At 35.5% G+C, this 72089-nt stretch overlaps 1 protein-coding gene and 2 pseudogenes across 3 annotated transcripts in view; 2 read left to right on the top strand and 1 right to left on the bottom strand.

Annotated features, from left to right (window-relative positions):
• The window catches only part of Magi3 (membrane associated guanylate kinase, WW and PDZ domain containing 3), a 101210-nt gene extending 97160 nt beyond the window's left edge, over positions 1 to 4050 (bottom strand). For all 3 annotated transcript variants that reach the window (XM_010631266.2, XM_010631267.2, XM_010631268.2), the window contains exons 1-2: positions 3936 to 4050; positions 3581 to 3646 (exon numbers count right to left, since the gene is read on the bottom strand). In XM_010631266.2, the coding sequence (XP_010629568.1) occupies positions 3581 to 3646; positions 3936 to 4032 (163 nt within the window). In that variant the 5' untranslated portion in view covers positions 4033 to 4050. The remainder of the gene's footprint in view (positions 1 to 3580; positions 3647 to 3935) is intronic.
• Positions 4051 to 36958: 32908 nt separating this feature from the next.
• Positions 36959 to 37250, top strand: LOC104867037 (annotated as a pseudogene).
• Positions 37251 to 48271: 11021 nt separating this feature from the next.
• Positions 48272 to 57257, top strand: LOC104867038 (annotated as a pseudogene).
• Positions 57258 to 72089: the final 14832 nt, after the last annotated feature.

Genomic DNA, 72089 nt, shown 5'->3' with positions numbered 1-72089 from the left:
TCAGAAATACCATGGCAGAAGGGTGTGATAAAGGAAAGGTGCTCATTTCACACCAGCCAGGAAGCAGAGTGAGAGCAAGAGCTGAGATGAAGGTCAGAGGACAGGATGCATGTCCTAGTGACCCATTCCTCCACCTATGCCCCACCTCCTAATACACTGTTCTACCTATGAACTCCTCAATGGCTCAGCACCCTCACCAACTAACCACCTTGCCAGGCATCTCTTACTCCAATCAAGTCAAGATTAACCATTACATCTGAAACACAAGTCATGCTCACAAGGCTGTTCTAGATACTCAGTGTCTAAACATTTCATAATAAAATCTATAGCCCAGAAGTTATTAAAAATATGTCATGCATCATTATACCTAAATGTTTGTCTGCTACCTGAAGGCCAAAGCCTGGTTTGTTTCTACTGATTTAGTCCTACTATCTAGCACAAAGAGTGAGTGAATCAGCTTAATTTTCTATTTCCAATTGTTCATTTGAGCCTTTTCATCCTTGAATACATAAAATTTAAGAAGTCAGTAAACATTTAACTGGTAAAGCAGATACAGCTTTCATAGTTTATATACAACTATGTCTTAAACAACAAAAGTGAGTGGCCAGGGATTTAGTTCAGTGGCACTGTGCATGTCTGGCAAGCTCAAGGTCCCGAGTTCAATTCCCAGTACCAGGGTAAAAAAAAAAAAGGAATCTGATTTTGACTTTCAAAGTGCTACAATAAATTCTAAGATGTTATACATCTTAAAAGTACTTTTATAGTTTATATGCCAATGCCTCAAACTCTGTCCATTATTAACATTCTAAAATGTATTCACAAAATGATATCTGGTCTGAAATATAAAATAAGGATAAGTTAACCACTCAAAACTATTGTCTTCTGGCTCCACCTGGGATAGGTAACAATTCTATAGCCAGAGAAAAAGTCAACATGAGAACAGGAAAAAGAATGCTGATGACTAGGACCGTTATTTTAGAATTATTATTACTATTGTTGTATACTTATGCTGTGTGTTTTAAGTCACTCCTCGTGACAACCTCATAACATGAGGCAGGTGTTATCCTAATTTTATAGATAAGAAGCTTAAGAATATCGAGGTTAAACATCCTGGCCAAGGTTACACTGCTAATACGGGACAGATATGGCATGTGAACCCGTCAGTCTGATTTCAGAATCTGCACTATAAATGGTGTAAGCACTGTGCTAGAATGTCTTTCTCTAGGTAAAGGTATATGTGTGTGTCTTTTGAGGAGTTGCTCCCTATGCATAAGGTAGAGCATAAAGTAGAGCTTACTCTTTTATGAGAGCCTGCTTTTTGGTGAAACAGTTACATAGTAGCAGACACTTGAGAGTAAAACAGTGAGCATAAACCTAAACAGAACTAAACACTCAGAAGGCCTGACAAGGTGGGACCATCTGTAACCCTATTTGGGAGGCCGAGGCAGAGGCATCACAAGTTCAAGGCTAGCCTGGGCAACTCAGCAAGATCCTGTTTCAAAATAAAAAATGAGGAGAACGGGGGATGTAGCTCAGTGGCAGACTGCCGCTGGGTTTGATCCCCAACCCCCGCCCACCGCCACATTCTCAAAGGGAAGATGAATACTGATTAGGAAATTTCAAACAGAGATATAAAAGAAAAAGAAGAAGAACCCTGTTGAAATCTATAATCTTGATCCTAAGTTTGAAGCTGCAACTGAAAAGAGAAATAGGCACTAGATAAACATAACAGGGGTAGGGAAACCGTGGTAGAGGGAGTAAGAAATACTCAGGTACTTATTTGAGGTGAGAAAGAAACCGAGGTGGGGCAAGGAACTGAAAAATATCCAGTAGAGCTGGCTCTTACAAAATGGTAAGAGTTCATACAGGCTGAAACAAAGAGTTCCAGGGATCAGCATTGAGTAGAACCTTGTAACAATAAAGTAATTCAAAAAGAATATCAAGGAGCTCGGTCTAATAGCAAAGCCCTTCATAATTGCTTAAGCTAACAACTATGGAGCTTTCCAGCTTTCTCTCTACATTTATGTTCAAATGCCATTCATGATTTTTATTCTATATTCTATCTATAAAAGAGTATATCTAAGCTTCTATCTTTAGAAGGTCTATATCTACACAACCTAAGTATGTCATTCTCATTACAGGCAAGCAAGAACTTAATGAATTTTAAAACAATGTAAATAATTACATTATATCCCAAATGAGAAAAGCATTAAATACTCTGGAATCTCTTGAGCCCTTTCAGTTTTAAAATTAGTTTTCATTACTCTCTCAACTTCAGTCTGAAGAAACACATGGAGCAGCCAGGCAACGCTGCCATCTTCTGCATTATACTGCAGCCACTGTTCACCAGCCAGACGTCTCCTGTGGACAGGAGCCACGTTCTTTGCCTCTGTCACTATGGCACCAGAGCGTGTAAAGTAGGAGCATCCGCTCTCCGCGGGCTCCTGGAAGCAGCCATCAGAGAAATGTGCTGGTTAGATTTCATGTGTGGCCCTTCCCGCACATCGATCAATCTTAAGGTCAAGTCTACTTCTGCACACACTGGACACACCCCAAAAAGATTTTCCCCCCTTCTTTCTTTCATCTTCTACCTGTTTCCCTATCTACTTTGTTTATAATTCTTTAATGCACATACAATCAGAAGAACTGGGAGCATTGCTGGAGAAAGAACTTTTTGGTTTAATTAGTCTACATATCTGAAAAAAAAAAAAAAAAAACCTGAACTGTACCATACTGAAAATAGCCATTCTTAAAAGCTCAGGGCCAGGGATTTATTTAGCTCAGTGGTTCTGGCGCCTGTTTTGCAACCACCACCCCCCTAAAGCCTATTACTGTGTATAATTCCATATTAACGCAGCACTGAAATTTCTTAATTTTCTGAAATCACGTGTAGAGGACCCCGGGTCCCCAGCTCCACACTGGGGCACCACCTGTAGCCAGCTCACCTGGTTTGCCTGGTTCTAGGGCCCAGAGCCACTACTTTGTTCCTCCCTGACCCAGGGTTGAAACAAGGATGAATAATAAAGAGATGAGAGGCAGCTCCACATTCAGGCAGGGGGCTCAGTTCCTAGTTGGCAGAGGAGTTCAGAGCCTTCAAGGCGCCTCACTTTTATTGACCCAAACATGGGCACGAGCAATCAAGGTAACACAGGATTCATCTGATTTCCAGTACACTCTCTGGTAAACAACTTAACCTCAGCTGTCTTAAATTTTCCCTAATATGCAATCATCCTTAAGTGCAGCCTTTCTCCTTTGTGCTCACAGAGGAGGCCAATTAGGCCTTCATTCTCCTCTGGTCCTCAACAATTATGTATAAACAAATCCCATCATTATGCTACATTTTTATGGTCTTTATTTGCTTAAATAAAGCAAGTATTTCTGTATATGATATACTTACAAATAATAATAAACATTCAGACAAGTGGCCAGGACGAAATGTATAGGACAGAGTTGGTGCCCTAGAGGAAAACGCTGTTGCATCTATGCACAGGTATTCTCATTTTGGAGGCAATTACACCAGGCCTATAGCACCCCACCCTTCTGTACCCTCCACACCAACTGCTTCATTTCTTCAACATACCTATGTTAAACAGCAGCCACTTTTTCTTGTAACGGAAACTCAACTGATAAACTATAGAACTAGAATCTACATTTAAAAATAAGATGAAAATCATGTTAGGTAAGGCACAGCAAAATAATACAAATTTTCTTTTAAAAGTCATATTTTAGGAAAATTAAAGTACAATGAAAACTTCCTGGCAGAACAGAGAGGAAAGAAGGAGTAAATTATTAAAACTGGCTCCTTTTCTAAACTTTTTGCTGGGAATATGTAGATTTAGTTTGTTTGTTTTTTAAACTATTATTTTAAAAGTGCTACCCTGAGGCTATTTACAATTTTTTCTTTGTGACACCCACTTCAGAAATCATTAGCACACCTGTTATAATGGCAGAGAAGCAATGCCTGGGTGGCATACCAATAACTGAATCATAGTAATAACGCTTCATCCTCTTGACAGGAAGGTACAAAGCCATCTATTGTGCCCTGTCATTTTCCTTGAAAACAGAATAAATGGATTCAGCAGTCTTTGCAAATCAAAGTTACATTCTTTGACAAAATGTCTAAGACTTAAACTGGAAGATCTCTTATCAATATTTCACTACAACAGCCGACATTTCACTACAACAGCTGATAAAGAGACAGCTGAAAGGAAATACAGATATATGTGATTACCACGCTTACCCAGAAAAGGTGGAGATGACCACTGAGATGACCATTATGGAAATCATTCTGCATTTTAAGTGGATTCATTATGTAAACAATCTCAAGCTCTGAGTTCAGAGAGCAGGCTAATTAACCACTATTACAGGAATAATTTAATGATCTCTTTCCCTCTGGTAGTTCTTTTTTTTTAATAGACATTTACAGTAATCCTTAGAAATTTTCTAAGGTAGATAGTTGAGACCTAAAAATTATATTTTACATCCAAAGTAATTTGATTCCAGGGAGAATCAACACTTATTCACCAAACAAAATAATTTAAGTATTTCCATTTCTAATCTGCTTGATCAACACATATAAAAGGAATTTTTGTATGCTTACAAAATACGGTTATGTAAAATATCAGTTAAAGAACCAGAGGAGAGTCTTTTTTTTTTTTTGTACCGGGAATTGAACTCCAGACCTCGAGCTTGCAAGACAGGCGCTGTGCCAGTGAACTAAATCCCTGACCCCAGGAGAGTCTTTTAGGTAAGACGACCATATAAGTCAGTTTAAAAAAAGCTCTCTCTCCATTACAGAATAAAATGAGAAAGAACTAATGAAAAGAGAGAAAGAGAGAGAGAGAGAGAGAGAGAGAAGAAGGGAGGGAGGTAGTTAGGTAACCTCTGACGATACTCTGCCCAAGTATCAGTTCCGAAAAATACAAGCGATAACAGGCAATTAAGCCCAGCACAATTTTCAGGCTCTGGGTGCAAAAAATTTTGGAAGGCCACACTGACGCCCCCAATTTATTGCATGAGTTCTGAGAGGGCAGAACAAGACTGAAGGAGGAACTCATTGAAGAATTTTCTTCTGTCCAAGGTTCTTAACTGGGAAGGATGAAGTTAGCAGGCAATGTTACTTGAAAGCTGCAGATCAGAGTAATTGAGAGTAGAATGGTGAATGTTGCTCTACAAATTAAAAGGTATATAACCTGCGCCTGGGTGACCATTAATTGATCATTAGCTCACCCTAAAGCAAAGAGAGAACCAAATGAAACTACTACCTTCATTTCCCAAACTTTTTACAGGCAGGAGCTGGAGACAGGGAAAGAAAGCACCCTGTACATAGCTACTCTGGCTTCCAGGTTCCTCCCTAGGTTTTACCTCTTCAGACATCTGAATAAACAGAGGCTCTATGTAATCTACAGCAGGCTGGAGGGCCCACATGCTAATGATAAGAGCCACATGGAAGCACAATACACTGGGAAGGTAGTCAAGAAATAACACTCATAGGCTTTAAGCAAACAAAAGATTAGACTGGCATATTAAAAATGTAACTGTGGCGAACACACAGAGGGGCCAAGGATAGGTATGGGGTACACAGTCAAAACTGAGGGCCTCTGTCCAGAGGACAGATGATTTAGGTTCTCAATGGTAGTAGAGAAGGAAAATATGAGAGAATGAGATTTAACACCCAAAACTATTCTGAGAAGAGAAAGCCATCTTATATTTGAAACTTAGAAATTATCAGAGAATGATCCATGAATTATTTTATTTTGAAAAAAGCTCACACTACTATGCAGAACAGACACATTAGCCAATAATTGTTTCAAGAGGTAATCTGATACCACTGGTAAGAGAATGAGAAAGAAAGGGGTGGGGTGGAGCAGCAGTAGCAGCAAAACAAAAAGGTGTAGTAATTATTCCTTGTTGTATTGCTTCACCATGGCTTGTATTAGGTATCACTGCCCAGCAATCTTTCAATGATCTCTTGAAAAAGGTGATTCAGCGGCCCGGGGATTTAGCTTAGTGGTTCCTCTGCCTGCCTTGCAAGCACAAGGTGCTGAGTTTGATGCCCAGTACCAAAAATAATTTTTTTAAAAAAGACGATTCAGTACATGCTTAGGTTATGGAATCATGAATACACCCAGAAAGGTTGGGGTAAACAATTCTGCAAAGACTCAAATTCACATATTTCACGTGAACTGGAAGGGAGGTGGAGAGGATCTGGAAAAGTATGTCATTCGAGTATTGACAAAATACCAAAAAAATAAAGAACTGAAATTTTTCATGAAACAGTAAACAAAGTAGTATTTCTAAATTATTTTAAGTATATATATAAAATTAAATTAGGAATCAGAAGTAGAAATCTGATTATATCCTTAAAAATTTAGATTCATACTTTCTAATCAAAAAGACATTTTCCAAAAACATGTCTTAGAAATTCTGATATAGCTTAAGAACAGAAAAGATCTGAAGTTAGAGCTGTGAACTGGGAGTCTTTAGCTCACAGACAGTAAATGACAAAAACTAAATGGGGCAAAAAGTATTTTCATGCACTGCAGATGGGGTATAAGTTAGTACAACTTTCTGACAGGCATCTTGGCCACATCGACATCCATAACACACACCGGCATGCCCTCTGGAAAAAAGCTGTACAGAGGTAATATTCACACAAATGTAAACATATATGTTGAATGTTTACCACAGCATTATTTATATGAAAATTAAACATCCAAACACAGGTAATGATGATTAACGACAAAAAATGAGACACTTCACATCTTTGATTATTGATACACAATGGTATCTAAACACCCTGGTAAGCCAAAAAAACACTTCAGGACAGCAATTGTGCACGATGCCATTTATGAAACTGGTACTCACATTTCTTATGTATGTATGCAAAAATATATTCTAATGTGCTTATTTCTGAGAGGTAAGACACCGGAGAACTTTTACTCATTTTCAATACTGAGGTTTAAAAACAAAACACATCATTTTATAGAAATTAATAAAGCCCCCCTTTTTCTTAAATGTTTAAGAATTAGAACACAAAATAATCTTGGAGGTAAGCTATTAAAACAGGGGAGGACTCCTGTACTCACTGTGGCTGAGTATAGCTGGCTTTCAAATTTTAGCCCAGCATACTGGTAAAGCTGGACACAATTTCAGGCTTCAGGCTAAACAAACTAGGCTACAGAAGCCAGTCCTGCTTGACCGAGGCCTGCAATCTGACTACTGAACAGTGAGGGGACCTTTCACAGGTCACTTTCAGAAATGGTTCCCGAACCCAGACTGAGGGGTCAAATACACTATAGAGTAATTTAGGGTAAGTTACTGTAAGACCACATCTTAAGACTCAGTAAATTATGTACAAGAAAACAAACAAGAGAAAAATAACAGCTTGACTGTAATAAAAACACATCCCATAAAGAGGAAAACAAGGAAGACCATGTGACAAAAGTTAACCTCTCCTTAAATAAAACATGAGGGTAATAAAATGCCAAGCACTTGTGCTGGGTACTGGGGACATAAAAATACCTGCCCTTTGTGTCATAGTACCTGCCCAGGTTTATACAGTATCAGAGAAACATATAAATGAATAACTACGACACCCAGTTAAGAAGTTATGTTACAAGGTTCATAGGTGTATGTACCCAAGAGAATATTGTGTCTGGTGGGTGTGGCCAGATAACAGGCTGAAGTATGGGTGAGGAGGACGGGACACAGTCACTGTGGGCCTTCTGGATCAACAGCTTGATGAGAACAGTGACAGGGCATTAAAACCAGACGGGATAAATTTAGTTGTGCCCAATGAATGCAGGTGGTAGAAGCAGTACACGAAGAATCAGCTTAGCAGAAAACTGGATTGGTGAAGTTGGAAGCAGATTCAAGAACCACTAAACATAAATTAAGCAAGATCTGAAGTGAATGAATGCTCACAGACTTGCAGACAAAGTGCTGTGATTCAAACTTTGAATTACAGGGATTTCTGGGAAAAAAAAAGAATGAAACAATAAGCAAGGAATACAGTGCAAAGAAATCTGAAAAATCAAAAAAAGACTGGAAGTTGAAAGGTTCCCCAGTCTCAAGAAAGAGAAAACCAATTGCATTATAAATTCTCCAGTTTTTACTTTTGTTTTTCTTTAAATAAGGGTCTGAAAGCTTCCCAAAGGAAGGTATTATTTAGACAAAGTCAAGAAAGATTAAGGTGACAGACAACTCCATGGTGAAAGACACATATGATTTCTGTACTCAATTTGCTTGGTAACAAAAAGTTGTAGAATTGTGATGTAGTGATGACTGTGAATGAATGAATGAATGAATGAATTTCATCCTTTTCTTCAGAGAACAATGAAAGGAATAATCCAGAGCTCTCTGGTTGAAGTCAAAAGAATATCTTGTAATTCTCACTGCTGTAGATAGGCAAGTATTATATTATATTGCTACTGTGAGTGAAAAACAAACAGGGGATGCATAAGACACAAAAAATATGTAGGTAGAGGGAGCAGGTACAATCTTCACACCTCCTTATTTATCATGATAGGAAGTCAAAAGCTACTGCTTTATAGAGTGACAAAAATGATCACAGTTACGTCTCTAGTAGCGAGACATGGTGGCACATGCCTGTAATCATGCTGGGAAGCTGAGGCAGGAGGATTGCAAGTTCTAGCCCAGCCTGGCAATTCAGCAACTTAATGAGATCCAGTCTGAAGATAAAAATTGAGAATTAAAAGGTAGGAGGGGCATGGATGTAGTTCAGTGTAATGGCCCTGTGTTCAAATTGCCAGTACCCACCCGCAAGTCTATTATTAATTTCAAGTAAAGAGGAACATCAACACTTTTTAGTGCCTCAAAAATGCGGGCATGGGCCAGGCATGGTGGCACATGCCTGTAGTTCCAGCACCTGGGAGGCTGAGGCAGAAGGATTGCTGTGATCTCAAGGCCAGGCCCCGAAATACACAGCAAGACCTTGTCTAAATAAATAAATAAATAAACAAACAAATAAATAAATAAATGAAAGAAATGCTGGTATACGTTACATTATTACATTGTATTACCTTATTACTGGCATTATGGGGCATATTTACAATTCATATACTTGGTAATAGACTCCCCAATCAATAAAATTGTCCCCAACGTACAATGGTTTAGTTTAGGATTTTTCAACTTTTCAATAACAGGAAAGCAATGCCATTCAATAGAAACCATATTTTAATTCTGGCCTTTCCCCAGGCTAGTGATATGCAGTGTGACACTTTCCTGCCATGCTGGGCAGAGGCAGTGAGCTGGAGCCAAGCACATGACACAAGGGTAAGAAACTGACATTCCAGTCTCCCATGCTGCTGAGCCATGCTGTTCAGGAGTTTAGGTGTAAAGTACATTATCAACTCATGATATTTCCAACTTATGGAGGGTTTACACAATTAAAACAGCATCTGTAGTATAATTCACTGCACTTTGACTTCAGTTAACATCAGATAACATAGTTAAATTCAAAATTAAAATCAAGTCCATCTTTTATGCTCTTAAAGAGTACTGTTATTTAAAAGAGAATGGTTTAAAAACCATTGCTGAAGAGAAAAGTATTCTTAATGATCAGGATTTTTAAAGAATCAGCTGTCATTATTTTAGAAGAGACCCTAAAAAATAAAAAATTGGCAAATAATTATATATTTGATAATGAGGAGATTATAGGTGATTTTAAATGTTACTATTTTTATAATTTAAAAATACAAAACCACAAACAGGTCAGTATACTTTATTTGTAACTATAAATTCAAAAATATATAATTATCTATATAAACTAAAAGAATTTACAGACATAAAATAAAGTTTAATGCTCAATTTTGTTTTTAGGAAACTATTTATATATACCATAAAAACTGAATCACAGCTACTTAGAAGGCTGAGGCAGGAGGATTCAAGTTCAAACCCAGCCTGGGCAACTTAGAAATTTTGGAAGACCCTGTTTCAAAATAGAAACAGGCTAGGGATGTGGGTCAGCGTGAATACCCTGGGCTCAATCCCCAGTATTACACACACACACACACAGATGATGATGAATAACTGGGATACCAACATCACTTTGGACCTATAAAAAATGAAATATGGCATTTTTCTTACAAAGCATGAATATCCTTTAGGTGGTAAGGTTATATTTGTGTAATTGTTTTAATTAAATTACTTAGCCAATTCAGTGAAGAAATCTATGTAAATGATTTTATTGATTAAATCAATAATTTTTAACAGGGCCATAATCATGTTATATAAAACATATATATATATGTAAAAGTATATTATAAAATTTAAAATAACCACTAATGATGTTTCCTTTCACTTTATAGCAGTAATTTGTAAAAACTGAGGATAGAGGCTGGGGATTTGGCTCAGTGGCACTGTACCTGCCTCGCAAGCTCAAGGTCCTGAGTTCGATCCCTGGTACCAAAAAAAAAATTGAGGATAGCATATCTTTGAAGAGATTTTATGAGAAAGTCAATGTATAAAAACATGTGAGTGCAGAGTCCAATTTGAAATGTTTTGCTTCAGCAGTCATAGGTTTCTCAGGATAGATACAGATATAGATAGATATAGATATCGATGATTGTTTTTGTTCCTCAGTCTGGCTACAACATGCAACCTTGCAAGGGGCAACAGAATTATTTTAATATTATGTTGTATATTAAGGCTCCCCATAAATATAGTCAATTTAGCCAAAAGTGGTACCTGGCTTTTTTTTTTAAATACAATTTCTGTTTAAGTATATCTCTCCTTTTATAAATTAAAGGGTGAGGGGAAATGTCCCCAGAAAGGCCTGCAAAATAAAGCTCTAACCAGTTCACAGAAAAAGAAATGTAATGACCTTTGTATTCATAAGAAGATATTTGCCAGCAGTCGTAAGATAAATATTAAGCAAGGAAACACTGAGATACCATTTCTCACCTACTGACTGAGGAAATGGTCAACAATGCTGCACTTGGAGGAGCAGGGGAAACAGGCATTCTTATGCTTGCTGGTGGGTACAGTGGCATATCAAGGTGCGGACCACCTTAGGGGCTATACTGTGCATGGAGAATTTGAGAATTGATTGGCTTTTTCTCACTGCAAACCAGCAAATCTGAACAACGTCAGTGATTACATTTTCCCATTTGTGCTCTAAACTCTTAAATAAATGTTATAGTGACTGTTGAGTGTCAACATCATATATGTAAGCTTCATGATAGCATGTTTTTATTATGTAGTTCTCAACTCTGAATCATACATAGAAGTGAATGCGGCAAACTCCCAGTTTGGCTTCTACACATGGTTTCAGTTAAACATTCATTTCAGAAGTTAATTTTATAATGTTCTGAAATCATTCATGCTTCCTTTGAGCACAGTTCATGTATCTAGCACTCTAATACACATAATCCTACAATTAAACAATGGATTCCAAGTAAACAATTCAGCTGTATATTATTTCTCTTTCCTAGGTTATCTCCCCACTCTCCGTACAAGTCTTAGGTGAGTTAATCAGTCACAAAAATACTTGCAGTCAGCCAGAATCAGCCACCAACAATGAACAATAAAGCACAAAAATTTTAATCTCTTATTTAAAGAACAGTACCTGGAAACAGTGGCTAAGGTAATTAGCTATACAACGATAAAATGTAAGGAAATAGGCAATTATACAAAAAAATAATAATAACAATTTGGAGAATGCTGTGGAGAGACAACCAAAGATGCTGCATTTGCATTCCTGGAAGAGACCAAAGGGAAATGTTTATCCAAGTGCACAGTTAGTTATAAACTAGTGGGTCAGACAGCACCAATGTTTACTGTGACTCAGTCACTTTCTGGATTTTGCAGAAAAATTAAAAGTTTACAAGTTTTTAAAAAACGATGTAAATTTAATCTTCTGGTAAAGATATTTTAAACGTTTTTTGTAATGTAGTCATTTTTATTTTTACTAGCATGATCATATATTTGACACTGTATGAAAGATATTTTAAACATTTTTTGTAATGTAGTATTTACATTTTTATTTTTACTAGCATGATCATATATTCGACACTGTATGAAAGAAAACAATGCTTACATCTTACTTCTACCTATTGTTATGTTTTATGGTTACCACTGAAAACACCTTTGTCATATAGAGGAGGAGTGTATTATAAACTGCCTGCTCTGGACATCAAATATACTAGGTACACTACTGAGGCGTGGCAATGATACAATCGGTGTGGAAGGCACACTAAGGAGAGTTAGAGGTAGAGCTACTGCTACAGACCTCTCTTCCTCCCTAATTCATATGCTGAAATCTAATCTCAGTGTAACGGGTCTGAGGTAAGGCCCTGGGGAAATGACTAAATCATGAAGATGAACCCCCATGAACAGGATAGTAGGCATACAAAAGACGTGCCACGCAGACTCCTTTCTGCCAGGTGAGGAGACAGCAAAAAGGCCGCCTTCCGGTCCTCACCAGCATCCTCTCTGCTAGCACCTTGATCTAGAACTTCCCAGCCTCCAGAAAGTAAGAAATAAATGTTATTTGAGCTGTCCAGGCTACAAAATCTTTGTTATGTATCCTTAATGAACTAAGAATTATATAATGACAAGCAGAAATACCAGGAGATTAAGAAAGACATTAATAAAAATGGTTACCATAGCGGGGACCATGAAAGGAATGCAAAAATTCTCCAACCACATTTTTTAACTGTATAGTTTGAAATCTGAACATTCAAGGAAATACAGTAAATGAAAGATCTTAGTAAGCAAACTTAAAAAACAAGCAGATATGAACTTAATTAGCATACCAAGCAGGTAATAAAACCATAAGAAAACAGCAAAAAAAAAGTACATCCAAGCCGGGTGTGGTGGTGCAAGCCTGTAATCCCAGCACTCGGGAGGCTGAGGCAGGAGGATTGCTGTGAGTTCGAGATCCAGGTCAGACTCAACTACAAAGGGAGACTCTGTCTCAAAAAAAAAAGTACATCCACACTCTGTACCCACTGTGAGTCCCATTCCTCCAATGTTAGGTTCTCTCCTGTTCCTAGTGGTTTCACATGATGATCAGTTTCTCTAGAATATGCTCCCCTACCCCCAGTCCCTTGACTGCCTGTCTCATACACTCTTACACCTCCATTCTATGTAATCTGCCCCTCTTGTGTGCTTCTCCCGGACACCATCATCCCTTTATACAGGGACCTACATGCCTTATCACATTATACTACAACTGCCTAATTACAGTACTTGTCTGCCTCAGTCCCTGAACTACAAATGTAAGAACAGGAAGAACTTACAGCAGTAACAGCACAATAAATATGAAAGAATTAATAAAACACAACAGAAAAACCTAAAGCCTCTTTAAAATAAAACAATCTTTTTGGTCTAATAATATTTTCATTTCTTTAAAAAACCTAATCTGGAAAAACTACTTATTATCTTCTCAAAACTTTGAATTATAAAACTAAGTAAAAACTATAGAAAGGAAATAGTTTAACAAAGTCTGCTATCTTTTAATCTCTACATGTAGTTTTCAAAAGAACACTTCACAAAGCAATTGCCCTAGACTCTTCAAAAATATCATGAAGAGACCAAAAAAAAAAAAAAAATTAAAAGGGCAGGAAGAGTAGTCTAAATTAACAGGATGAAGAGCCAGGGCAACTATAGCAAAAGTGATTTTTCTTTGGATCCTAGATTTGTAAAAAGAGAAAAAGAGAAGAAAAAAATTATAAAAGACTTTTTTTTTTTTTGGTGTTTTTGAGGCAGGGTTTCCCTGTGTAGTTCAGCTGGCATTGAACTTAGGGTACTCTTGCGTCAACTTTGTGAGTGTGGGGATTACAGGTATATGCCACCACGCTTGGCTATAAAGGTCATTTCTGAAACAGCTGGGGAAATTTGGACATAATCTGTATATTAAACACTTTTATTGTTTCATTCTTACACTTCCCACATATGAAAAGGACACTGTAGGTATGTAGGAAAATGTCTGTATTCTTAGGAGATAAATGCTGAAATATGATATATACAATTTACTTTCTATAGTTTAGTTTTTTTAATGGTTTAATGGGTTTTGCGGGGGGCAGGTTACCAGGGTTCAAGCTCGGGACCTTGTGCTTGTGCAACAGGTGGCAGAACCACTGAGCTAAATCCCTGGCCCCCTAATAGTTTAGTTTTAAAAAGAGAGCAAAAGCAAGAGAGCAAGTGAGTGAGCAAGTACCAGTGATTCCTATCTGAATTGAAAAGAACCCTCAATTGACTGGCAACAATCAAATGCCTGCTGAATTTATACATGTTTATACAATTTCCTCATATTTTATAGCATGTAATGTTTTATTTCCATTTTTGAAAGTAGTGTAAGTTCTAAAAGTTAACATGCTTTGTAGTGTTACAAGTCTGAACTGATCAATATTTATAGATGTTAGCCATCACAAGGAAGCATGAATTTATTATCATCTTCCAAAGCCGTCAAAATTATGATAGACAAACTTTACCCATCCACAAACAGGCTATATTGCCTATGAACAGAAATGAGTTAACAGCAGGCCAGTTACTGCTATTCTTACAACAGCCGTGAGGTTGTCTTGGAATGAATGGCTTTTGGGAGGATTTTCACCATGCCCTGAGATGAACACCTCACTGTTTGTAGCTTAAACGCTACAACCCACGTGCTTTGCTATCTATGCGGTACGTGTGAGGCCATGGACATCCATAAAAGCCCTGCTCTCTAATGAGCTTCCCTGGTACACATTTTACAGGTGCTGTCAGTCCATGCTGGGAGTCAAGGGCATCCTATGGGACTCCACTGAGTGTGAGCCCCGTTTCCTCAGACTTTGTACCGTGTGCCTTTTCCTCTTGCTGTCAGCAATCAGAACTATGACTGGGCCTGTATGTTGAGTCCCGTGAGTCTTCCCAGAAAATCTCCACACCTAAAAGAGGTCTCACAGCACTCTGAAACAGCATGCTATCTAAGACAGTAGTCCCACTCTTCTAGGACAGTGAAAACTATAAAAAATTTAACACATTTCCATACAAACTCCTATCAAAAAGAAATTTAATAGGCGTCATTAAGATTTTGACTTTGGGCTATGTGTTACAATAATTTTTCTACCCAATAGTAAATGTAGACTTCCCTCATGGGACAAAGACACAAAAACGATAATTAATTATGAGAAATTCAATAATAAATACTCTAAGGGCCAGGGATTTAGCTCAGTGGTTCCGCCGCCTGCCTTGCAAGCACAAGGACCCGAGTTAGATCCCTGGTACCAAAAAAAAAAAAAAAAAGAAAGAAAGAAAGAAAGAAAGAAAGAAAGAAAGAAAGAAAGAAAGAAAAAAGAAAAATCATATCATCATAACATAAATACTTTAAGCTATGAATGGGGTCTCAGTCTCAAAATTAATACAATTATCTTTAAGAATCTCATCTCCACATACAAATATACTCCCACGTTACCTCAAGTTTATATAAAACTAGACCTCTAGAACAAGTTTCTTGAGCTCAAAGATTAAATTTTAAAACTCAAAATTCCCCAAGGCCTTTGTTTCTTGTTTTTCTGTTTTTTGTTTTTGGTACTGGGGATTGAACTCAGGATCTTGTGCTTGCAACGCAGGCAGCAGAACTGCTGAGCTAAATCCCCTGCTCCAAGGCTTTTGTTTGTTTTTGGACAAACAGGGTTAGGCTGATGTCAGAAATAACCAGTGCCCATCTTCTCCCTCTGAAAATGATACATAGCTCACCTTAATAAGGGAAATAACTATTTATACCCAACTGTTCAGCTGCTTCCTGAGTTACATATTTACATTTACAAATAAGCACCTTAACAAGAACTCTTAGACATTCATTGCCTTACAGTAAGGTATTGTGTACAAAATATTAAATAATCTTATAAATATAATTATTTTTAAAAATTAAACTTGCTAGAATTGAGTTCGTTCTAGAGACAAAACACAACATACATTTTTACCTATCACTGAACATGTATTTGACCTAACAAGGCTCAAAGCAATTTCATTTTGGAACAATTCCATTAGCCACAGAAAGAATAGGTACATTTGTCAAAACTTCAAATCACTGTAAGTATGGAGACATCTATTAAATGTGAACGGGGATAGAAGATTTGTTTTAATTATGACTGAAATGCTTCTCTGTTTAATCAAACTATTTTAAGGATTTAAATAATTAGGCTCTATTGTACAGTACAGAGACAAAGAGAAATACACAGTAAAGTTTCATTCTGATATGATTTTAACACTGTGCTTCCAAACTACTAAAGTAGAATTAGTTATAGGCCACATCAGATACAGTGGCACACATATATTTCCAGCTATTCTCAAAGCTGAGGCAGGAGGATCTCAAATTCAAGGCCAGTTTGGGAAACTCAGCAAGACTGCCTCAGAGGAAAAACTAAAAAGGACTGAGGATGGTAGAGCACTTGCCTAGTGTGCATAAGGCTCTGGGATTAATCTCCAGTACTCTCCATCCAGAAAAGGTACTAGACTGATCACAATGTTCAATGGAAAGCCATTGATTATATAAATTTAAAAAATCTGTTAACAGTATTGAGTTTATAAAGCCATAGCCTATGAATTATTGCAACAAAGGAAACTATCCAGATCAAACATAATGAATAAAAATTATGGACATAAATCTAAAATTTCATTCACTCACTTAATCAGTCACAGAATGAATCACAGCCAAGAACGCAAAGAAATGGTCTTTGTACTCTAGGAGCTTACAGTAAAACAGAGGACAAGACAATTGAGCAATCTGAGCGGCAGCATATTATTTGTACTTTTACTAAGGCAAGATAAGACTTAGGGGGACAAAAGAGGATGTAGTCAATTATAGAGGTACTGAGGGACCTAACAGTAGAGGAAAATTTTCCCTGGAGGTAATGAGGAACTATTAAAGGGTTATGAGAAAAGGCATTAGGATCAAATTTCTCTTTTACAACCATCACTGGCAACAAAGCATAAGATGCCCTGGAAGCACATACAATAATTCAGGTTTCATGGTGGAGGGATCTAGGATGCTCCCACATAGTTAGGTGGGAGGAATAAGACAAAGAATGGAGGGAGGATCAGATTCTGCGCCTAAACTTCTTAACACTGTTACGGCTTGTATCTAGATGTCCCCCCAGTCTCATCTGGCCATGGTGGAGCCTTTTGGAGGCGGGTAGATCTAGGACGTGTGATGCTAGGATTAAGGAGGTAATGCTGGGATTAAGGTTGCCCCACATAGGTGTGGGTGGCACTGCCCAAAGGGCAGGTAGACCAGTGGAATGAACATAAAGGGGCAGAAAGAAGGCAGGCTGCTTCTGCTGCTGCCACTGCTTGCTGCTTTGGCTGCCTCCTACATTCCACACCACAAACTTCTGTTTCTCCTCTGCAATTCCCCTCTCCCATGCCATCCTGATTATGGAGCCAGCTGATTATGGACTGAAACCTCTACAGACTGAAACCTCTACAAACTGTAAGCTCAAATAAACCTTTCTTCCTTCAACTTCAGGTATTGGGTATTTTGTCTCAGCAATGAGAAAAGTAACTGAGACCAACACTTAACTGAGTTTGACATGCTACAGGCCATGCAAGTGCAGGCAGATGTCCAATCTGCAGCCAGGCATATAAGCTTCATCCTCGTTAAGACAAACCTAATGATTTGGGGGGGGTACCGGGGATCAAACTCGAGTCCTTGCACTTGCAAGGCAGGCAGCAGAACCACTGAGCTAAATCCCCCGCCCACAAACCTAATGATTTTGAATTGGTAGTGTCAACATTTAGATGCTAAGAGAAGCTATTTGCATGAACAAGGCAACTACTACAATAAGAAGAAAAGCCAAAATCACAGTATAGAATGTTAAGGAACCCCAAAAGTTAAGGGTTCAAGGGGGAGACTTTGAAAGAGATAAACATATTTACCTTGTACCTGCTAGGTGTCCTGGACATTTCCACTAAATGTTATTTCTTCAGTAGGGACACACACATTAGACACAAAAGAGAAATACACATTTTCTTCTTATGGTATTATCATTATAATAATTCTCTCAACTAGGGGCAATTGTGTTCCCCCAGAAGATATCTGACAAGGTTTGGAGGCCCTTTTTAAAAAATAAAATTTTAATGAGAACCAAGACTTGTCATGTAAAGGTATAAGATCCCAGTAATGAATGTAACTGTACTGTATACCTAGAATGTACCAATAAATTCAATTTAAATAAAAAATTTAAAAATAAAATAAAATAAATTTTTATTTCAGAATGGTTTTAGATTTATGGAAAAACTACAAAGAGTTCAATAATTCCCACATACTACATCAATCCCTCTTACTGTTAACATATTATACCATGGTTCTTGAGCCACAATTACTGAGCCAATGTTGATATATTATTATCTGAAGTTCATAACTTATTCGGGTATCCTAAGTCAGTGGTGGCAAACCTTTTGCAGCTTTCAGTGGTGCAAACAGCCCATTGCAGAATGCGTGCCATAGGCTCGCCACCACGGTCCCAAGTTTCTTTTTTTGGTACCAGGGATTGAACTCAGGACCTTGCACTTGCGAGGCAGGAACGGTGCCACTGAGATAAATTCCAGCCTCTGTCCAGAGTTTTAACCTAAAGTTTTCTTTTCTCTTTCCAGGATCCTAACCAGAATAAGATATTACATTTACTTGTCATGTCTCGGTCTCAGATTGTTTCGGTGATATGTTTTCAGGAGGAAGACTACTGAGGCAGAGTACCACTGGCATTAGTTTATATCAAGGACTATCAGTATGATTTATCACCGATGACACTAACTCTGATCACTTGGCAGGGGTGGTGCTTATCAGATTTCTCCACTATTACCTATACTACTTTTCACACTATATTCTTATAGTCTTCAAAAGGAAGTCACTATGGAACAGCTCATACTCAAGGAGTGGGAGTATATATATATACTTGGTATTCTACACAAAAACTGACTACTTCATCATTTATTAATTTATACATTTATGTCAGTATAAACACAGAGATACTTATTTCATACTTTGAGTTATAATCTAATACTACTCTATTTTGTTGCACAAATTGTTTTAGCTTTGGCCACTGGAAACTGTTCCGTTAATTCCTGCGTCCCAAGCATATCCCTACAACTGTGAAATTTTTGTGTCCCCACCCCACTTTTTGAGGATTATCCTTACTTTCTGCCACTACAAGATGCTCCAGGCTTATCTCGTAGGTGTTCTGACTCAGCCCTAGAATCTGCCATTTCTCCAAGAAGCACTGGTCCCTTTAGTTGGAGAATGAATATTAGAAACCACATTCTAAACACAATGTATGCTCATTGCTAGTGGGATGTCACTCCTTCTAGACCTTGTCAGCTAACAGAGAAAGCAGAATATGTGTATTAATCAGCATATATACACATATAGAGAAGTATAATCATTTATAGCATATTAGCGGCTGGGGATTTAGCTCAGTGGTTCCGCCACCGGCCTCACAAGCTCAAAGACCCGAGTTCGATCCCCAGTACCGAAAAAAAAAAAATTTATAGCATATTAGCTATGCTAGGCCAAAACACAAGTTCATACGGATGTTGGAGACATTATTCATAGTTACAACCAGGGGGTGCCATAGGCACCTACTGAGCACATCCAGGAAGCTGCTAAACACTCTACAGTACAAACTAGTCCTCTACAAGAAATAATTATGTGGTGAGAAATGTCAATAGTGCTTAGGCTGAAAATTCCTTACCAGTATTATATTTTATTTTGTTTTTTGGGTGGTGGTCTTGCTGTACTGCCCAGGCTGGTCTCAAAGTTCCGGGCTCAAGGGATCCTCCTGCCTTAGCCTCTCAAGTAGCAGGAGCTAAGTGAGTACACCACTGCGCCTGGCTAAAAATTCCTAATTTATAATAGTGCAACTCAACAACACACTCACCTCTGAGAAATAATTTAAATAAAGAGTGTGTAAGAGCACCATGATGGATAATTATAGTCACTACATAGTCTTATCAACTAAAAAGTAGTTGTAACTTAAACCTTGAATAATTCTCTCACTCGAGAACCACATCTGTTTTTGTGATAGTGGCTAGAATGCTAGGCTTTAGAATCAGGCAAAACCTTATCTTTGGTCCTGGCTCTGTCATTTATTCATTAGCTATGTGGTCTTGAGCAATTTATCTCTCCGTGGCTCACTTTACTTACCTATTGTCTCTCTGTGGCTTGCTTTTCTCATCTATTAATGAATATAATCTAATTTATGAGGCTGTCTTAAGGATTAGATGAGATAATTATTTAAAATACTGGCACACTGGCAGAGTCTTTTTATTAAAAAGGTCAATTTTGAGATTTGGGGATTTAGCTCAGCAGCACAGTGCCTGCCTGGCAAATGTGAGGTCCTGAGTACAATCCCAGCACCCCGCCCCCTGCAAATAAGTTAATCAGAGGTCATATAAAGAAAACAAGTTAAATTAAGTTGTGAAATTTAACTGATTTCTTTCTCTTTTTTTGAGACAGTATCTTGCTACACTGTTCAGGCCAATCTTGAACATCTGGGCTCAACTGATCCTCCTGGCTCAGCCTTCTGAGTGCCCTCTGGGACTTCTGGCATGTGCAACTTGATCTGAAATTTAACTGATTTGAATGTAATGAGGTGCTTCACTAATTTTAGACAAACAATTGAGAAGAGGTAAATAAAAATTTATTTTCTAATCTTTATTCTCTGATTCTGTTTAATCAAAACTATTTGACCATGCCACAACCACTCAGAGGTCAGATTCTAAAACACAAACATCAAATCACAAAAATGGAAGAGTACCAGACATTATATAATTAGTCAAATATTACTATAAGATAACAGACATCAACGGCCTTTGGGAGTTTATTGCAAGGGGTTAACAATTTTTCTTTGTCATTTTTATTCAAGAAACGACTTTCTCCTTCCCTTGCCTTCATTTTGACACTGTGAAGTTCAACAAAGGAGAAACATTTACTCAGAGGCCAAAATCAACAACTACTTGAAAATTCACATAGAATCCACATCAGATTTACTTATAAAGCTGCACAACAGATGCTTAACAATATCAGGCAAAGTTGACATATCACTGACTCAGAACTGACTTGTTCTTCAGATTTTATATTTTAGTGTTATTCTTTGTATTTGGCCTGGAAGTAGGTTTTACGTTTGGAATCTGAATTTGTAGTTTAAGAATGCTTTATATTATCATTAAGTAGACCACTCAGAAGAGGACAGAATGAAAAGAACAGACTTGAAAGAAATGTTTAAGTATGTTTGCAAGAGACTATTTTTATTTTTCTTTCTTATGAACATAATAGACTATTTTCTGAGCAGAAAAAATGAAAAGGACACAAAGGAATTGTGGGTGGCATTGTAGAGAACAGTTCTCCCCTAATTTTCAAATAAAATACTCCAAAATATTTAGATCTTTGTTTGCTGCCACAGTAGAGTTAATCATGACTTCTTGAAGGCCTGAAATTTATAATTAAAGCCAAATAAAGAAAGGTCTTAATAGTTCATTTTTGAGTCTTTAAATTAGCTGTTGGATCAATATGCCTCAACACTGTACACAAAGTATGCCTTTGTTATTTTCTAAAGTCTAACACTGGACAAGGAGGAAAGTTTTTCTTCATGATGACTCAGTCCCACAAACATATATGAGTCATGTTCACCCATTCTGTCTTACTCTAAGAATTATTTTATTTCATTTATTTTTTTATGTTTTGTAGTGCTAGGGATTAAACCTGGGGCTTGTACATGCTAGGCCAGTGCTCTACCCTGACTCCTTTTTCATTTCTTAATTTTGAGTCAGAGTCTTGCCTAGTTGCCCAGGCTGGCCTGGAAGTTGCAAAGCTGCTTTAACCGCTCAAGTGCCTGGGATTACAAGCATGTACCACCATACCTGGCCTTGTTTCACTGATCTTAAATGTGGTATTTGAGGGGAGAGAAGCATTTAAATGTTTTCAAATTAAAGCTGCTAACTCCTCACCCCTCTTGAAGAATTAGATGATCTCCAAATTTACAGAAAAATAGAAGTCTAAAGGGTAAACTTTAAAAAAAGATCAAGCATATAAAACAAGGTCAGAAAATGTAAACCAGGAAATTCAGCCTCTCCAACACTTTGACAGGGGTTGGGAGAAAGGTGTAAAGATGATAATCATACTTTAAAAGGCTTAGGCAGGAGGATCTCAAGTTTGAGCCCAACCTGGGCAACTTAGTGAGACACTGTCTCAAATAAAAATGGACGGGGCGTGTAGCTCAGTGTGAAGGCCCTGAATCAATTCCAAGTGGGGGGGGGAGGCATACTTACTCCGTTCACCTCAACCCCCTCCCCAGGAAATCTGTAACTGATTAACTCACATCTAAGAAAGTAGTTTTATATTTCACTGTAATTATGCTGCTCACACAGATCCAATTTGCTGGCCCCCCTTAAGAGCAACAGTCCTCACTTAATTCCATTTAAATTACAGCCCAGTATCAGCTTCATTAAATTATATATCTTTTCTTAGAAATTAAATTTTATAACACTACTATCTATCAAGTTATAACTACATAGTAAGAAGTCTTTCTTTTGGGTGTGGGGATGGATGTCTATAATTCCAACACGCAGGAGGCTGAGGCAGGAGGATAGAGAATTTGAGGCAAACTGAACTAAAGAGTAAGACCCTGCCTTAAAAAAAAATAATAAAAAGTAAAACAGAAGAAAAGAAATCTTTCAGATTAACTGATCTAATCCTTTAACTATGAAAAACTAAGGACCTGCCTAAAGTTTTCCAGCAAGTCAATACATAACTTTTTTTTTTTTCTTTTGGTGCTAGGGATTGAACCCAGGACCTAGTATATGCTAAGCCAAGCAGCACTCGACTGCGGAGCTACACACTCTCAACCTACATGACTTTCTTATAAATTTATTTTCACTTCATCCCCTGGAATACCTAATATAATTAGAAATACTAATTCTGGGTTTTAAAAGGCCTAAACTGAAAAGAAATATCAGGAATCAAACAAGACTACCATAGCTTGAGAGAGAGAGCAAACTCAGAGAGCAAACATCTCTATAATTTAGCAAAAAACCTAGGCTGGTGGTTAGTGGAAAGACAGAACCACTACTGTTGCTGTCTTCGGACACATACTGAGTATGCAGCCTGTGCTGGGCCCAGTGAAGAATGCCAGAGACAACCAGTCCTCGGGAAAAGGAGAAACTGTTCCCAGGACTCAACAGAAACCCTTCAGGCTGTGTGCACTGGGGTTGGCTTCCTTTTCCTTTCAATACCACTTATGACATCAATTTATTTAAACATACCTAATAAAGATGTTGTAGTCTTTTTTTTTAAGTGTGTGATGGTTTAGTAGAAATACATGCCCCATGGGTGCAAGTATTCAATGTAGTAACATGTCCATGGAGTGATAAGCAAATTTTTATGCAGATAAAACAGAAAAATGTAATCAACCCAAGATTATCTTGTGAAGGCAGACAAGACACCTGCCATTTTATGAACTGAAATCTTCTAATCACCAAGAGACAAAAAAAGGAAAAAGTACATACCTATGACATTTGCATAGCAAATACTGGAATTCAATTGAGCTTGTGTTTAAATTTAAAACTGATATGTATATTTTATTGGTGACTGAAAGAGGAAAACAACAAACCAGATGATGTAAGGCAAAAACAAGTATTCTTTCTTTACTCTAAGTATGTCATACTCAATCCAACTGCTCCCAATGACAACTTTCCAAGAAATCAATAATTAGTACTCTGAAATGGTGACTATTTTGTATTCAAGCTGATCCCCAGTACCAAAAAAAAAGGGAATGTTTTGCATTTGAGCAAAAGCAAAACATACTAGTAACTTAGACAAACACAAATTTAGATATAATTTAAGAGTGCAGGTTAAAAACGACTCTCCCTTCATTCTTTCCCAACTTGTGTCACTATATGATCACTTTCTTGGACTATTTAGCTTAGTTTTAAATACTTACTGTCAAGTAAATTATAACAAAGTTTTATAGGTCATATTCCTGCTCCCAACACTAAATTACCAGAATGTCCTGAACATGTCTTGCTTTGCAACAAATGATGGAAAAAAGAAGGGACTATACTCCTTAGACACTTTTACAGCACAAATTCTTTCAAGAGGAAAAATGTTTAATTCTGCATCTGTACCCAATGCAACATTTGAAGGTGCATCAAACATCTATCATGATAAAGGCACTGCAATGGGCATGGAAGAGGGTATTTACAAAAATAAGGAGTGGTGCACATGTCTAGAGTCCACAGTCCAGTGAGAAAGATATAAACAACTAATTATAATGTAAGTTATTAGTACTGTAGCCTCCATCTGGACACATTATAATAAAGATGCAGGAGATATCAAAGAGTATTTGAGGAGAGAAAAGGAGGCACTCAAGGCAAGCAGTACATGTGAAGATGGAATCACAACAGCAAGTGGAAACAGCACGCAGTTCCATGTGGCTTAATATATGGTGGCTGGGGGAGGCACAGGGCAGACTATGAAACTAGAAAACTTTGTGAGACCACCATGTTGACAGCCTCTACACTCAGGATAGTTTAGAATCTTTCATCTACACAACGTAAAATGTTGGATATATTTAAACAGAAATATGGTATGACCAAGATTTTGTGTTTACAGAGATATTCTACAACAGTGTGAGAGAAACAGCTTAGGGATGTGAAAACTTTAGAAAACAACTCAATTAGAAGTTTATTTTTAGTCACGATAAAATCAGAAGTTATTAGCAAACTGTTGAAAAGACCAGGTATTTGGTGATTTGAATTATGCACAGCACAGTTACATAAGTAAATCCACTTGAAATGTCATGTGGGTTGATAATATTATCTGAAAAGTAAAAGAAAACAAGTCTAGTCTACCTAGGATTAAATTTACTTCACATACATCTATTTGTCTTAGAAGGTCATTGTTCTCAGGTATAGTAGAAGCATCTTATCAAATAATTATAAAGTTTCTGTTACTCAAGTAGATTTACAAATCAACAATTTGTAGGAGATTATGGTTTACAGATTTTTTTTTTCTGTACTGGGGATAGAACTCAGGACCTTGCACTTGCCAGGCAAGCGAGGCACCACTGAGCTACATTCCCTGACTGTTTAGTTGTTGTTGTTGTTGTTTTAAGTTAACTGCTTTTTTATATAAAGAAAAAAACAGACTATAACTAGTAAACAACAATAACAGAAAACACTAAACAAAGACAACCTTTAACAATTGAGGGCCAGGGATGTAGCTCAGTGGCACAACACCTGCCTGGCAAGCGCAAAGTCCTAAATTCAATCCCAGGAAAAAAAAAGAATATTATGGTGACATCTCATTCTCACGCCACAGAAACTGCATTTATATAACAATGATGTCATTTATAGGAAAAGACTATAACAGAAACCTAGAGGCTCAGCCTGCAGGTGCTCAATGAATAACTACTGAAAGCAGGACAGAGGTGAGCATTTCTGCCTTCACTTTACATGAATTCCCTATTACCTTAAAACCTCAGTTCAGATCCCTGCTCAGCTTTGCAGGTAGACGCATTAATCATTTCAAGGAGGATGACAAGGGTCACTGGTTCTAAATTTACCTAGGCTTTCACATCCTCCTTCAAGACTAAGGACACCAAGATACGAGTAACTAAAGCAATTTTCAGACATCTAATTGCCAGCTTTTACAACACCCAGTTCCAGACCCTACCCCCACCTGACTCCCACCCCCAAACAATGCCTGGAAGTCTTGAGTCATTGTCCTAAACTTACAGCTACCTTGGATTCCAGGAAAATTAGATCCTCACAGACCACTGCACAATGCGGTCCCTCCCCAACTGGGAACAATTACCCCAAGACAGGAACTGAGGCAGCTTCCCAAAGCAGGAGATCTCCCAGGACCAGTCCTAAGATACCAATCAAAGAGATGACAGTCAGATCAGGGTAACCCAAACTGTCAGCTATGCGAACCTCCCAACCCTCACCTTTGTTCTTTTCTGGACAACCCCAAAGTTTCTGTCAGTCACTCAAAGAAAACTTGAACTGAAATGTCCTTCCCAGAATGGTCATGCTGATTAAATCTCCTTTTCCTGCCCTTTACCACTGCTGTCTCTCTGATCTGATCAGTTTCACAGGACAAGTGGCCAAGCCTGTTCTGATGAGACCCCAGAGCCAGGGCTTTTGCCCCAAAACTTCAGTACTAAGATAACTGAAAAGTATTTATTAGTGATGACAAACTGAAACTTTCTTCAAATTTCAGACAATGAAATGTATAATAAGCTAAAAATAACTATGCATTCATTCATTTTATGGTTGATAGTGAATTTTTAATAGCTTTTAAAAATGTATGTTTTTGTTATTTTGGGTTGGGGAAAAAAATTCCTAGACCTCAAAATCGTAATCTGAAAACAAAATATCCTTACATCAAGGAGTCTGGGTAAGTATACAAACAATATAACAGCAAATTCCTTACAGAAACTCTCTTGCTTAATGTTAGGATTGCCTAAGTGAAAACAGAATTGTTTCTAAATAATACCATCATTTTCTCACTTTGTATAATTTCTTCCCACTCATTTTTAGAAGAAAAAAATAGCCAAGAAAAATATTTTCTCCACCTAATTTATGCATAATTGTTTTCCTATTTTAAAACACCAATGACAACATCCAACAAAGGATCCTGAGGGTTTGTCTTTTTTTTAACATCAATCATTTTCTCAGCAGGAAGAAACAAGGAAGGATAAATCCAGATCAATAAAGCTTAATGTTTCCTTTTGCTTTGGCCCCATTCTTCCACCAGAGAATACTCTCCGCATAAGTGTGATACAGGTACATTCAAAGGAATGAGGAAAAGCACTAGATGTTTATCAGTGACGAAGGGAGGGAAAAGCATACCTCTCCCATTTTCCACATAGTTCTCAAGACAATTCCTTTCTCTCTCACACTTCCCATAGTTATCAGAAACAAGCCTGGCTGACTAGGAACCAGTGATAACTGCCCCCAAGCAAGTTCAGTTAAACAAGGTGAGCTGTGCTAGCTTCAAAGTGAATCTGTTTACCACTTCAATGGACTTTGGGGCCTGCGAGGAAAACAGTGAAGATACTAGACAGGTAGGCCTTCAAAACAACCTGAGTATTAAGACCTGGACATGTAACCTTGAAAATAAAGATCATTCTTAAAATTTTATCTTTCAGTAGACAGTCTATCTTTGCCTCTTTTTACCTTTAACAAAAATACTAAATGTTCACTGCTTATGTTTACATGCCATATTTTTCTTTTTAACTTGTATTTGTTCATAACTTAGCAAGAGTAAAAAGACAGAATTAATTGAAAATTTAAATTCTAATTAATTTTGGAGATGAGCGATTATACCTGCCAATTTGTTTTATTCAATCTTCAGTAAAATGATGAAATTTGCCTACCTGGAAATTAAAAGGAAAATGATGTAGCATCGGCCAGTCACAATATTATAGAGCTAAGTTAGGTAGGAATATCATAGGCAGTCAGACAGGTCTAAAGAGTAAGCAATTAATCCTTAAGAACCTGAATTGTTCAATAAAGTCAACATGAGAATGCTGGGAGATAGAACCTCTTTTCTTCCACTGAGAGATCTAAATGGAGAAAGTAAATAGCCATAATGTCATGTCTTAGAGCAAACCTGTCTTTACTAGGTAAAAATGAGAACACATTACAAGGAGAAATTGGTCTCTCCAGTCACACATTCAGTAGACATTCACTAACCATCTGCTGTGTGTCAAGTGTTCTGCTGGGTACCAGGGATACAAAGACAAAACGATATGGTAACCACATTTTGTGAATCAAAAATCATGACATTAAGCCGGAGATTTAGCTCAGTGGTTCCGGCACCTGCCTTGCAAGCTCAAGGACCCAAGTTCGCTCCCCAGTCCTGAAAAAATAAATCATGACATTATTCTATACAAAAACTTTTCAGTTACTTCTAGATGTGAGGTATCATTTGAGAAATACAGTTTAGATTAAAAAGTAGTTATTTTAAAGTCATTCAGGTGGTCTAAGGAAAAATAACAGGATCGGCAAAGCTGGAAGTGAAACAGAAAAAGTCAAAATTTACAGGTGCCATAATTATAACTCATCATCCTATTTCCCTAAACCCTCTACTTACAGTTTTTTAACCCTATGTAAAAAAGAATAAAAAAGATGAGTGGAGGAAACAAATCCTATCCCCTCACAAGCAGGAGAAGGGATACCATAAAATGTAGTATACCTGCTGAGAAGATTCAGGTACTGGTCTACCTGATGCCACTGATGTACCATGTGCTTCCAATTTCTTCAAATGTAAATCAGGAGTAGGTAATAGCCACCTCAGAACATTATACAAAAGGATTTAATATATTTAAATCACTTAAACTAATACTTTGTACATGGTAAACACGTGGCTTTGTTACAGTAACTTTTACTATCATTACAACAGAACATGATTGAGGGCCAAAGCAAGGGCTGATAGACTATGAAAAGGCAAAACACTGGACTGATAACAACCCTCAGAGAAAAAATCCTATAAAGTCTGAAGGGGTCTTGGGATTGCACTGAAAAAATGAGAAGTGAATCCTCTTCTAATTTATTTGCTTTATTTTTAATACTCTAAAAGGTCTTCAGAATTAATGCTGAGGGTACTACTATAAAGTATATTCAGCTTTTAAAACATTAATGTGATTCTAAAGAGGACCTAATTTAAATAAATTATGAGTCCTTTCTCTTACGATCTTTAAGCTCCACTTCCTCTACACCAAAACATATCTAATCTGACTGTCATTAATTTCATTACTATCATACTAACAGAACTACGATTCTCTCTTGTGAAGATTACAGTAATAGTCTTCCTTGCTTCTCTTTAGCCCCTAAAGTCAATTTTCCACACAGCAGATGGAGTGAGCTTTCCCAAATCAAAATCAGCACAGCTTTCAGTGCTCAAAACATTCAACGACTCATAACTCTTCAAGTGCTTCCCATCACAACCAGAATAAAACCCCAGAGCCTCTAAGATTGGGTCCTACCCAACTCTGCAAACTCATTTCTTCACACTCTTTCTCAATTCCTATGCTTTAGTCACTCTGGTATTCTTTCAGTTTCTAGAAAAAGCAGGGCCTCAAGATGTTTTAACTCATTCTATTTGATCTATTTGATATATGTCTCCTAGACATTTTCTTCAAGTTTTTGTCAAATTCTCCTCCTCAAAGAAAAACTTTCCTGGGCTGGGGATTTAGCTCAGTAGCATTGTGAATGCCTTGCAAGTACAAGGTCCTGAGTTCAATACCTGTTACCAAAAAGAAAAACTTTCCTGACTACCCTATCTAAAACAATCAACTTCCCATCCTTTCTCTTCCCCGTCTCTTCTTATCCGCTTAAAATGCTCTGGTTTCTTCATAGTATTTACGTGACCTGACATAATATTATTTATTTATTATGACAGGGATTCTGTATGTCTTATTTATCACTGTGGGGCCTACAACTGTACCTGTCACAAAGAAGAGCTCAAGAAAAAAATCTGTTGAATGAGTAAAAGCTCTTATATGTATCAATTAATGTTTTTATAAGAGCTGGCTAAAGCAGAAAATATAACACCTATTGCTCAGCTCTTGTTGACTAAGATACAGCAGAAATTGATATACAGATAAACACTAATGGGTTAGCACCTTACATTATTTATGTAGTTGACCCTATGCTGAATCCTAACTTCCTCAAGTTCCATTTTCACATCTAATCGCCTAGTCATGTGCCTCATTTGTCTTTTCTCCTTTCTAGTCCCATTGTATTACCACTGCCCCCCAAACATGTTAACAACCTAATACACATTCTTCCATGTTTTTATGTGTTATTGGTATATACAAACATATAATTCTATGGGGCACACACTCATTAATAAAGCCACATAAGATTCTAGTCACTATTCTACAGAGGAAAGGGGTATATTAATACATGTACTTCTGTACATATTTCCTTCCCCATTCAATAGCTCACAGAAAGTCTCTCTAAATTAGCTCCTAGTGTTCTTTATAATGACAATATAATAATCTATGCTTGATATACATTTACTTATTATACTCTTCATAGGCATTATTTAGTGTATAATTTTGATATTAGAAACAGTGCTGAATTAAACATCCTTGTACATACCAGTTCTTCTATTGCTTAGAAGTAGATTCCCTGAAGATTTCCTGGGGAATTGAGTATGTGTTTTTTTAATCTTAATGTATACTGCCAGACTCCCTTCCAAAATAGGCAATAACTCACATTTCTATCAGCAATGCATTCAAATAACTTCCCACATCCACACTCCTGACAGTTATTTCTGATCATTTTAATGTTTGCCTATCTTAATGGTGCACAGTGAGAGTTTGGTATTATTTTAATATGCACTTCATTAACTGCTAATAGGAGAAACTCTAAAATACTGACATGTAAATTTGCTCTTCTGAAATTGCCTGTTCACGTCCTTTGCGCATTTTCCTATTGAGCTGTCTTTTGATCAAATTTTTAAGAGCAGTTTGCATATTAGAGATACAACCCTTTTATTGGGCATGTCTGTCACATCTACTTTTCCAAATCTCCTATGAACTCTAAATTTTATGTTCTCTTTTACCATATAGATTTTAGCTTTTATATACCCCAGATACTTTTTTTTTGGTCTAGTTTTTACATTTCCTGTTTAAGTAAAATAGTCCCCTACAGTATGGCTTCTACTTAAATATCAAAAATTTCTTCCTTGTGTTCACATAAAATATGTGAAATCCTTTTAAAACTGTATTTTGTTAAACATTTGGTTCTTTTCACTCACTCTAGCTTTTGACTATATTCACTGCAAAATCCTGACATTGTAATTATTAAATACGTTTCAAGGGCCGGGGATTTAGATCAGTGGTTCAGTGGCCTGCCTTGCAAGTGCAAGGACCCGAGTTCAATCCCGGTACCATAAAAAGAAAAAAAATATGTTTCACAAAAATTTGAAGATAAAAAACATATGAGATTTTACCTTTAACTTTCCTTGTAAGGACTCTAATTCAGTATCACTGTCAAAGAATATTCTATCTTCTGCTTGCTCAATTCCACTGACTAGATACTACTTCTCTAGACCTTAGTGTTCCATTTTCTAAAAGTTCTTATTCGTATCATTCTAGTCACATATGCTGAAATAATCAAACTAAACAAAAGTATAAGAGAACGGAAATTAGACTTAATAATAATTTAAATAATATTCTTGGGACTTGAAGAGTATTCATTTTCTTCCTTACTTACTTCCAATGAATATTGATGCTAAGTACTGGAAAACTAAAGATAAAGAAAACACAGCTTCTGACCTCAAAGTCATGAAAAAGTAGTGTGTGTGTGCGTGTGTGTGTGTGTGTGTGTGTGTGTGTATAAAATGTTTGTGAATATATAGATATAACAGATATAAAAAGAAAATTACTATACAGATAAACTGCTATTCAGGATCTATTTTAAGGAGTTCCAGTACATATTTTAGGTAATAATTGGGATAATTTCAAATCATAGAAGTTAATGAACCTGAAGATTGAAAAGGACATTTACAATTTTGAGAAAATTAAAGTTCAGCACTGTTTTCTTGAATCTGATGCATCCAATTAAGTTCTAATTACACTGTTTCATCTAGATAATATTGAGGCCACACAATATAAAATATTTTATAATAAATCTAAGAATCTCAATCAATACATCATGTATTTTGAAGGGTAATCTGATCTACATAAAAATTACTTTTAAAAAAATGTGCCCAGCCTACTATTGCTATTTAGAAGTTGAAGTTTCTTTAGTAATCAGTACTATCCCAAAACTGAGTAAAACTTGGAAAACTATAAACGCAAGTATTTAAGCATCTTGAAAATTTAACCAGTTGAAACTGGCTCAATGTGAGGGAGGAAAAAGAAAACTTTAAATATTATTAATAAAAAACACAATCATGATTATACTAAGAAGCTAATATATCAGTTAACATAACATACTAGAAAAATAACTAATTAGCAACGTTTATTCCAACAAAACAGAGTTTTACTCCTTCAATAAAATTTTAAGCGGCTTTACAGATCTTTACTTGGGATTGTGCAGCAATTTGCTTAGTGATTTACTCAGCACTGATAGTCACATTTAACAAAATGCATGTAGGACTTCACAGACTATGTGCTGTTGTAAGCATTTATCCATCTCTCCATCAACTGGCATATTCAATTCCTAATTCAAACCTCAAACTCAAAAGACACGCAAACAAACATTTTTTTTCTGGGACAATAACACAGGCTAATCCTATTTATATCGATGAGAAACTTTAACCTAAAGACAAATTTTAGCAAATTTTATATCCAAATAGTGACCAATTAAAGTGTAATCCTGAAAATTTTATTTAATTTATTTTATTTTATTTTATTTTATTTTTTGGTACCGGGGATCGAACTTGGGTCCTTGTGCTTGCGAGGCAGGTGTCAATTACTAAAAGCTTCAGTGGTTTGTCTGTTACAGAAAATCTGGAAATTCATTATGTACAGTATAGACATTTTCCAAAGACAAAAACCTGTATGAATCAGAGCAGGTCTAATGATGTCAGCTGTTTTGATTTATGCAGTCATAATACAGCTTCATCTTAATAGGGCAAAGTTAGCTAAGCTCTCTATGTGCTTCTATGATACTTTTTGTAGTGCTTTATTATAGAGTGTACTATAAATATTTGCTTACATCTTTCTCTTTTATTAGCCTGTAAGATCCTGGAGATAAACAACTTTATAACCCTAATAACAAACAAACTTTATGCCTAAATTATTCAGCTTATTTGTTAAATTAGTGATGCTGCATAAACAAGATGATCCTAATCAGATTTAGTCCCTATGTGTACAACTTCAAAGCCTTAATGAAGTTCAAATATGCATTATATGCTGACATTAAAAATAAAGATACAGTATCTTCAAAAACAAAACAAAACAGTACATTCATTGGACATTTACCACCTAAGTATCTTCTTGATTTCTATAAAACATATGGGTTTATTCTATTAAATGTTATATTTAGATGGGAGCCTGACTAATGAGTTTTTTTTAAAAATGTAGATCCTCTATGGTTTTCTTAGTCTATATATTTTCTATTGTTTCTAATCACTCAGCAGTTATACTAGCTCCAACTGTTTCTCATCTGTTAAAAGTAAATGCAGAGAGTGCAGTCTACGAGGTACCTTATAAAAACTAATTTCTGTGGAAATCTAGAAAAATTAGAGTACCAACAAAAAACTATTATGATTCTTTCCAACATAATTATCTGTGTTGGTGGGTTTCTTTTCATGTGTAGCCCTTTCCTGAGGATATATTTAAGCTATAGCAGATTCAAAATCAGTGAGTTTTAAAAATAGCAAAAACAAGTAAACAAACAAGTAGCTAGTTTAAATCATTACTTTAAAAGCACATTAATTTGAATAACATATATAAATATACTTGCATTAGCTCTCATTAAGAACTCTTGGCTGAACAATCAAAATTCAAAAGGGAAAGGGTTCGTAACTAAAACAGAGTTCCCTTCTCTGGTGTGATAAACTAAAAGTGTAAATAAGAATCAAAATGTGTAATTGATATTGTGCAATAGGAAAAAATGTCTAAAGGTATAGGGCAAGGAGGAGGGGTAGGGGAAAGCTAAGGAGGGAAAAGAAAAAATAAGAGAAAAGGAAAAAATGGAAACAAAGTCTTTGTAAATAGGGAAGGGTGGAGGGGGTGAAGAGAGGGTAGGGGAATGGGGAAAAATAAGAACCAAGATATATCATACAAAAAAATATATATATATATAAATAAAATAGAGTTGCTGGTGGAGGTGTTATCTGAGTTGGTAGTCCCCCGTGCATATAAAGTATGAAGAGTACTTATGAAATCTACCCACTTTGTACTCTAGTACTAGAAAATGGTTTCGGTTTCTGCCCTGTTTTGTATTTTAAAGAAAGACATATTTTGATACATCATTTAACACGTAGAGACTATTACTAATGCAGATTACAACTTTGTTCACCTTAATCAAATGACCAAGCTTAATATCACCAATAAGAAAGTCAACTAACTTCAGGGTGTCCTGATGTATTCTTGCCAAAAAATATTTAATCTGAAACTAATTATGAGGAAATAAGATGAATCCAAATTGAGGAACACTCTGAAAAATAACTGGTCTAGAAACCAAAATTATCAGCATCAAAATGGAACCAACACCTCTTCCATAAAAAAGGACTAGGGGCCTGGGATTTAGCTTAGTGGCACCACGTCTGCCTTGCAAGCTGAAGGTCCTGAGTTTGGTCCCCAGGACCAAAAAAAAAAAAGACTAGGAAACAATTCTAATTTGAAAGACAAAAATGACAGACAACTAAATGAAATGTGTGATCCTTGAAGGTAGTGGGCAAACTATAAAGGATTTTACTGAGACATTTGGGAAATTTTGAATACGGAATTTACATTACATTAAGTATTTGATTCATATTAAATTAAATGTGAAATTTATTATGCTTATATAATGTAAGTCCTTGTTTTTGGAATGTATCTGGTAAAGTGCTTCAGGAAGAAAAGTCATGAAGTATTTAGGAAAGAGCAGTCATAATGTCTGCAATTTACTCTCAAATGGTCTATGGAGAATGAACTCTGTATACAGAGATAAAGCAACGTGGCAAAACAGACTTAACCAGTAAATTTACTGGAGTATACCAGTACTGATTGTTTCCTTCTTTAAATATTTAAACTGAAATTTAAATTCAATAAGAAATCAAAGAGAGAAAATGAATACTCCAGAACTGAAAAGGCAGTTAAATTTTAACTTAATGAAATGGATTTCAAAAGCAGATTAGAACACAAGAGAAAATTAGTGAACTGGACAATAAATTAGAAAAAAGTATCCAGACTGAAGTAGAGAGGAAAGTTAGGAAATATGACAGTAAGTGTAGGAGCATGAGAAATGGTAAAAAAGTCTCAGAGGTAACTGGAGATTCAAAACAAGAGACTGAGATTAGAACAGAAGCAAAATAGAAGTGGTGTGATCAAACACCACAGTGAATGCTGCTGAGTGCCTTCCAACAGGATAGGGATCTTCCATAGAAGTGGTAGCGCCAAACCTCAGTAACTGTGACAAGTTTCAACTTGTTCATTGTAGTCAGTTGGTTGTGTTTTAAAGTCAGTGTGCTGTAAACCACGAATCAAGAATTACACTCCACTGGAGTTCCACCATCATGCCACTTCAGCATCCAGCTTTCTAAGAAATGCCATGCTGGGAGAAGAAACTTGGGTCTATTATGATCCTAAGATCAAGGTTCAGAGTTCTCCATGGAAATCACCCTATTCTCCTGCAAAAAAAGGACACTGTTCAAACTCCAATGTCAAGGTGACCTTGATGGAACTGCACAAGCTGAATTTGTATCCAGAAATGCTACAGTGAATTCTGAATAATATAATTACTTATTATTTAAGAAACAATGTGCATAGAAAATGGCCTGAGAAATGGGCAGTTTCATCTTTCATTAATAACAACACTCATTATATTTTTCAATTACATCTCATAAAACACAAATATATAATGGTCAAGAATTTCCCAAAATTGATCTTAGACAACAAACCTCAGATTCAAGAAGAGGATAAATAACACAGAGAAAACCAGGGTTAGGTACATCATAATAAAGCCAAATAAAATCAGAGAAACCCTCAAAAGCAGCAGATAATTCACACATCTATTGACTACTTGTATGTCTTCTTTTCAGAAATGCCTATTTAGGTCCATTGCCCATTTTTTAATTGGATCTTTTGTTTCCTTGCTTTTGAGCTGTTTTGCTTCCTTACAAATTCTAGATATTAACTCCTTACCAGATGTGTAGTTTGCAAAGATTTTCACCCATTCTGTAGATTGTCTCTTTACTCTGCTGATTATTTTCTTTACTGTTTCAGCTTTTTAGGCTGATGTCATCAGACTTTTTCTAACCTTTACTGTTTCTATGAATTTGGTTACTTTAGATAATTCACATTAAGTAGAATCGTGCAGAATTTTGCCTGATTTAATTAGTACAGTATCTTCAAAGTTCACCCATGTTGTAGCATTTGACAGAATTTCCTCCCTCCTAAAGACTAAATATTATTCTATTTTATGTATACTATATATATTTTGTTTACCCATTCACCCATGGTAGGTGCATCCATCTCTTGGCTACTGGAAATAATGTTACCATAAATAAAGGTATGAAAATATCTTTCCCCTTTCCTGTTTTCTATTCCTTTGGGTAAACACCCAGAAGTGCAACTGTGGATCATTAGTAACTCTACATTTAAAATTGTTTATCATGCCATTTTCCACACTAGCCATAGCATTTTTCATTCCTGTTTACAGTGCACAGGATTTCATTTTCTCCCCATTCTCCAAACATTTGTTATTTTCTGCCACCCCGCCCTTCTAGTCCTGACCCTGGGGATCAAACTCAGGGCCTTGCACATGCTAAGCAAGCGCTCTACCACCGAGATATGCCCCCAGCCCTGTTTTCTGTTCTTTTGATTGAAGCCATCGTGATGATAAGGCAGCCATTATATGATTATGACGTTCATATGTGAATATGTGAATGTGTGCTTGTATAGGTACCAATATTCACAATAACCCAGTAATAGTAGCTGCCTTCTAGAAAGGCACTTCTGGGAAGTGATGAGGATGAAACAAACATTTTCTTTTTTTGTATTTCCTTCAGATTTTTACTTTAGTACCATGCATATGAAGTAACCATTAAACACAAAACAAAGTTTTAATTTTTCTAGATTTTTTTCTAGTTATAATAAAATTGTCAAGTTTTTTCAGTCTATTAATCACTTTGGTTACTTTCCCTTTTGCTTTGTATTTCTTTTCCCATTTTAAAAAGTATCTTATACAAGTGAAATTACAGGTAGAATAATCCTTCCTAATAGCCAATGAAGCATTGAATTTTTCAGGATAGATCCAAAGAGGAAAGGAAGCAGATACATAAAAGATGAAACACTGTCAAAAAACTGAAAGAAAACCAAAACATAAGAATGAGCCAAAGCTTGAGGAGGAACCAAAGTCTGGGGAAAAGCCAGAGGAGGAGGAAAAAGCAGAAGAAACCTTCAGAGAAAGGCTAACTCATTCTCTCCAGGAATTTGAAGAACATAAACACAACAGGCACCTAAGCAATGAAGATGTGTTTAGAGAAGTGGATGAAAGAGCTAAGAAGAGTAAAAAAGAGAAATAACATGATGCACCGGAAGGTAAACTGAAACCATCCTGACCCCTATTTCTGTTAACAAATACTTACAACTCAATCAAGGCTGTCTGTTCTCTTCTCACCACCCAGCCAATTTCTTCTACCTGTGAATTTTTCATCTACTCTGTTAATGTAGTCTTATGATTCTTCACAAAGTTTGCTTTCACTCATTTATTTGTATATCACTTCTTCACTTGAATTCTAAGAGTTCAAAGATTATCTACAGCACTCAGTACAGTGCCACATATTCAATAGTTTGTAAATACCTGTTAACTTTTTTAATACCACAGAATTTTTTTTCTTTTTTCTTTCTTTTTTTTTGGTACTGGGGATTGAACTTGGGACCTTGCATTTGCGAGGTAGGCAGCAGAACCACTGAGCTAAATCTCCAGCCCCCAGAATTTTCAACTTAAAAAACTTACCCCTAATTCCTATCTCAAGACTTTAAAGACCTATTTTATCTTCACAAAACAATAAGTAAATTAGAAGAAAACATCAATAATACACAGAGTTTAAGACCTCATACCATTTAGATATAGTTTTGATAACCAAGTATACTGAAATTCACATCTTGAAGTTTGGCTTAGAAACATACCTCATGGTGTTCACTTAGAAGTTACCACAGTTTACCGTGTAATCTTGACATTTTTCAAAAAAATTTTCAAAGTAATAGTGCCCTTTTAAAATACTTGCTATTTCTGAATCTGAAAAGTGAAAAATGTGTATATGAACTATGCAATATGTAATAATACTGTCTCAATATTAAACTCCCTGAGTGAGATTCATGATAAAATATTTGGGAGTGAAATATTTGCAATCAACTCTAAATGGGGGAGGAGGCTATCTATTTGAAGCTACCAGTATCTTCAGACAGACAGACTCACATTTGCATACATTAGAGGAGAAATGAGAACATGAATGCATAATTGTAACAAAAGAGTCATCAGTCATTTTAGGTAAAGCATTTCAAGTACTTATTGCATTGTTCTTGCAACTATTCTGATATTTGAAAATTTTCAAAATAAATCCAAACCTACTCAGCCATCCTCAACAATATAGTATTCATTTTATGCCTTTGTATCTTTTAGATATTCTTCAAGTAACTTAGGTTTGAAGCACTGTTGCTTGTATTTATTTTTATTTAGTAGTACAGTAGAATTGAAACATTCCTATCTTAGTTCAGGCTGCTCTAACAATACCACAATCTGGGTAGCTTAAATAGAAATTCATTTCTCACAGTTAATCTGAGATCAGATTAACAGTATAATGAGACACTGATGATAGTCATTCTGGTTTGCAGATGGTTGTCATCTAGCTGTAGTTTCAAAAAGCAGCAGACAGAAGAAGCAAGCTCCTTTGTGTCTCTTCCTAGGACACACTAATCACACATGAGAGTTTCACCCTCACAAGCTGATCATGTCCCAAAGGCTTCACTTCTGACTGCTATCATAATGGGGATTAGGTTTCAACATAAGAACGCTGCTATCATAATGGGGATTAGGTTTCAAATAAGAATGCTGGGAAGATGAAGTCATCAGTTTGACACCAGTTCATAGCAATTTATTATAAGAAAGAGCATCAGAAGTCAGTTACTAGGAATAGACATCATAGAAATGTCAACACCGGCTTGCTTTCCTATCAAAATGGCACTTATTAAATTAAAATATGACACATACCAGGTATGGTGGTACACGCCTCTGCTCCCAGCATCTGGGAGCATGAGGCAGGAGAATCACCACAAATTCAAGGTCAGCTTGGACTACACAGTGAGTTCAAGACCAGCCTGAACTACATAGTGGGACCCTATCTCAAATAGAAAAAAAAAAAAAAAAAAAGGCAAATTCAAATTTCCCAGTAATATTTTAAAAAGCAGAGGAAGTACATAAGAGAATCTCAAATTCGTTTCTGACAGTGGCATAGCAATTCTAAAAGGGTTTCATGTCTATAACTAGCATGTGCAGTATAAGTAATATGAGGACAATGAAAATATCAAACCAGGAACCAGTAGCCAAGAGCTTGCTTTCCAATTTGAATTTTATTAAGTAACCATGTCCTTCCTTTTAGTAAATTATTACAAGATTTAGTTAGAAAATAAGATTTCCACGTGTGATTAAAAAGTGAATTGAACAAACGGAAATAAACATGAAATTCTCAAATATACTATCAAGTAAGATAAAGACTGAGTAAGTCTTGTCAAAAAGACTGCAAGGGACCTTTTAAATGTATGAAAAGGAAACCGAGATCTTCAAAGGTTCAACATCATCATCAACCCCATTACTACCATTGGCAGTAAAAACTTTCCTCTCCTGTCTCCTGACAGCAAAATTAAGTAGAGAATTAGAATACTGTGGTTTACAGAAAGAGTTATATTTATTCACTGTCATATATTTTTGTCTCAACTTAAATTATAAACTAAACTATATTAGATTATAATCATATTGAAAGAAATGAGGGGAAATATGAGAAAGAGTTTATCCACATTATGAGCAAAGAAATAGGTTTTCCTCTAGAATCCTCAAAAAGAAACACAGTCCTGTAACATTTTGACTTAAGCCCACATTGGCCTTTTAACATTATCTGCAGAGACTTTGAAGATAATGGTGCTTTTTTAACTTCTAAATTTGTGGTAATTTGTTATAGCAGCAACTGAAAATAAATATGAATATATAATTAAGTTTATTGCACAGGTGGTTGATGGGACTCCATGATAAACACTGGGCTTAATATTAAAAAAGAAAATTAAAAGATCTGGATTATAAGATTGAAGCTAATAACAAAGTGAATGCCACTGTTTAGATGCACTAAATTAGATAATTAAAGATCAAGATAGAAGCTTGCTCTTTTGCAAAAGCCTAAAGCCAAAAAAAAACAACAACAAAAAAAAACGGTCCTTAGTTCAAAGCTTGGGTTTCAGGAACTGAATTTAATTGCTAACATAACTGAACTAAGTAACTCAGGAAAATTCTATTTTTTTTCTTTCAGTGTGTTTAGCTCTCTACCACTGATCTATACCCCCAACCATGGATATAGATTTACTTGATGAACTACAGTTAAACCTAACTAGATCTACAAATGTATGGAGATAAAGTAAGTGATGGAGATAAAGTAAGTGGAGATCTTTTTTTATAGCCAAACTGTGCATGTGTGTGTGTGTGTGTGTGTGTGTGTGTAACTGTATATATCCCATATTTTCTTTACACACTCATGAATTGGTGGACACAGGTTAATTTCATTTCTTGGCTATTGTAAATAGTGCTGTAAAATAAACATGGTAGTATAGATATCTCTTTGACATCCTGATTGCACTTTCTTTGCATATATACACAGTAGTGGAACTTGTTGGATCATAGATATATTAATTCTATTTTTAATTTTCTAAGGAACTTCCCTATTATTTTCCGTAATGACTATACTAAATTTACAATCCTGCAGTAAGGTGTAAATGTTCTCTTTTCTCCACATCCTCACCAGGACTTGGTTTTTCTGTCTTTTAAGTAACAGCCATTCTAGCTGGAAATATTTAATTGTGGTTTTGATTTGCACTTTCCTGATTAAAATGATATTAAGCATTTTGACATTTATCTATTTGTCATTTACATGCTTTGTTTGAGAAAGGTCTAATTAGGTCTACTGCCTACTGTTTTATTTAGATAAAAAAATAACAGAAGCCATCTAAGTCAGAAAGGAAGAAATAAAATTGTCTGTTTATAGATGGCGTAATATTATCAACAAAAAACCCTAAAAGCTTCTAAAAATGTTGGAAAAAATAAACTAATTCAGTAAAATTTCAGAGTATAAAAATCAATATTCAAAAATCAATTGCATTTCTATATACTACAATAAACTGAAGTCAAGAAACAATTTTAATCTCAATACTTTAAAAATAATAATACAAATAGAAGAAAGATCTGTATAATGAAAAACAGAAAATACTGATGAAAGAAATCAAGGATGACACAAACACACAAACAGACATTCCATGTTCATGGAATGGAAGAATTAATATTGTTAAAATGTCCATGCTACTCAAAGCAATCTACAGATTTAAGGCAATTTCTATCAAAATTCCAATGGTATTTTCCCACAAATATAAAAAACAATGCTAAAATTCACTGGAATCACAGAAACAAACAAAAACTAAATCAGACAGAAAAAGGGGAGGGAGAGAATGAATCTGAATCCACAGAAATTTTGAATAAAAACAATGGAGGAGGCATGATGCTATCTGAACAAAGCTACAGTAATGAAAATGGTACTTTCCTATGCAAAGACCAACAGAGCAAAACAGGGAGCCTGGAAATAAATCTTCACCTGTATAGTTGTTTGATCTTTCATTAAGATGCCAACAACACACAATGGGGAAACAGTAGTTCCTTCATTAACTGGTTTTGAGAAAACTAATATACCCACATAGAAGGAAGAGTTCAGACCCTAACCTCACACCATCTACAAATAAATTCAAGTGGATTAAAGACAAACATAAAACCTGAAATTATACCACTACAGAAGAAAACAAGGGAAAGCTTTTAGACTATGTTGTGGACAAATAATTTTTGTATATAACTCCCAAAGCAAAGGCAACAAAAGTAAAAACAGACAAATGAGACCATATTGGGCAAAATAAACAAAGCTAATACATAATGGAATCTTATTTGGCTTTAGAACAAAAGCAATTATTGTCACTGGCAACAACATAGATGAATCTAGAGGACATTTCGCTAAGGAAATATGGCAAGCAGAGAAATACAAATATTGCATGCCTCAGTTGCCGGCAGAATCTTTTTAAACTTGTAGAAACAGAGTAGACTCGTAGTGGTCAGGATCTGGGTGTGAAGGTAGGATGAGGTGATAGGGAGCTGTTGGCACAGGATACGAAATTTTAGTTATGCAGGATAAATTCTGGAGATCTAATGTATAGAATGGTGATGACAGTTAATATTATATTGTACATTTGAAATTTTCTGAGAGATTTTAAATATTATCCAAAAAGGAGGAGTTACTATATGAGCTGATAAGACATCTGTATTTTCACTTAGATATAAAGAGATGTTTTAAATTCAGAAGACCTAAGCTGGTCAAGGATTTAGCTCAGCAGCACCACACCTGCCTTGCAAGCACAAGGTCCTGAGTTCAATCCTCAGTACCAAAAGAAAAAAAAAAATCCTAAAAAAACCAAAAAAAAGACCTAAGATGAATTCTCCTTTATCCCACACAAGATAGTTTATTTGTTTATTTTGCTTGTCTTTATTAATGACAGCTTTCAAGTGCTTGGCCCAAAAATCTTAACCTATTCTAATTAATCTACTCTCCCAAGTATATGTGATAGAAATAACACTATATTTAGAAGTCAAATCCCACCTCTGCTTTTTTTTTTTTTTTTTTTTTACTAAGTTAAGATCTTTATTGTCTGTTGTCAGAGTAAGTGTGCACAGCTCACTATATCTGTACAAATACATAAGGGAAAGTTTTAAGGACAAACAACATAGATGGACAGCTGGTCAGCAATAATGCATTGATATTTCAAGTATCTTGAAAAAGTTAATTTCAAGTATCTCATCACAAAAAATGCTAATTAAGCAAGGTGGGGTATGGGCTAATAATTATTTAATCATTTCATTTGTGTACTTTTATCAAAACATCAAACTGTACCTTGTAATGTGTAGTGTTATGATTTATTAACTAGGACAGTATCAAAAAAGGTTGAAATAACGATAGCAAAATGCACTTAAAAGAGCTTATAACTTTTAGATTGATAATTATTAATGCTTATTAATTGTACAAAATAATGAATTTCATTGTAACATTTTCATACATGCCTAAAATGTCTCTGGTTATATTCACCTTCTCTGTTACCCTCTCTCATTCCTACTCCCCCTTCTCAGATTTTCCCTTCGCATTCTTCAACAGTCCCTCTTCTTTCTACATGTCATCTTATAAAAGAAATTCAGATTCCCTCATATTAGAGAAAACATGCAATATTTGTCTTTTTTATGGCTCCTCAAGAAACTAAAAATAAAACTACAGTGTGAGTTAGCTATGGCACTCCCGCATATGTATCCAAAGGAATCCAATGAGTACGCAAGAGACTCTCACATACCCAGGCCACAACAGCCAAGTTACAGAATCACCATAGATGTTCATTAATGGATAAATGAATAAAGAAAATGATCAACGGAATATTGTTCAGTCTTAAAGAACAAAATCATGCCCTATGTAGGAAAACGGATGGAATTGAAAATCATCATGTTAAGCAAATACCAAAAGTCAGACCACCTCTGCTTCTTATCTTTTGGATGACCTTGCTGGAGACTGTAAATCCATTCATCTCATTCATGAGGACTGAGTAAGGTAGCAAAGAACCCAGAACAACATCTAACATACGTAAGTGATAAATAAATAGTAATTAAATTTATTATTACACGGCAGGGATTGACAGAATTCCAATAATCATTCTTTCTTTTAAAAATATAATACTTGCATTTCTGCACCTTACTGGCAGATAGTGTATATATATATATATGACGATGTTCTGCCTAATGGAATATGAGGATGAAATGCACTGTAACTTACAAGTTACATGCTTTAAAAAGCCATATGTTTCCACTTGTTTTTTTCTCTTTTCCTACATAATAGCATGTGAATGTGATGGTAGTGGTGTTGGTGATTCAGACTGATCTCTACAGACAAAAGCAACACAATAGGAAATGGTAAAACAACAAGATAAAAGGAACAAGGTCCCTGAATAGCAGTGTAGAATAGAGCTGCCCAATGCTCAGAATTGCCTGCCAGTTCAGATTTATCCAAGTGGGAGAAATAAACCTATTTTTTCCATACAAAATGATAATGCCTATAAGTTATCTCATTTCCTTAATCATAATCCATGTGAAGCTTTTGATGGCATATTTTTTAAGCTAAGTTTCACAGAATGCCCTTACAAATATTTGAATTCTCAAAAGGTATGTCAATACTAAAAAAGAATCAAGTGAACAGAAAAAAAAGCATACAATGGAATTTATGGCAGCATGTTAAAGATGAAACAGAATATATCTTTCCCTTGAACATTATACTCTGCTGCTTCATGACTATTCATTTAGTAAGATTTATTCAGAATAACTGCATACTAGATTTACAATTAGATTTTAAAACTTTTCAAGGGAAATGTTAATAGAAAGCTGATCAGAAATAAACAGATTCTTTTGTTTCATCTTCAGAAGTAACATTATAAATCCCCTACAGAGCAGAAATGAAAACTTGATTCCTGGGACCACTATATAAACAATTTCATTTTCCCAGAAGTCAAACAAAAATCTACACATTTCCTAACAGAGACAACATTTTCTTCCTGTAACAACAAAAAAATGCTAAAAGCATAAACATAAAAAAGCTTTTTCCCAAAGGATAAAGAATGGAAATTCTGACTGCTGATCATTAATTGTAAAGCAATTTTAAAACAGACTGCCAATCTTAAGTAAACCTTATTCCAAGAAAGCAAAGGAGTGATCACAATCCCCGCATTCAATGCTGGACAGGGTTGGTTCATAAAAATTCTGTTTTACCTTCAGGGTAAATAATTATGGATGATCAAAATTATATTACTTTACATCACCTTAGCAGATTGGTTAAAAGTACAATGATGAAGTTAGACTACCTGAAATAAAATTATAGTTCCACCACTTAATATTTTTGTTTCTTAAATTAAATTTTTAATCTTGGCCTTAGTTTCTTGTAAATGTGGATTATTAATAGAATTTGTCTTACAAGTGCTATTATAAGGATTTAATATTCAATTAATAGAATTTGTCTCAAAAACATGTTATTACTATTATCTTCTTAGATCTCTTTCCCTCCTCGTACAAAGGTGTTTATGTATCAAAATATATATAAAAATATACTATGGGGCCCGGGATTTAGCTCAGTGGTTCCGCTGCCTGCCTTGCAAATGCAAGGTCCCAAGTTCAATCCCCAGGACCAAAACAAACAAAAATATATGAACATGAACTTGTAAAATAATTTTTTGGCAAACACTGTCTGAAATAAATTTGACCATTTTGCCATCATCACCGCTGAAGAGCTTGTATTTTAAGTAGCTGACTTTAAGAAACTTTGAGATCTTTCTTCTTTGGAAAGTTTTAGAAATTAGATTTGGAAATTAGTCTGAAGAGATTTTTGACAACTGATACTAAATTTCTGTATCCAACAATCTCATTTAGTAGAAGCCAACCATGAAAATTTCAAGAGCAAAAAGACATCTGGATTGTTTAACTGCCACTGAATTCTACAAATAGTACTTAGAATTGTTCCAAAAAGTCGTATTATCTAAGCAGACTCACACGATTGAGTTATCACATATAACACAGAGGAGTAAGAATTTTAACACCAAACAAGTTAAAGACTAAAGATGAAAAATTATAACGAAGATATTCTGAGTCTCTTGAATCATAAAATAATGAAGATGGCATAACTACATGTTCCAAAGAATTACATCTTTTAAAAGAATATTCCAAACATAAAGTAATAAATTTGAAAACCTGGGCCAGGGATTTAGCTCAGCGCCTGCCTCGCAAGCTAAAGGACTCAAGTTCAATCCCCAGTACCAAAAAAAAGACACATTATTTTTAAGAAAACAAGAATATTCAAAATAATGTTTTAAGTCTTGAGTGGTCCACACTGGTCCACTTAAAAGATATTTTTAAGTCAGTTACTACAGTAAAGATTTTCAAGACTTTGTCCTTTTTTTTTTTTTTTTTTTGGTACTGGGCATCAGGCGGCAGCACCACTGAGCTAAATCCTGGGCCCTACTTCCTCCAGTTTAACTATTGCTCAAAACTTATATCTTTCAGAAACTTTGTTTTTCGTAATCCTAAGTAACGGTGATATGCTAAACTCAAAATAAAATGTTATGTTAAACTCAAATTTTCGATTAAATTAAGTGCTATTTCAATTCATCTTATAATTTAGATAGCAATTCTGAGTTTATATAAGCCCCCAAATGTAAGAAAATCTAGGTGGTAGGAACATTCCATGTAAAGCATTAAATGTATTCCAGAAAACTGAGAACTGCTTAAAGATTTCAATTTTTCTCTACTGATTTTCACTATAAAATCAGGCAGGCATATACTCAGTGCTTTGTATTTCTAATAGGCAAAGGGCGAGTGAAAATCCTATCAGAATTTTTAACATCAAAAAAGAGAGTGAAGAAGGGAAAAGAAAAAATATGAAAAAAAGGAAAAAATGGAAACAAAGTCTTTGTAAATAGGGAGGGGTGGTAGGGTGAAGGGAGGGCAAAGGAATGGGGAAAAAATAAGAACCCAGATGCATCACGTAAAGGTACAAGACCCCAATGATGAATGTAACTGTACTGTATTCCTAGAAAGTATCAATAAACTCAATGAAAAAAAAAAGAGTGAAAGAAAAAGAAAAAGATGATTCAGCAGGGGCTACTCTGCTCTTAGAAATATGAGTGTGACTATGTTAATGTAAGGTACTAATATCTCCCTGGCTCAGACCCCCCATTCTAGGCACTTTACCAACTCCCTAACTAAAAGTGATAAAAAAAAAACAACAAAAACTCTACCAACTACAATTTCTATGCTCCTCTGCTCCTCTTTCACTACAAAATTGACTGAAAAGTGGCTTCTATTGCTTATCTCTATTTCCTCACTTCAACACAATACAAACAGGCATTGGCCTAACCACTTGAAGAAAACACTTCTGACTCAAGACTATCAAAATCACTTTTTTAATATTTTATTTTATTGAAAGAAGCCAATGAATGGTCCAACTTTTCTAACCTTATTTCTTAAAAAAAAAAAAGTCTCCTTTTCTTCCTTTGACCCAATTAACTACTCTTTTCTTAAAATACCCTTCTCTAAGGCGAATCATAAATTTCTACCTAGCTGGCTATACCATGTAGATATCTGGATATCTTTTTCCTACCAGAATGAAGTATAGGGGCCCAGCACTCTCTTCTTGGTCCACATTCTCTTTTGCTAGGTGATCCTATTTAGACCCAAATACCATAAATGTGTGGCTGACTCTAAGACTGGGATCTCTAGTCTACACCTCTGAACTCCAGATTCTAAAAGACAACCACTACCCCACATCTTCACTGTGATATCCAATAAATAAACATTTCAAATTCATCCCTTGGTGATACATATTATCTGGGTTCAATGGACTAGAGTTTTGTTTCCTTCTCTTTTGAGCAGTTCTATTTGTAAGGATTAATATTTTATGATCTCTATTCTTTCTTAAAGGTCTTCCAAAGAGCAAAGTGAAGTTTTACTTATTTTTGAAATAAAAAAATTTATTTTTCTTGCAATTACCATGCAAATGCATTAGATCCTCTTATAAATCTAAAATATATCAAAAGACCTGAATGACTTTCTTTTTTCTGTATCTAGAAATCTTTACCTAGCTCATTATCCTGAAATTACTTCATCATTATTTATCTATTTTCAATTATACTTGAAGGAGCTATGTCAATAAGAGAATGGAAGAATAATGGAATTGACTAAAAAGATATTGCACTATTTATTATACCGTCCTTCAGTTTTATTATTACCCAACGTATTGCCTCATCTTTTGAAAAAAAGTCTGAAGAAGGATACTACCCTGTATTTCTGAGAGTTTCAGTGAGCACTACTGAGAACTCAGAATATTTTATTTTCCATTCATTAGGAAAAAGAGAAGAAAGCTGATGAAAGATACTTTGTATTTATTAAATGAATATAAAGAGGTACTAAAATATCAGATTATTAATCCTCAGATGATGGAACTAAGTGAATTTTCTCAAATTTAAAAAGCAATGAATGCAAAATATGTATTTTAAAAAACAAAAACAAATGTGGAACTCTTAGCTAGTCATTCAACGAAAACTAACCACACACTATGTTATGAGAACGTAGGCTACCCTACTTAGCCAAAAGGATATGCAGTAGCATTCTTTCATCTGTTCATGATGTACATACAGCAAAATTACATGATAAAGGTCATACATGGACAAATGCTGAAGCTTTGTTATCTATATTAAAATATATGAAAAGAAAAATCCTTTCCAAAATGGCCATCCTTCCTTCAGTAGAATCATCAACTATTAAAGTTTCTAAAGTATTAGCTTTTGATAATGAAAATGCAAAAAGTAATGATAAGCATAATAAGAACAATATATTTTAAATCTAGAAATCAGTATTCATATCATGTCTATGTTCCAAGTTTATGTGCAGCAGTGAATGGGCAATTAATTATAGTCAATGGACTTTTTCCTTTTTGGAATATGTATTTGCCTTCAAAACCACAAAATACAGAATAAAAATTGGGTTTGTTACATTTAAATTAAAATTTCTGAAAGTTATTTTTCATTATTCTCATATACTTCTGTAAATTATTTGTTAAGTAACTTAAAATATAACAGTTAAAAGTAAAAAAGATACAGGAGTTTCAGATGGTAAATGACAACTATTTTCCTTGGTATTATGAAAGTTCATATAGCCCAAACAATGTTATCAACCCCACCTCCTCTTTCACATGTAAGACTTAACCATTTCAGAAAACTGCATCACTATGCACTTTGTTCAGTACCATGCCTATGGATCAGTCAACTTCTACTGGCTTTACCAACAACACACACCCTGAATCTCTCCTCCTGCCATCTGGACCCTAGCCACTGATACAAGCAATATTGTCCTACCTCATCGTTCTATTTCCATTTCTTGCCTTCCTCCTGTTTACCATTTTCACAGACTGAAAAAAAAAAATTCTCAGGTGTTGGGGATTTAGCTCAGTGGCACCGCACTTGCCTTGCAAACACAAGGTCCAGATTTCAAACCCCAGTGCCAAAAAAAAAAAAAAAAAAAAAAAAAAAATTCACTAAAGGTTTTTCATCACATTTTAAAAAATCCCAACTCCTTCCTATAGCCCACAAGTTTCTAACTGATCTGGCCCCTGACTGCCTCTCCAGTGCTACTTTTTTCTTCACCTCCTTCATAGTTCTTGAGTCACAATAGCCTCCTTTTTTTTTGGTGTTTCAAAAGTTATTGTTACATTCCAAAGAGGACATCTGAAAAATGCCAGGTATCTAATAGCTGCTATAATTTTCAGAGAGAGAGGCATCCAGAATCCCAGTTCTAGTTCAAAGCTGCACATACTAGAGCTCAAGGAGCTGCCTCTCAACATGACTGGAAATGCTGACCAACACGTGTACGTCATCAATCCAGGGAGGCTTGGGTTTAAAAGAAAATTTCCTTGTTGCAAGTGTTCAAGTCCTTAGGAATTGTCCTTCAAGATACCAAGTTTACTGCCACTTGGTAATTCTTTTTTCTAGGAACGCTCTTATAGTCAGTCCTTTTATAACTTTCTCCTCCTCATCTTTTAGGTTTTAACCCAAATGTTACTTCTTCAATGAAGTCTCCTTTGAATCTACTTAAACAACTCTTGTCATTCACAATCAACCAATATTTATTTTAACTTTCATATTAATAGTATCTTTATCAATCATCAAAATAATCTTATTTACAAATAATTTATTTTCTTTCTACCCCTTCTTCTGCAATGCAATCTTCTTAAGGACAGAAACTATCACATCACTGTATCCCTCTCACTGAGAACAGGAACAATTAATAGGTAACTCAATAAATACTGGCCACTTAATTGATAAAAAGGGGACTCACAAAAATTACCATCAACTCCTTGTGAGGACAAATGAGAAAAATGTTACTGGGTTGCACATGACTTCCACATCCCATCTTAACTCCAAGTATTCCTTATCCAACAAAGAATAGAAATGTCTGTATATCTGATTAATATCAGATAGTCTCAGACACAAATATCAATATGTCAAATCTGTAAAAGTCAAATGGAAAATTGAAGATGTATTATTTTAAAAAGAAAGAGTAATGTCCCTCCCTCCTTCAATGTCCTTTTCCAAAAGAAATACTCGTTTACAAATATCAAGCAAATGAGAAACTGCCAAAGTGTGATGTCTCTCAATATTCATGCTGGTTTAGTTTCACTGAAAAGGAAAAATATGGCTTAAAACAATGTAGGGGCTGGTCAGGCTCCTTCTCTTTCCCTGACCATGATTGCAGACTACCTGGTCAACTTTCAGCAAACAAAGCCCGATTAAAGAAAAGAGAACTTGGTAAGCTTTAGGATGAATTAGCCCAAAAAAATCTGTCCTACCAGAAAAACAACCTAGAATTGTGCACTGCTGTTTGTGAACATGTTACCGATATCATTTTTAAAATTCTCAACAGATTAGCTATTATAAATATCTAGGTATTTTAACTAAACAATGTTGGTGTAGTGAAAACATCTAAGACTTTTCTCCTTTTGAATTCCTAAGGTGAAAAAATAATCCTCTGAAGCATATTCATAAAAAGTGATATATTAATCAAAACCCATTAGGAACACCAGCATTGTATGCTTCCCCCAAATTAGTGAAACAACAACTGATAGAAGTATAAGCATACAAAACTAGTTACACATCCTAGTATGCATGGATAGGTGAAACATAACATCTCTAATCCAACTACCAGTACTACTTTGAAACCTAAAATCATAAAAATAACTGCTTTTAGTTATGAAAACATCACTTTTCAGTAAAAGCACACTTTAGGCAGAACAGGACCCAGAAGAACAGAAGCAGTATCATCTGCAATATTTTAGTGTCATTAAAAACTTTTACTTCACCTATCTATAAAATAAAGATACTGTTATCCACAAATTGTAGTATACCAAATTCTGCTTTCTCTTCTGACTTACATTTATAATTTAAACTTCCATTAGATTTCTTCACCAGTGGACAAAAGAAAAGTATGTCCAGATTTCTAATCTGGCTACACCCTGGCCATTCTTAGTCACTGAAATGTTTTCCCCTCCCACCTCAGCTGCTGGAATGAATAAAAGTTGGTCACTGAATTGCCATTACCCTCTCTCTAGCATTAACCTCTTCCCCGACAAACTCAGAGTTCCACAGCTACAAGAATGATTTTTAAAAAGGAGAGAAGGAAGTAAATAAAAGCATTAATATCCACCTACAGAGAGAAACAAAAGCTTTTTCTTAGTATCTTAAACCAACAAATGTCTTAAATTAAGGAGTGTCACAGATTTTAAGAATAAAAATGAATTTTGGAGATGGCATGGTGATGTATACTTGTAATCCCAGCATATGGGAGCCTGAGGTAGGAATGCTGTGAGTCTGAGGCCAGCCTGGGGTAACCAGTGAATTCAAGGCCAGCATGAACTACACAGTGAGACCCTGTCTCAAAAAAAAAAAAAGAAAAGAACTTTGGGAATCATTCAGCCTATTGACTCCATTTTACAAATAAGAAAAAGGTACCATATATCAAAGTAATTCCACTTTATCAATTCCTTAAAATTTTGTATCGTAGATGAAAAATATCCATCAAAAAAGGAAAAGAATAGCAATTGAAAAATAACCTGTTTCAAAAGTTTAAATCCCCTGAGCCAGGGATTTAGTTCAGTGGCTCTATACCTGCTTGGCAAGTGCAAGGTCCTGAGTTCAATCCCTGGTACCAAAAAAAAAAAAAAAAAAAAAGTTTATCCATTTTATTCAGTGAGTTTGATTTTAGCTTGACTTATGTGCAGCACAAGTCAAAGTGTTTCATTCATTCTGCAAACACATGTTGACATCTACTGTGTACCAGGCAATATAAAAAGATATGGTGAGAAAAAAAGGGGGCCGGGGTTTAGCTCACCTGCCTCACAGGTACAAGGTTCCAAGTTCAATCCCTGGTACCAAAAAAAGAGAGATGGTGGGGAAGGAAGCACAATATTACCTGCCCTCAGTGAGCTTATACACTACAGGGAGAAAAAGACAAAGAACAAAAGAAATAAGCAGTAAGTAAAACAGTATGATGGCTGGTAATAAGTACCAAGGAGAAAAGACAAGGAAGGGATATCTGAAGTACAATAGGATTTATGTGGCAATTTTAATTAAGTCAAGGAAGGTCCCCCTGAGGAGGTAACATGTAAATAAAGATATGAAAGAGGGAATGGAACAAGTGAAGTACACATCTAGAGGAAAAATACTACGGAGAAGGCCACAGCAAGACTGATGTCTGAAGTAGGGGCCTGCCTGGCATGTTCAAAGAAAGGCAAGGAAGGTAATTCTGCTGAAGTATATAAGGTGGAGAGCAGCAGAAGATCTTTTAAGTGCCTCTAAGCCATTGTAAGGATTCTGGGCTTTACACTAAACAGGCTATCACAGAAGGCGTTGAGCAGAAGAGTGATGTGATGTGATCTGTTTTAACAAGACACTAGCTACTGGAAAACTGAAGGCAGATAGTAGAATCACAAGACCACAAATGTCCAAACAAGAAACAATGGTGACTTAGACTATTAGAGTAGTACTGTTAGTAATGAGAAGTCACTGAATGCTGAAGACATCCCAACAGCACAGCTAACAGGATACAATGACAAACTGGAGTGGTGGATGAGAGATACATACATACAGACGTATAATAAACAGCATCCATTCAAAGGGTTCTGACGGATATATATGACTAGGACATTATTGCTTCAATCAAAAAATAAAACATCCTCTTTGCCCCCAAAATATTTATCATGCCCTTTTCTAGACTTCAGAAAAGCACAAATGTTCTGCTCTCCTTCGCTATAGTTTTGTTTCTAGAATTTTATATAAATGAACTCTTACAGAAAGAAGTCCTCCTTGGCATCTTTCATGCAACATAAAGATTCTGAGATACAGTCACATGGTGGACCTATCAGTCGATTGCTCCCTTTTATTGCTGAGTGGTGCTATATGCCAGAAAAACATAAAGCACTTTTTAATACCCATTCACATGTTAAGGTATGTACTGGTCATTTCCCTTTTGGAGCTACTGTGGATAAAGCTGATACAAACATTTGTGGACAAGTCTTTGAGTAAATGTTTTTCATTTCTTTTGGGTAAATACCTAGGAACAGAATGGCCTGGCTATATCAGTAGGTATATCTTTAACTTTTAAAAAAAATTGCTAAGCAGCTTCCAATGCAGATAACATTTCCCATTTCTCTCACCAGTGCATGAGGGTTCCATGTCCTTGACAATAGCTGTATTACCAGGCTTTTCAACTTTATACATTCCGACTGGTACATGGAACGTTATAAGTATCTGTGTTTTTAATTTGTATTTGCCTGATGACTAACAGCATTGACCTTTTCAAGTGATTATTAACCATTTGTACATCTTTTGTTTTATGAAACTTATTTCTTGATCATTAACTTTTTCTGATAGCACATATTAATTTCTGGGTTTATATAAATGTGTTTATTCTTTAGCAATACACTGTTCAAACTGCTGCTTTTACTAAACATTTTATTTGGTAATGGTATTTCCTTCTGATTATTATTAACCAAAAATCTTGTGTTTATAATACATTTACTCTTCTAATATAAATTTTCTGGTCTAATTTCAACATAAATATTTTTGGTGTTTGGGCACAGTGAAATCATCAATTAAGTAATTCTGAAAGCATTAACATCCTTCTTCTTATCCCAGAGTTATCATGTATGACTTTTCATTTAAATTTTATTCCTTTCAGTAGAATTTTATAATTTTCTTCATTTGTCGTATTTTTTCATTAAGGTAATCCTTGATGGCTATCATTTTTCATTATATTTGTTAAGGTGCTACAGAAAAATCAACTCTTTTATCCAATATTTTCTTATTAATTTCTGTCATTTGCTAATGCTAATACTTTTTCATTTTCTTTTTGATTTCTAGGTACACCCATTCCGACTTCTAAGTAAAAGGATTTGTAGCTCCTTTTTTTCCCCAAAAGTCCTGCTTCTAACTTGTTTTATTGAATTGCCAAGAACTTGCCCAAAAAATGGCAACTGCGTTGTATTAGTAAGCTTGTTTCATTCTACTTTCACAGAAATATCTTTACTATTTCACCATATAGCATATTTGATATTGGCTACTGGTTTGAATTTTTTAAACCTTACTGTTAAAGACTTAATAAAGAATGCTGAGTTTTATTAAACTTTTTCTGGCTTAAAATAGGATGACCATGTGAATTTTCATTTTCCTAATATCATCCATATTGTTTTATCCAATGGATAAATTCTGATTGTAACATATCATCTCATTTAGTATCTTGTTGAATCTCATTTGCTAAAATTTTATACTGGCTTTTCCCAGCCACATTCCTAACTGAAATAGGTCTGTCATACTACTTTTTGAAGCTCTGCCAAATTTGAGATTGGGAAAAAATAAACTGAATAGCTTTCTGAATTTATACCTGATACATTAGAAAACAGTTTATTTTAGAAAATAATTTCCTAGAATGCTTGAAAGAATATATCCATAAAACCATTTAGGTGGGGTTTTTTTTGTTTGCTTATTTTGGCATTTGAGAGACACAGACAAAGAGACAAAAAAAGAATGGGTTTGTAACTCTCATAATTAAAAAAGTAGAAAATTTACTTGGTTCTGCAGGTTCTTACTGAATACCTCTCTATGTGCTATGTACCAGTTCAAAAAAGAAAAGTAACACTACCCTCAATGAAGGTTAGTGAGAAAGACTACCAGTAAAAATTGTTAACAGTGTTAGTAGGAAGAAAGTATATTGACCTACGAGAGCATTTGGCACAAAAATCCAAACCTGTTCTGCGAAGACTGAGTCAGCTTCCCTTGAACGTAAAACTTGAGTTGAAATCCAAGGATAAATAGAAATTAACTGTTCAAAACATGGCTCCAAAATACTAGACAAAACAAATAGGATTCCAAGGTCCTGGTGTGAAAGACAACAGTGTTCGTCCGGAGCCTGAAAGATCATCATAGCTGGAGGGAAGGAGCTAAAGCGCAAAGGGCACCAAGTGGACTGCAGAAAGAAAACCAGATTCTTCAAGGTCTCTAGTCAATTTCTGTTTGTTTGTTGAAGACAAGGTCTCACTGTAGTGCAGGCTGTCCCTGAACTCACAAATAGCTGGGGTGGCCTCATGGAGATCCTCCTGCCAACAACATTTGCTAGCAAAACTAGTCTCTTACACTCCTAAAGATCTCCTCCCAATCAGTAGTACTCCTCTTCTTCGTTCCTCATTTCCCCTTCTCAATCAGACGTCACAAGTACATGTATTTTACTGGGAAATTGCAGAAAATGTATTCTTATGTTTACCCCACTATATTTCTGCTAATTTATCATTTGCCATCACCATTTCATTTCTGCAGCTTGGATTTTATTTCCACCTTGACCCAGTATTTATCTTCTCATGAATAAGAGGTAAAGCCCAAAACTATGACAACTATCCTAGGCCACACAAAAATTCTTCACATGGCCAGGGATTTAGCTCAGTGGTGCTGCTGCCTGCACAAGGTCCCGAGTTTGATCCCTGGTACCACTAAAAAAAATCTTCACAAATACCTTCCCTTGTTCTCTAACTTGCTGTTTATTTGTTTCAATTCTTCAGTTTTGCACAACTCAGACTCATTCTTTAGGGCACATTTTCAACAGGCACTTCACTATTCTTTTTTCAAGGTTGATAAGGATGATGGTAACTATCATTTATTGATTACTTACCATATAACAAGCACTACGATAAGAACATTACATGAATTAATTTACTTCTCTCAGGTATTATGTGAGATAGATATTAATCCCTATTTTTATCATACAGTAACTGAGCTACTATGTGAAATAAAAAAATATGTGGGCTGGACACACTTGTTAGTCTGACTTGAGAGCCTAAATTATGCTGCCTTAGACTAAAAGATAGGTACCCTTCCTCTTCCTAAGGAACTGAGTCAGGCTGAAGACTAGCCTGAACGACTGTAAGAAAGAAGACCCTGGGGGCCTGAGGGGCTGCGGCAGGCAGGCAGGCTGGAGTGAGCAGAGTGCCAGGCCTGAGACCTCAGCAGCCCCTGAAACAGGAGTGGGAGTTGGAGCCAGAGAAGCTCTCTGTGGTGGCAAAGAGCTACCACCGGCGGCTCAGCAAGATCAGCAAGAAGTACCGAGAAGTGAGAGATTTTTATAAGATCTGGAGAGAACACTAGAAGGATGAGAAAACACTTTGTGAATATGCCATCACAATGAAAAATTTGGCAGATGACCATTGGGCAAAAATTTGTGGGGACAAAGGTCACAGTGAATGGTGTTATAGATCTTGCTGACTTACTATGTGCATCAAATTTTGTGAAATACCAAGTTAAACTCTGTTTGAATGTAAAGATCCTCCTCTAGTATATGTAGAGAATATTTCAAAATGGTGGAAAGAGAAAAGCACTTGAAAAAGTTGAAAAATGAGCTGTACTCATCTATAAGACCACTGTGGCCTTAAACATACACAAGTCTTCTAAACTTGAAGGACATATAACCAACCTCAATTTTACAAACCCTGAATTTATAACTGAGTTGCTACAAGCCTCAGGAAAGATCAGATTACTTGACGATGGCAGCTGTTTCAACCCATTTTTGAAGTTTGAAGAATTTCTAACTGTTAGCACAGACATTGTACCTGCTATAGAGTGCATATAAATGTGACTTCCTGAACTTACAACTTTAACAGCCACTCCAGGATGTTATAGATGTTTTTTGAAGCAGCTGAAAACCCCTATGGATTCTCTTCCAGGAGAACTTTTCCATGTGGTGATTTTCTCTCTTCTCCTTTGCTACTTTTCATCACCGTACCAGTGATGGATTTGCTGCAAGAAAGCTCATGAGTCATTAGTGTTAAATGGTTTATTACTTATCATCACACCTGATTCCGCTCATCAGAATTGTCATGCTATGATGGTGAAAAGCTGGAAGATTGCTATAGAGTCCCTGGGCTTTAAACGCTTCAAGTATTCAAAGTTTTCACACATGTATCCGATGGCATTTAGGAAAACCTCCCTAAAAACCACAAGTGACTACCCAGGGATATTATATATCCCTCAAGATTAATACTGACCAGTATTGAAGATGAACTGGCATACAGTTTCACAGTGCTCCCTGATGCTCCATAAGACTCAGATTCTGGAGAAACTAAAGCCAGTTCTATTCCTTTTTATGAGCTAGAGAATCCCATATTACTTTTAAATTAATATAAAAGCAAAAGGCCCTTTCAGTCTAGACTCCTAAACTAATGGCTTACACTAATCGGAAATACTAATATAAACTCAGCACTTAAAACCTGGTCTGCATAGACGAAATGCAAGGGTTTGCAGAGTTTGTTATTTTTTTCTAGTTTGAGATTTTAAAATTTATTCTTATATAAAATACTTGAAGTTTCATGCAGAATGACTCCTGTCATAGCAGAGACCACTGTTACTTTAGCATTTCACACTAACATATAGAAAGGTACCTTTGTTTCTCTTTAGTGCTACTGTGAAAAATGAAGCATAATTTTCTATATATTTTTCTTTTCAGTTGTTCGTTGTTAATTTTAAACTATTGCAACAGGAAATTTTAAGATATGTAGAGAGCTATAGATTGCACTTTGATGACTCATAAGTTGAATATGACAGACTTAATTTGTGATGCACTTTTCTTTTTTTTTCTTCTAACTAAAGTGTTATCTAATACAGAAAGCTGTTTTCCATTCAGTTTTGTCTCATGATCCAGTATTTCCTGAACTTTTTGAAATTTGTGATGCTTCTTCCTTTTTTTCTTCTATTGAGCTCATTTGGCAGCATCAGACATAGGGGAAGATATTTCTCCCAAAGTATGTATTCTCATTTTCTTAGCACGGTACAAGAAACACTACTGCCAAAGTGGTATTTTCATAACTTTCTTATTGATGTGAGCCTTGGTGTTAAATGTATCTGTGAGAGTTCACTTCTACTTTTTGAAAATTTAGGTTTCATTTACAAAATTTTCTGTTTAAGCAAGGAACAACGTATAGTACTCAATACTGGCCAAAAACACCTTTGTGAATAAGTCTGCACTTGTAAAAGAGTTTATGTTGTATTAAGACCAACTTTGATAGGGTCCCCACCTTTCCACTAAGGAGAAGCTACATTACAAGTTTTTTTATTTTTTATTTTTTATTTTTTTTGAGACAGGGTCTCACTATGTATTTGAGACTGACAAGAAACTCACTATGTAGCCCAGGCTGGTCTCTAACTCACAATGATTCTCCTGCCTCAGCCTCCTGAGTGCTGGGATTACAAGCGTAAGCCACCATGCTGTGCTACAAATTTGGAATTAAATAGAAAAATTTAAAAATAACCCTGTGCTCAAAATCTCATAAAATGGTTTTGACCTTGTGGTAATCCTAATATCTTTCTAAACCCTAAAAGAAAATTTTTCTTTGAATACTGAGTTGAGTGTGTACCCAGTATTTCAAATAAAACTTCACATCTTAAATTAATGAAGGTAACAAGATTGTAGTTAATATAGAGTCAGTGACCAAATGTAGTAAATAGTGGTTGCTCAAATATGTCATATGTAAATTAAAATTTTTCATTTATTTTCAATAGCATATATAATTCTTTAATAAGTAGACTTGACTTTTCTTTCCAGTTAAGCACAACAGAATCATGTCTTGTATTTCCATCAAAACAAAAAATGTAAAAGCAGGGTGTTCAGAATGGTTTTTTGGTAGTACCCTTTTAACCAAACCTTTCTTTTGTTTAGCTAATCCTAAGAGCAAAGAAAAAAAAAAAAAAACAAATGAGAGTACTTTGAAATTAAATGAAAACAGTGCTTTTGAAAGGTTGATCCACCTGTGACCACTGAGACAGCGTTTGTGTTACAGCTAAAATGTTGGTGCTATAAATTCTTCTCATTGTTTACAGATTGTTGATTCTGCTTATGCTCCAAACTGTGCATGAGGTATTTTTAGTAGCTTGAAGAAGAAATTATAAAAGCTACTACCACTTAGCTTAAATTTATTTGAATTTGTATCATTTGTTACTATAAATTCAGCTTGCTCAAATTTGGTTCACACAGGATTTAAACCAACACTTTTTCCACCAAAGCCAGTTCTGTGTGTGTGCTGAAATGGAGTCACTGTTGCTCGGTGCCAGATCACAGGCATAATGACAAATAAAGTTAATAGGGCCTTCTAATACTGTCTGGGTACTCGAGAATGATTTTATTTGGATATAAAAAAAAGTTAAGGGGCTCCCTGTCACATTCATATCAATTTCTCCAAAATAAGTTGGCATTTCAAGAACAAATGATAATCACATGGTTGGATCCTTCAGGATTGTGAATACATCTTGTGGTTTTACCATCATTGCCAGGTGGTGGGAGGTAGCATACCTGAATATGTATGTTTGTGTTTGTTGTAATTTTTCACATTTTGTGAACAAAGCACATTTATTTAAAAATTTAAATTAAAAGAGAAGACCCTGAAACCTAATTAAAAACAAATTACATATTCATCCCAAATTACATATCCCAAATAACAATTATCAACTATTTTGTTTTATTAATCAATTCATAATTCTATTTGGATTTAATCTGCATAATGGTTTGTACACTTTCTGTTCTTACTTATTCACCATTATTCTAATACAATATCAGTTTTAGTAGTTCTTTTAGAGATATTTGAAAGCACCGTAATATATAGTATCTAACATAGAGAATTATCTGCATGTTCTCTTTCTTGTCTACTTGTTATGTCATAGATTCTGAGTGAAGTGCTAGTATTTCACACAAGGGAAGCAATTGGTGGTGGACAGCATAGTGGTTATGTGCACAAGCTCTGAAACCAGATTGCATGTTGTTCTCTTCTCATACTAATATGTATATTCAGCTCCTTAATAACTCACCTCACTAAATATTACTGTTAACAACCTTGACCATAAAGGCACATCATATCTAATTATCCCTAAGAAGAATATAGGCATCTGCTAAATTAAACAGCAGAAACTCCCCAAATAGGCTTAATCTCTACTCCATTTATGAGCTAGCTCTTTGTTTCCTCTTTAAAACACAGTTGCCTACAGCACGCTAAGTGCTTACGTCAAATAGACTATTCCATTAGTGGTAACCTTTCATATTCTATTTTTACAAGTTAAAATATATGCTTGTCTTCATTCTCATCACTTTCATGCCAATGTTTACATAATTTAGTATTTAATTAAATACTGTGAAATGCAGTTAAAAAAAGTGTTTCTATGAAAACTAAGATACATGTTTTAGGAAAACACTGAAAACTTTAGAAAGGTAAAGGTCTAAAAATGGGAAAAGAAAAACTGTAAGAACTCTAAAATTCAACTAGGATGCCATATTGTTTCCTTTGCAAATGTCTAAAGTCCTTCATGGACAATGGAATTAGAAACAGTAAATGGCATTAGAGATTATTTATAGAAGAAAGATGAGCAGTCTACAGTCAGTGTATATGATTTAAATTTAAAAATCAAATGGCTTATCAAATGATTATGAGTTGGGCACGGTAGTGCATGCCTGTAATCTCAGCACTGGGGAGGCTGAGGCAGGACATAGCTGTATATTCGAGGCCAACAACATAGCAAGACCCTATCTTTTTTTTTCTTTTTTTAATTCATTAAGTTTATTGGTACATTTTAGGAATACAATATGATGACATTCATCATTGGGAACTTGTACCTTTACATGATATATCTTGGTTCTTATTTTTTCCCCATTTCCCTGTCCTCCATTCAACCCCTCCACTCTTTTCTATTTACAAAGACGTTGTTTCCATTTTTTCCTTTTCTTTTTTTTTTTTAGCTTTAATTGAGTTTATTGGTACATTTTAGGGATACAGTACAGTTACATTCATTGTTGGCAAGACCCTATCTTTAAAAAGAAAAAAAAGAAAAGAAAAAAAATTACAATGATTATGAAATGTATATATGAGTTTTGTGTCCTAAATTAACATTTTCAATTAATCAGTTAGTCGTTGACTCTGCTCATATCTTACATGCACAAGGAAGCATTAAGTGATACTCAACCTAAAATGGATTGGTCTGTCTTTCCATTTATATTTATATATACTTAAATATGTTACATTGTATAACATACAATTGCCTATTTAGAAGAACTTGACTTCCCATGCAAAGCAGAATGTTAATTTGTTGATCAACTAATGAATCCACTTTTACTTGTTTGATAATGATAATGAAGTTCAAAATTCCTGCTATATTGCTTTGGGAGAATAAGGAGGAAAACCTCTTCATCATCTTGAGCAAAATTTCTTCTCCGAATTTTTCTAATCTTGGGTTTTCATTCATTCCGTTTTTCTGATTTCTCCCTCATCTTATGTAAACCTCCTTTGTGCTACTGTGCTTAACAGGCAGATTACACTGTAGGTTGTTTAACTGTATCCCAGTCAACATACATACATACATACATACATACATACATAAAACAACTACCATATTTGCAACTTTTTCTCACTGTAGCATATTACTAAAGCAGCTGGTTCTAAGAGACTCTCCAGAGTATAAGCCACCGCAAATGTCTGGTGTGTTCGTGAAAAATCAGAGAAAAAAATTAACACCTTAAATTTCTTTAACAGTATATGAAAAGAAGTCGAGCAATGAAAAAAAATTTCAGGGAACAATGAAGTTTCAATGAATATGTGTACAAACACAGAAATTGATAGAATAAAATTAACACCGATATTTTGCAAGGTCTGATGTCCTAATGAAACAGTTACAGAGTAATCCTACAGAGAATTCATCAATTTTCAGAAGAGATTTCAGATTAAAATTTTGTGAGGCAGTTGTTTATCTTAAAGTTTCAAAAATAAATTAATGTCAGAGGACTTCACTGCACTTAATTCCAAAATAGAATATCCAATGGCTGTATACTTAACTTTCTAAATTACACAAGGTCTCTAGGAAAGAAACATTGCCCTTTATTCTAACTTTGTTCCATTCACCTGTCTTTAATATTCCTTCTCTTCTAGAATAGGGGGGAAAAGCAAAAATGATTCTTGGCAGGAACAAGAAGAGGAATCAACAGCACTTTAATTGTTAGGAAAGAAAGACACTATGATCTTTCTCTCTCTCACTCTTCAATTAGCAAAAACTATTCTTCCAAAACAAAAAGTGTTCACACCAGCATGTGTGTAACTAGCACTTATAATGGACTATTTCAGAATTCTCACTGAAAGGTTTGAAACAATCATGAGGGAACACTGATTATCCTTCTATTCCCATTTGCTTAACCATATGGGAAACTGCCAACAGAAGGGAAGTAGGGGGGCGGGTAAGAATTTATGTATACAGACACATTGTCATAGCAAATAAGACCAGGCTTATTTCCGTTCCAACCTTACTTTCTCTGTAGAAAATATGTACAAATATGAAGAAAATGCTATTTAAAAACACCCAGAATCCCACCAGAGGAAACTATTAATAACTGGGATTATTTTCTTTTCTTCATGCTTTATTTCCCAGAATATACCTGACCATACTGCCCATTTCCACCTCAAAAACACCTCTCCTTAACTGACGTCTACTTCTTTGAGGAAAAAAAATCTCAAGTACAGCATCGTTCCAGCAATGACCTTCACTATCAAGAACATTTGATATCTAAAGATGAGTTTTATGAGCCATCACAAATGAGGGAGGCAATATGGGTAGTTTTTATTTTTATTTATTTATTTTCTCATTCCGTTTATTTGTACTTTTTAGGTATACAGTACAGCTACATTCGTCATTGGTATCTTGTAACTTTACATGACAGGTCTTGGTTCTCATTTTTTCCCCATACCCCTCCCTTCCCTTCACCCCCTCCTCCCTTCCCTATTTACAAAAAAACTTTTTTCCATTTTGTTTGTTTTCTCATATTTTTTCTTTTCCCTAATTTCCTTTCCCCTACTTTTCCCACTTCCCCTACACTGTTAGCCCTTTTCTTCCTATTTCACATTGTGGGTGGTTTTTAATATATATCATACTGCTGTATATAATTTTCACTCAACTTCAAAATCTATAGAAATTGAGCTATTTTCTAGAAAAGTATAAATGGCGAAAACTAATCCAAGAAGGTGAAGAATATCTAAAGAAAACCAAATCAAAGATCAGAAAAATACAGCTTTAAAATCATTTATAACAAAGTCACTCTTAGAGATTAAAACCTAAAAATGTGTCATCCTTACAGCAAATTTATCAGTTCATTGTACAGTTTACCATAATCCTGATAATAGAATAAGGATAGTGTCTAATATAAAGGATAAATCAATTTCATTTATACAGATACATTTTAAATTTTTTAAGTTACAAATTAAATGTTGGTATTGAACTGAATGCATTGAAAAAATTACATTTACAAATAATTTATCCAGAATTTCCAGGATCTTATCTATTGTGGATGAATGTTCTCCCCAACGGTTTAGAAATTTTAACTCCAAAATATTACAATGATGAGAAAGATATAGACCCAACCCCAAAATGACCTAGGTAAAATGTTTCCTTAACATTATGTCATTTACAGGTGGAAGCCTACATACAACACAGAGATACACAAAGCCCATAAATGCAGTGTAACACAAAGGATTTATTTCCAGCCTCAAAATGAGAATAAGAAGAGAAAATTTACAACTCATGAACTGTCTAATTTTACCACCGTCAGTCTCACTACCAACTATGGTCAGCACCTTCTTAGACATTTTACTTGGACTACTTGTGTCATCACTAATCCTTTATCATCCACTAGATCACATAATTACCACCTGATATTGCAAAATTGTTTTGTTTTGTTACTGTGGATTGAATTGATGGCCTCATGTATGTTAGTCAAGTGCTCCACCACTGAACTACATCCCAACCCCTTTTAATTTAATTTTGGGAAAGAGTCTGACGAAGATTAAGTAGAGTAGCCTCAAACGTGTGATCTTCTTGTCTTAGCCTCTAGAGTAGCTGGGATTACACATGTGTGTTTGTCACAAGGCCTGCCTTTTTTTATCTCAAGCAACAGTTGTTCAAAAAGTTTTAAAAATGCATTTAGATCATAATGCTCTATGATGTTTGTATGAAGAAACATCATTATTATTCTGTGCAGTCTTGTCACACCAATCAGAGAGCCATGACAGTTTCTAGAACATAATTCCTACTAACAGGCAAGCAAAAAATATAGTTATGTGCCATTAATTATTTATCAATTAAGCAAGTTTTCTCACCCATTATTTTAAAGAGTATCTGACAAGTGTTTTCTTATGAGCTCACCAAAGCTGGTAATAATGTTAAAGGAAAATAGTAGACTGAAATCTTCCAGTTATTTCAACTCCTAAGCACTGGTTTTGATAAAAGAAAGGATCTCTACTAGAGTAACCTCATTACTCAAAAGAGAAGGCCCATTCTAATACTAAAATTTACTTCTTATTCTGGCCAGGCCTAGTAGCTATAATCTCAATACTCTGGAGGAGCCTCCCAAGTTTAGGCCCAGCCTGGGCAACACAGCAAGATTTTTAAAGGAAAAAAACATTTAAAACACAGGAGACACAGCTCAATGAAAAAAGCCTAGGTTCAATCCCTAGCACAATGGGTGGTAAGGGGAACAACTAACTCTACTCCTTATTCTAATATACATCTTCAAGAAATCTGAGAAAATTAAGTTAAATAAGCTATATATTCTCATACAGAAAAATCACCAAAAAATCCATGTATGACTTTCAGCCTAGCGCAGTAGCGGCAAATCTATGGCACACGTGTTATTTTTCTTTTAAGATGAAATGATGTTAGTATATGAGTAGTTTTTTTCCTACACTAAAACCTCAGTATTCAGGTTTAATTTCAGGTTAGGATTTTGTGACAAATAAGTGGGTTTGGGCTGCAGTTTGGGTACTCGTTTCTAAAAGGTTCCCCATCACTGGCCTACAGAATCACTCAAGAAACAAGTAGCCATCTCCATATACTCCTGCACTGAAATATTCTTCTTGACACTAAGCCCTATTTTGAAAAGTGATTAAAGGCATTATTTGTCTTTTGCTTACAAGTAACAATCTAACCAAAGTATTGTAACTATCATCAAAATGAGAAAAAAACATTTTCTTACTATAGCTTCAGTTTTTATTTTTAGTTACAGTAAACTTCTGCTACCCATTTATACATGATCCTACTGAAATGTAAGAGTTGCACAGTTTTAAAAGAGAAGGAAGGCTTAGATGTGCTATTTAAATTTCACTTCCAGTACAAAGTGCAATGGAAATGAACTCCCTCCAATTTTGTTTATCTGGAAACATCTTAATTTTTCCTTCACTTTGAAGGAAAGCTCTTTTGGATACCGGGTTTTTTATTGACAGGTTTTTCTTTCCTGGTATTACTTTGAATATGTCAGCTCACAACCTTCTGATGAGAAATCTGCCGATGATAGCATTAAGAATCCCTTGTATGTGACAAGCTGCTTCTCTCATTGTTTTCAAGACTGCTACATATGATGACAATGTGTCTTAGTAGTATGATGATAATGTCTCAGTTTGAGTCCCTGATTTTGTACTATCTGAAGTTTGTTGAGGTTCATGAATGTTTGTATTCATGTTTTGCCACAGTTTTCGGCTATCACCCCTTCAAATAGTCTCTCTTCACCTTTCTTCTCTTTCTAGGTCTCACACAATGTATATATTAGCGTGCGTGGTGTATCTAGAGATCTCTTAAGCTCTGTTCACTTTTCCACAATTATTTTAGGTCTGCCATCGGGTCTTTTTTTCAAGGGCTATTTCCTTTTATCATTTTTTCCCTTTACATAGGAAAGCCACACTTTCCTATTCATTTGCATGCCTAGTAATTCTTATACTAAAAAACTAGACATGAGAACCTAATAATGAGTTTACTCTGGAAATCAAATTCTTCTCTTTCCTCAGGGTTTGCTGGATTATTTGTTTTGTTTATTGCTGTAGGCCATCTTTGTGCCAAGATTTAGCCTGAAGGGTACACTGAAAATCTAACTTCTCTTCTGAACCTGTGTTGGTCCATGAGCATATGCAGTAACTTTTCAATCTCTCCCATAAATGCACTTACTTCTGAAAGTACTAGCCTTAAATGTGCAGCCCCAAAGGTGGGAAAGAGAAAACTGAAGCAGAAGAGGTGTCACTCCTTTAAATCTCCTGGAAGATACTGCTGCCAGAGGGGAGGAGCTTGCAACAACAACAACAACAACAACACAATCGCCTACCCCTTTGTGCCTCTGTGATCAGAAGTAGCAATCCAAGAACAAATTCCCAATATTTGTAAGGAAGGGTGCTTTTAGTCCACACTGGCTCCTGCAAACTAGGTCCAAGCTGCTTCTGTAATACCTGTACAACAGACCACCACAAGGGTAGGCATAGGAGATACGTGGCTGCTACACTGTAAAGAGCTGAAATTCACTGCAAATAACCACAATTTATCACCTAAACTTCCCCTGGAAGTTGTAAGCCTTCAACAGATTCCACAATTTCAAAATAGTTATAATAGATTCTGCTAGTGCAATTAGTGATCTAGGTGAGGAGGAATTCTTGATACTTCCTACTCCAACATCTTCCCAGAGTCTCCTTTTGAGAGTTGTATAATTTTGCAAATATACTAAAAAGCCATAGTATATATACTATAAAAGGGTAAATATTAATGTATATGAATTACATATCAACTTAAAAAAAAGAAATTAATGAGATGCGGTAACAGTTGCCTATAATCCCAGCTACTTGAGAGGCTGAGGCAGGACTCCAAGTTTGAGGTCATTCTGGGCAACTTAGCAAGACTCTATCTCAAAATAAAATAAAAAGGTTTGGGAATGGGATCAGCATTCTCTGGGTTCAATCTCCAGTACCACATAAAAAGAAAGAAATGTATATACAAAAAGTACAGTCTATATATATTTAAATGTTTTTATGACATAAATATTTTATTAAAAATGTCACAACTGGTAACAATAACTTATGACATTTCAAGTGTACCCAGCACAGCTTTAGATTAAAAAAGACTTTAATTAAGAAAAGTCCCAGCCATGTATGGTGCATATGCTTTTATTTCCAGCATTCTGGGAGAAGGAAACAGGAGGATCCCAAGCTGAAGCCCAGCCCAAGCATCTTAGTAACTTGGAAAGACCCTGTACCAAAATAAAAAATTTAAAAGGGACTGTGAATGTAACAGTGCAAAGGCTCTGAGTTCAGTCTCTACTGCAAAAAAATAAAAGTTAAAAGAGCTGAGGAACAGGCATGGTGGTGCATGCCTAATAATCTCAGCACTCTGGAAGACAGAGGCAGAAGGCAAGCCCAGCCTGGGCAATTTAGGAAAAACCTGTCTCAAAAGAAAAGAGTGAAAAAGAGCTGGTTCAATGTGAAGGTCCTTTCTCCAATATTGCCTTCCACCAAAAAAAGCTGAGGATGTAGCTTAATGGGGAAGCCCAGGGATTCTCTCACATTGGAGAGATAAGAAAAGGGAAGCAGAGGGAAGAGGAGAGGGTGAGGGTAAAGGTGAGGGAGGGACAGAGAGAGGTAGGGAAAGAGACAGGAGAGACAGAGGTTCAACTAAAACAAAATCAAGAATGGGATTTTTGCCAGTTTCACAATACTCTTAGAAGAATCATGCATGAATCACTGGTACATTTTAAATATCATAAATGATCCTGATTACAGACTTACATAATTTTTAAAACCAACTTTTAAAAAAAATAAACTAGTTGTGAGTCAAATTTTTAACAAGGAGTTAATAACTGCTAACTTTTAGTCTGTATCACAAAAATGTCTAGTATATGGACTATGTCTCAATCCATTAATTCTTTGCTAGGGAATAAATATAAGAACCTAGAACAATTGTATATACTAATATCTTAAAATCTCAATTCAAATTAATAGAATTAGATGACTATGAATTATGGAAGTGTGAATTATTCATATACTAAAATACTTTTATTACTACAACACAAAGTAATTCATTTTAATTCTAGCAAACTATTCCAAATTGCTAAGCCAAGAACTTACCATTTGCCTAGGTCTACCTCATTGAGGTCAGGGTTAGTAAGGGCTCAACACCTATTCGCTGAGCAGTTACTATGTCCACCATAAGATAAGGAATAAAAGGTGTTAGTCCCCACACTCCCATATTACAATATAACATAAAGTGGAAATGAACAGATAATAGTGAAGACAGATTATAAATGTTGAGGATCTTACATTTTAACATATAGGTAATGAGGAAACCATAAAATAATCTGAGCTTTCTGGTGAGTCAGATAAAACAAGACACAGGGACACAGTTGGGAGGCTAAGCCAACAGACAAGACTAGGATGATAGGGAATCTAAACTAAGGTAATGGCAGAGGAAGGACAAGAAAGTACAAACTCTGAAGTCTTACTGAGGACAGAATCAACTGAATACAGACAAAGCAATTTTATCTAGAGGTTAAGACTTAAACAGTGGTTGAAAACAAACACTCCTGGTCAGAAGTTTGGCTCTGACTCATCCCAGCTGTGTACATTGGGCATGACTTCATCTCTACATCCCTACATCCTCCATAAAACAGGGATAATAACAGTGCCTATATGACATAGGGTTGTCAGAAACTGAATTAGAAGAGAATGCATGTTAAACACTTAGCTCTGAGCCTGTTACATAGGATGACAAAGGAAAGAGTGGGCCCTTTGAAATAACAGGAAATAACAGGATAAACAGGAATAAAGGTAAATGTAAAGACTAGCTAACTACTTTAGCTTGAGGTCTACAGACAAAATTTGTGTATCTGGAGATTGGTGAATAGAACAATAGGATTAATGAAAGTAAATTAAACTAAAAAATAAAGATTTCTACTTGTCAAAGGCCTTAAATACCATGCTTACGGATCAGGATCAGTATTCAACTTAAAAGTCTACTTAAGATGTATCTGTTATGTCATACTTTTTAATTCTTAGATGAGGAAACAGATCACAAAAAAGTAAAAAGTCACATATACACAGCATGAGCTCATTAATATGTGAAATACTATTCATAGTTTTCTTCTGCTTAACAAAACACTGGTACACCACACACATATGCTAGGGACTGGACTCAGGTCTTTCCTACTGGGCTGCCTCCCCAGCTTTTATTTCTTTTTGAGACAGAATCTCACCAAAGTCACTAAATTGCCAAGACTGGACTCAAATTTAGACCATATATGACAGGCAGAATTAGTTTCCAGGATGGTACCACTGGGAGGTGATGGAATTTTAGGGGATGCGGGCCTGTTGAGAAATCCTTCGGTCACACTGGGGAAATGCCTTTAAGGGGCACTGTGAAACCCCAGGGCCCCCTTTGTATTATGTTATAATATATCGTAACATGGAATATGAGCGCTAATATCTTTTTATTCCTTGCCTATAGTCTCTTTCTGCTTCCTGGCTCATGAACTGTAAACAGTTTGCTCACTATGTACTTTCATCATAATGTGCTACCTTCAGCAGAGCTGGAATTTCCAAATTATGAATTTAAACTAAATATTTTCTTTTTTGTAAATTGTTTATTGGTACATTTTAGGTATACAATACAGTTACATTCATCACTGGGAACTTGTATCTTTTTATGCCATGTATCTTGGTTCTTATTTTTACCCCATTCCCCTGCCCTCCCTTGAACCCCTCCACCCCTCCTTTTTACAAAGACTTTGTTTCCATATTTTCCTTTTCTCACATTTTTTCCTTTCCCTTCTTTCCTTTCCCTTACCTCTTCAACTTCCCCTACACCATTTAGACCTTTTCTTCCTATTTCACATTAGCAACTGTATATTTTGATCCTTAATTGCACTTTTATTTTCTCACAGCAGGGAAACTACTTGGTATTTACATGTGTGTCCTATATATTACACTTAAGCGTATGGCCTCAATGTGTATTGATTTAGCTATAAATGTCTCGTTTCTCATTTTTTTCATTGAATTTATTGGTACTTTTAAAGTATACAGTACAGCTGCATTCATCAATGGGATCCCATACCTTTATATGACAGATCTTGGTTCTCATTTTTTCCCCATACCCTTGCCCTCCTTCACCCCTTCCTCCCTCCTCTATTTACAAAGACTGTGAGACAGGGTCTCACTGTGAAGACAGCTTTTTTCTTCTTTTTTTTAGTACCAGGGACCAAACTCTGGTCCTTGTACTTACAGGGCAGGTGCCAAAACCGATGAGCTAAACTGCCGGCCCTACAAAGACTTTGTTTCGATTTTTTTTGTTTTCTCATATTTTTTATTTTCCCTTATTTCCTTTCCCCTACCCTTTCTATTTCCCCTACACCATTAGCCCTTTGCTTCCTATTTCACATTATCAGTTATTTGGATCTTCTTTACTCTTTTAGTTTTTCACACCAACAAAATTATTCGGTACTTACACATGTGTGTCTTATTTATTTCACTTAAGAGTATGGCCTCAATATGCATCCATTTTCCTATGAATGACTGTAGTTTCTCATTCTTTATGGCTGAATAGTACTTCATTTTATTTTTTTAAAAAACACATCTTCTTTACCCAGTCTCCAGTTGATGGGCAAACTGGCTTTTTCCAAGCTTTAGCTATTACAAATTGAGCTGCTATAAACATGGGTGCACATATGTCACTGTGGTATGATTCTTTTAATTCTTTTGGAAAGATACCCAGCAGAGGGATAGCTGGATCAAATGGGACCTCTAATCCTAGTTTTCTGAGGTATCTCCATATTGATTTCCACAGTGGTTACAACAGGAGAAAGAGTTCCTTTCTTTCCACAATCCCGCCAGCATTTGTTATTGGTTGATTTCTTGATAGCAGCCATTCTTTCTGGAGTGAGATGGAATCTCAGTGTTGTTTTCATCTGCATCTCTCAAATAACCAGTGATACTGAACATTTTTTCATGTTTATTTGCTGCTTTTACTTCTTTGTCTGAAAAATATCTGTTCATTTCAGATGCCCGTTTCTGAATTGAATCTTTATTATTTTGGGGGTCTGATTTTTTTAAGTTCTTATATATTCTAGATAGTAGTCCTTTAAGGATCAGCTGATAAAAATTTCTTCCCACATTGTAGTTTGTTTCTTAGCTCTCTTTTAAGTTTCTCTTACAGTGCAGAAGCTTTTTAATAAGATGAGATCAGGCTGGGAATTTAGCTCAGTGGTTCCACTGACTGCCTCACAAGCACAAGGACCCAAGTTTGATCCCCAGTACCAAAAAAAAAATTTAAGATGAGATCCCAGGTGTTGATTCGTTGTGCTAGTTTCCATTCTACTGAGGTTTTGTTCATAAAGTCTTTTCCTAGGCCAATGTCTTCAAGAATTGTACCAAACTTACCTTCCAGCAAGTTTAGTGTTTCTCTTTTAATATTTAGCTCTTTAATCCACTTTGATTTTAGTTTACTGCATGGTGAAAGATATAGGTCTAGTTATCTTTGTCAGGTTGAAATCCAGTTTTTCCAACACCATTTATTAAAAGAAGCTATCCTTCCTCCATCGAGGATGTTTGGCTCCTTTGTCAAAAATGAGGTAGCTGAGTATGTCTGGAGTTATTTTGCATCTTCTAATCTATTCCACTGATCCTTGGGTCTGTTTCATTGCCAGTACCATGCTCTTTTTAATACAGGGGCTTTGTAGTATAGTTTCAGGTTGGGGAATGTGATGTTCCCTGTCATGTCTTTGTTGCCTAGAATTGCTTTTGCTATTCTAGGACTCTTCTTGTTCCAAATGAATTGTGGATTGTTTTCTCCAGTTCTGTGAAATATACTATTGGGATTTCAATAGGGATTACCCTGAATCTATACAACAATTTTGGAAGTATGGCCATTTTCACTATATTGGTTCTTCCTACCCAGGAACAAGGGATGTCTTTCCATTTTCTTATATCCTCTTCTATCTCTTTTTTCAGAGTGCTATAGTTTTCAATGTAGAGGTCTTTTCAAGGGATGTCTCCATTTTCTTATATCCTCTTCTATCTCTTTTTTCAGAGTGCTATAGTTTTCAATGTAGAGGTCTTTTCTTCCTTTATTACACTGATTCCTAGATATTTCAGTTTTAGTTGCTGTGAAAGGGATTGTTTCCCCAATTTTTCTCTC

This window comes from Fukomys damarensis, unplaced genomic scaffold (genome assembly GCF_012274545.1).
Source record: "Fukomys damarensis isolate Sample0158 unplaced genomic scaffold, DMR_v1.0_HiC HiC_scaffold_33, whole genome shotgun sequence".
Lineage (NCBI taxonomy): Eukaryota > Metazoa > Chordata > Mammalia > Rodentia > Bathyergidae > Fukomys > Fukomys damarensis.
The sequence above is the reverse complement of the archived record's forward strand: the minus strand, read 5'-3'. Positions and strand labels throughout refer to the sequence as shown.